The following is a 67,134-nucleotide window of genomic DNA, read 5'->3' on the forward strand; positions in this document are numbered from 1 at the left end:
TAGTGAAGAGGATGCAGGTTGGCCATGACCACAGGTGGATCCAGGAAAGGCAGGTGCTGGCGCGTGCGCGCACACACACACGGGCAGATCTCATGACACGAGCAGCAGCTGGGGACTTTAAGTCCCTCAAGCAGATGAGTCCTTCCTTTTCCCTCCTTTCCCTCCAGCTCAGTTGCCTGTCCACTCCCCTTGCCTCTCCTCCCCCACCTGCCACTGTCCTAGATAGCCACAGCTCCAGAGCAACTCCTGCCCCACTGTAGCCTGGCTGCACATGAAACCAGCCTCAGCTAGAGACTGCAGCTGCAAATTCCAGCTGAGGCTGCAGTCCCTAGCTGAGGCTGGTTTCATGTGCAGCAAAAGTAGGTTCTCTTCTCCCACCCCTTCTTCCAGGCTGGCAGAGAACACTGGGCAGGAAGGACCTGCCACTGCTGCCAGTTTCTGGCGGGGTCTGGCTCTGCACAGAGGCTGAAGCAGGCAAGAACAGCCCAGGGCAGCTGAGACAGTGGCAGCAGCTGGTGGAAGAGAGGAGGGAACCTGCTGCTGAGCACAGAAAGGAAGGTAAGGGGGATTCTTACTTGCTTTGGACACAAAAAAAGTTCCTGGCTGCTGTTTCCATATTGTGATCGACTGAAAGGGGAGTGCATCAGGACTACTGCACTCCCCCTGGATCTACACCTGGCCATGACTGCAACACAAAAAAGACAGACAGAAGTTACATTTTTTATGTGATTGGGCATACAGCCATGGCACACATGCATGGCTGCAAGGTGCTTTTGAAGTGGCCAATTGCATGAAAAAGTATCCCTCCTCATATAAGGTATCAGATGAAGGAGGCACTCTGTTTTAGAGCACCATAGGGAACTTGTGTTTCCTAGAGTTAGTTTTTCTTGCATCTGGGGTTAGGCTGCCCCCAGGGCTGGCAGCAGGGAGGAAGGGGAAAGGAGGGAGGGGGAAGCCAGGTGCAGGGAGATACTGGCTGGGCTTTGCCCAGCCTGAGCTGGAGTGGGGGTGTGGATCCAACCACCCCCACCTTGCAGCCCCCTCCCAGGCCCTCCTGGCTGGGGTACTGGGGGAGCTGGGCTAGGCCCATGAGCCAGGCTCCAATCCACCCACTCTCCAACTCAGGCCAGGCAAAGCCCAGCTGGCATCTTGCTGCTGCTGGCTTCCCTTTCCCTCCTTCCCCCGCAAGTATTTGAAAGGGCCGGAGCCAGGGCTGGCCTTCTAGCACTTCAACAGTCTGCTAGAGGATGTGGCCTTTGTAGTATCCTTCCAGGCGTGCTAGCTGGCTTGGCATGAGCAGAAGTGAACCTCTGCTTGATGCCCACCAATGTCTCTATCCATCAATTAGCTGTCAGAGGATTTCTACTGTACAATCTGGTATGTTCTTGACCCAGACCTCATCATGGTATGGGCTGAGTCCAAACGGGATGAAGAGTACCCCAGTCTGCTGCCCAGAAAGGGGACCCCTGTGACCTGAAGTTCTGGTGTCCAGTTTTGATCTTCATGAACTACAAGGTCATAGCTAAAGCAATCTCACTGCTGCTGGTGGACACAATCAACCCCAACCAGATGAACATGGTTCCAGGGTCCTCCATCTTCAACAGCCTACACCTGGTTCAGGCACTCTTCAAGCTTGCTCAGACAGCCTGTCTTTCCTGCTCCTGTCCCTCGACCAGGAGCAAGCGTTTGGCAGGGCAGATCATGGGTACCTCACAAGCATACTGAGGGCATTTGGCTTCAGTCTCTGCTTCATATGGTTTCTCTAAGCGTTGTGAGCATCTGTAGAGGGTGTGGTGGGCCAGTAAGGAGTGCTCCTGCGCTCAGCCACCCACCTCACTGTGCCCAACCAAAAACCCCACTTTGAGTGTCTCACCTGGGGTGCCTACATCCAGTTGACCCCCTTCCTGAAGTCCACGCAAGCCTGGGGTAACCACTGCCACCACCCAGGGTCTGGTCTTTGTTAGGGCTCTGTGCCACCCGGGGTATACAGACCCTGTAGACCATGGGCTTGCTTAACCCACCATGGTACTTTGGGGTGCTTCTCTTAACCTGAAGCATTCACCAATAGCCTCCCTTAGCCAGGCAAGCAAAAGGGAGCTGAAAAGGCTTGCCTCAAGGCATGTCTCAAGCATGTACGACAAGGCTTGCTATAACAGATAGCTGTATTGGGTAGAGAGGGTAGGCATGGGGAGGGGTACAAGCAAGAGAAGTGTCAGAAAAATAACCCTGAGCAAATGGAAGTAGCTTAATAGCCTTTTGATACACTTCTCAAACACTTGATCCTACATTACTGGCTACATTTCAGGTAGGTTACTCACAGGTTCATCCAGTCTAAAAGAACTCCAGAGGCTGTTTGCTTGTTTTCATGTTCCCAAAGCTGTCTGCCCCCACCAACGTGAAGGGACTCTCTTAAATTGCCCTCCTGACCTCATCACCTGGACCCAGTTAGGGACAGGTGTTATTTGATGCCAACCAATCAATTTGAAAAACATCAGTGTTACCTACTGGAGTGACATTGGCTTAAGCCCAGCTCCCAAGTCCTGTGGTCAGAACTCAGAAAAATGGAGATGCTAGATCCACCCCCTCTTACCTGAGCCAGGTAGGCAGCAAGTTGTTTCCCTAGGCAGCCAGGTTAACAGACCTGTGAAAAGACAAAGAGAAAGAAGAAAAGGGGAAAAAAAACTTAAGTGAGCCACAGGCCCTGGAAGCTTTTATCATAAGGCATTGTCAAATTCAACTGAATGCCGATGGAGCTCATAACCTTCACACAGGCAGTGCATCAATGCCACTGAGCACTTCCTCTGAACACTGCGCAAGCAATTGATGGAGCTGGTGCTTGTTGAGCCAGATGTGACAGTTGTCCTCTTGGCATATGCTGATGATATGCTCCTTGCCATCCAGGACCCAAATGTCCTGGTGCAGGTGCAGGCCTACCAATCTGGCTGGCCTCCTGTGCCCAGATCAACTGGGTCAATAGCACTGGCCTGACAGTGGATGACTGGGAGAAGGTGGGCACACTCCCACCCATGCTTCAAGATATCTAGTGGAGTGCAGGTCTGTTTTCTATTGCGGGGGAGAAATCTACCTGCCCCCCAGGCACCCCTTGCTGCTGGTGAACTGGGACCAGCTTGAGGCCAGGGTGACTGACTAATTGCAGACATGGATGTCTTTCTCTGAGGGAGGTCATCAATCAGCTCATCATGTTTTAGCACCAGCTCAACACACTGCCTGTGACTTCGAGTGTTCCTGGCCAGTCTCCAAAGATGAGTATTCAGGCTCCTCTGGCTGGGGTGGCATTGGGTCTTGGTAGGTGTCCTATTCTTCCCCTTGCATAAAGAGGAGTGGGGCCTAATTTGCATCTGCAGCCCAGGACCCACCTTCCATCTTCAGGACCTGTACAGGCTCCTTTGCCATGTCTGCAGCCAGGCAGCATGGTGCCTGATTGGGCATGCTGCTGCCTCTGCCACCTCCAAGGGTTTCAATATGAACAGCAGCTTTTCTATCTGAGAGGTCTTCTGATGCAAGACCTCAGTGAAATGTTCCAATTTTTTTTTTTACCAGAACCTCTTCAGGATCTGAAGGTTGGGGGACAGACATAGATGCAGTCACCCAGGGCTGGACCCCCTCGCCAAGCCCTGGATGAAAAACATACAGTTGGGGGTGCTAGTGATGGTGCTGCTCCATGTACGCTGGAGGATAGTCCTGGCCAATGTCATTCATGTCAGAAACCTGGACTCTATCAGGTAGGTGTGGGAAAATCCTCTGTGCTGGCACAGTATATAGAGCTGCCTACACTATGTATACCTTGTCACATCTGGAAATCAATGCAGCCCTGCAACTCACATCCCTTGCCTACATCCAACAGGTCCTGTAGGAGGATAGTCATTGCCTCCCCATATCCCCTAGCCAGAGCTGGATATAGGGAAAAATTGCACCCTGGGCAAACTTGCATTTTGGCACCACCCCCACCAAGTCAGTGGTGCTGCTGCAGGCAGATGAAGGTGGGCAAGAGCATGGTCCACCCAGCAGATGGATGGGCAGGCACCACTGCTGCTGTGCAGGAGCAAAGTGGGTGGACTGGAGCAGGTGTATGTGTGTGTGCATAGGCCCCCAACCACCGCACCCTTTGCGGTTGCGCACATCACCCACACCAGCTCTGCCCCCAGTCATAGGACCTCTGCCTTGTCAGTGTCCCTGGCACTCTCCGTTGCACCACCCCAGTAGGCTGGCGAACATCAAACTTATCCATTTGAGAACAACCCTACACCACCAGCTCTACCTGCCCTGCTCCTGTGTTAGTGCCAGATAACAAACAGAAGACATCTTTGTTGAAGAGAAACTCCAATGGATCAGCCTGTATTCCACCTTAGTCCCATGAGACACTAGGGATCTAGATTAGTGACTCCAGCATGGATCCCTCAACAGAGACACAGAATCATAGAAAATTAGAGTTGGAAGGGACCTCGGGAGGTCATCTAGTCCAACCCCCTGCTCAAAGCAGGACCATCTCCAACCAGATCATCCCAACCAGGACTTTGACAAGCTGGGCCTTAAAAACCTCCAAGGATGGAGAGAGTCCACCACCTCCCTAGGTAATGCTTTCCTGTGCTTCACTACCCTGCTAGTGAGAACTTTTTTCCTAATATCCATCCTAAACTTCTCTTGCTGCAACTTGAGTGTTTTTTCTTGTTCTGTCACCTGTCACCACTGAGAAGAGTTTAGTTCCATCCTCTGTGTAACCCCCCTTCAGGTAGTTGAAGGCTGCTTTAAATCCCCCATCTTCTCTTCCCCAGACTAAATAAGCCCAGTTCCCTCAGCCTCTCCTAAGCCATGTGCCCCAGCCCCCTAACCATTTTTTTTTTGCCCTCCACTGGACTGTCTCCAACTTGCTCAAGTCCTTTCTATAGTGGGGGGCCCCAAACTGGATCCAGTACTGCAGATGTGGCTTCACCAGTGAAGAATAGAACAAAATAATCACTTCCCTCAATCTGCTGGCAACACTTCTACTAATGCAGCCCAGTATGTGGTTAGCCTTCTTGGCAACAAGGGCACACTGCCAACTCATATACATCTTATTGTCCACTATAATCCCCAGGTCCTTTTCTGCAGAGCCCCTGCTTAGCCAGTTGATCCCAAGCCTGTGGTGGTGCACAGGATTCTTCTGTCCTAAGGGCAGGACTTTACTTGTCCCTGTTGAACTTTATGAGATTTCTTTTGGCTCAATCCTCCAATTTGTCTAGGTCACTCTGAATCTTATCCCTATACTCCAGCATATCTACTCCTCCCCCTATCTTGATGTCATGTGCAAACTTGTATAGGGTGCAATCCATCCCATCTTCCAGGTCTTTAATGAAGAGATTGAACAAAACTGCCCCCAGGATTGACCCTTTGGGCACTTCACTTGATGCAGCCTGCCAACTAGACATTGAGCCACTGGCTCAATGATAAACAGAAGACTCAATGAGTCTTCTGAACCCATCAGGCTCAATGATCTAGCAAGCTTTCTATCCACCTTAAAGCTTCTACTTCTTGTAAGCTTCTTTTCTGTGTTTTAGCTCACTGAAGAGGTCACTTGCCACATTTGCTATTCTTCCTGCACATTGGGATGGCTTGTCCCTGTACCCTCAGTAAGGCTTCTTTAAAATGAGTCCAGGACAGCTGGTTGTCTTTCCCCCTCAGATGGGTCTCCCAGTCCTGTTCATTAGTTCCCAGAGGGAGTTAAAGCCTGCTTTTCTGAAGTCCAGGGTCCATATTCTACTACTTCCCTTTCTTCCTTTTGTCAGGATCCTGAACTCTACCATCTCATGGTCACTGCTGCCCAAGTAGCCATCCACTTCTACAACCTCCACCAATTCTTCCCTGTTTGTGAACATCAGGTCAAGAAGAGTCTATAGCACACACCTTCCACAACATCACCCTTGTTGCTCTCCCCTCTAACTCTAACCCAGAGACTTTCGACAGGCCTATACAGCTTCACACTGGAGCTGCCATCCTTCCCTGCCCCCAAAGGCTACATGGCATAGGAGGATGTAGCAGACCAGATGATACAGATGCTGCTGTCTGGCCTTTGCCCCACTGAAGCACAGGAAGGGGCACAACTACACTCCCAAAAGGCAACCCCACATACCCCAAGAGAAGGACAACCAGGAGTCTGTGACCTCTTTCAAGCCTGTAAATCCCTCAACCACATGTGCCCAGGTGGGCACATGGAGCTTCAGCTCATGGAGAATGCTGCATTCTGGAAATGAAGCACAGCATGTCCTAGGTAAGCAAGTGGACAACTACCAGGTCCTGAATGCCATGAGGGCCCTGGTAAGAGAGGGCAAGGGTCCCAAAAGGCAGAAAGCCAAGAATAACCAAGGTACCTACAGCTTCCACAACACTCTTTGTCAGGAGGGTAGAGTTGCTGCAACTGGCACTCCCCTTTGAGAACCCCAAGGAGCCTTCCATCACCCTAACCATCATGATATACTTGCTATCATCACCATCCATATCTACTGCTTGCAGGACAAGTCACCATCCAGCTGGCAGTGAGCACACAGGTTGGCAGTAGAGAGGCCACCATGTTGCCTGCCCAGAGAATCCTATATAGGAGGCACAACACCACAGAATGGAAAGCATCTCTGCCCTGAATACCCCTTGGCCTAGCAGGAAGCATCATGCACCCCACCACTGCAAGGGAGGGTAGCAATAATAATAGCATCCTGACCCCAACATTGAACCCCACCTGCAAGCTCAAGTGATCCTGCACCTCAAACACACAGCTCCCAGGAGGAAGGGGAAAGCGGTCAGGAAAGGGAGGCGAGGGAACAATACTGCCTCCCCACTAGTGCACCATCACTGCCACTCCCAAACCCAAAACTACCCCTTCCACCAGGGGTTGATTCACCCCCTCTAACCCCACAAATGCTGCGTGGGAACTTGTTCCCAAGGGGTGGTAAGCTGCCAATCCTGCAAAACAGAATACCCAGGTTCAACCATCCCTCTGATCTGAAAGAGGCCTTCTTCCCATGAAGAAAAGGGGGGCTGTGAAGGACCCAGTCACCTCAGCAGCTGTGCCTGAGAACCCACTGCTGTGGGGGGGGCACATGGAGAAAAAACCAGGAGCAGGATCAAGGAAAGCAACTCTGTCCTTGTCTGAAGTCTCTGGAGAAAATGCCCCCCTCCCCCCAATTCTGCTGCCCACAATTTGCCCTTCCTCATCATAGGTCCTGAGGTTAAAAAAAACCTACTACTTGAGTAGATCTGACACCTGACCACTTACTGGATGTGGGAAGTCTAGGTTTACTCTTAAAAGGGGGCATCTACACATGCATTAATGCATTTTGGTTAATATGCATTACATCTACTAGTGTGAAGTATTAAGAAAACATGCATTATTAGGCTGTCAGCATCTGCATTAGCTAAAAAAATGTAGCTTAAGTGACACTTGAGGTTCGTTAGCCTATTTTAATGGACATTAAGTAGCATGTTTGTTTTTTTTTAGCAATGCTTTAACATCCATTAAAATAAGCTAAAGGGCATTAAAATGCATGTTTAGATGCACCTAAAGAGTCCCAGTGAAACTATAACTCTTCCTCAAGGCTCTGGGACAGGTACCATTTCCATTGAGATATGTGCAGCCTGCTTCCCACCTTGCTGACACCATCCCCAGACCCCGACTGCTCCTCTAGCTGTACTGAGTGAGGAAGATACAGGGCCCTTTGGCTGTTGAGTCTAGAGAAGCCTGCACAGAATCCTGTCTCCCACCCCACCGTCCCTCTTACCTACCCCTTACCCACCTCCAGAGGCTACATTACTCCCTTTGCTGGTATCAGACACCCAGGGCACATAGCAGACCAAGTGATGCAGGTCTCTGGCTCCACAGGTCACTGCCCACCTCTGCCCCCACTGAAATTAGATATGGACATATCTTTACTTCCTGAGGGGAAAAAAGGAAATAGCCACATACTGAAGAGGGCAGCATCTGTTGTTCCACAGAATTAGTTGCTGTGCATTTCAGTCTTCCATTGGGAAGACCTAGTATAATTAAGGAGATATGATGAAATTGAGATGAAGGCAACAGGATAGTTCACATGACTGAAGTCCTGTCACAGATTAGTATAAGCAAGTCAGGAGGGACAAACAGAAGAGGGGAGGGGAGGGGAGGAAGGGTAGGGTTGCCCTCCATAAAGATGTACCTATGCTTGCAGGTGCAGAGTGGCAGGTAAACCTCTGGACAAAGATCAGAGGAGTTGCAATGATCATTCACTATACATCCAGCCAAGGAGGTGGTAAATGAGGATGAAGTATTTAATGCCTCCCCCCCACCACCTTCATTCTTTACAATGAAGGTCAGCCACAAGGTGAATGCAGTTGGCAGCATAGAGGAAGAGAAAGAAAGCATAGTATAACAGAAGAATGGGATAGGGATTGTTTAGAGAAGCTAGATGGCACAGTAGTCATTAAAAGCTTTTGTAGACAAAAATTCTCCTGCTGCACAAACATAAGATAGCTCTCTAGTTGGTGTTCAGAGTCATTTCAAATCTCAGGGCAGGATTTGCTTTGCCTCACTGAAAATGTCAACTAACTGACTAGCCACTACAAGTAGAGGACACTTCCTGCCATATGCACCCAGAAAACAAGACTTTGATTTTCCTCAAGTTCTCAGAACCATAGAAAAAGAGAGGTCAGGTGGTCATCTAGTCCAACTACCTGCTCAAAACAGGGTCAGCCTCAACTACATCATCCCAGCCAAAGCTTGGTCTAGCTGTGTCTTAAAAACCTCCAAAGATAAGAGATTCTACAGTTTCTCTGGCTAACCCAGTCCAGTGCTTTCCTACCATCTTAGTGAGAAAGGTTTTTGTAGCATCTGCCCTAGACTTCTCTTACTGCAGCTTTAGACCATTTTTCCTTGTTTTATCATCTGCTACCACCAAGAACAGAGTAGCTCCTTCCTCTTTGGAACCACCCTTCAGGACATTAAAGGCTGTTATCCCCCCCCACCCTTCTGCAGACTAAATAAGTCCAGTTCCCTTAGGCTCTCCTCATAAGTCATGTGCCCTACCCCCTCACCCTTTTTGTTGCCCTCAACTGAACTCCCTTCAATCTTCCTACATGCTTTCTGCAGTGGGGGTCCAAAAACTGGACCTACTATTACAAATCCATACCCTTACATCCAGTGGGAGCAGCTCTACCACTTGAATGGCCTCACTCTGTCCTAGTTGAAAGGGATGAACAAGAAGTTGAAGCCCGACGCAGGGAGCTAGGACTCCTGGCAGGTAACCCATTAATGTCTGTTTTGCCTAAGGATAACAATCCCACAATATTTGGGTCTAGCAAGTGCTGGGATGGAGCCAAGTGTTCTCATCACTTCTAAGAATTAGCTAATGGGTAGGACAGTCCCTTAGATTTAAAAATCACACAACTCTGGAGCTTTCTATAATAACTGTGAATTGTGATTAACGTCACTATTCCTAGTACCCCCAACACATTAGGCTAGGAAGATGGACAAATAACCACACCACGCTCTTGACAGCTGGAAAATAAAGTCTATAGTGTATGTTTGCCTGGGGACTCTGCCTGGACTGTTCACTACCACCACCCCCCTCTCACCTCCCTACACTAAAAGGGAAACTAAAAATCAAGCAGGCCACACACACACTGAACTCTTTAAACAGACCTTTAATATAAGTACAGTTGATAATGAGATCTCAATGCACGAAGTACAGAGAGACTACAATTCTGGAGGTTTCTTCTTCCCAATTCAGATACAGGAAGGAAACAGATGAGGAAGAACATGCAATCACAAACAATGATCAACTCTAGATACATCATGAGGTTTGGTCCAAAACAAACAAAAAAAACCAAAAAAAAGAAAAACATTTAAACATAATTAATCCAATTACTGCAAACACAGTTTCTCTGAGTAAGGTTAGGATATTGCATTTGTAGTGTTTCCATTGTGCTTTTCCTTCAATGAACCAGTGGAGCCTGCTTAAGCGAAATGAGGACTGAGCGCATACGGGACACATCTTTTGCCTGCTTACTAGACTTGGGGTTAAAGTCACAGAGTCGAGCCACACGCTCCCACTCCGTGCCTGGAGAAGTGTCTTCTGCATCATTCACAAAGGCTTCTTCAGCTGCCCTAGAAGCAATGCAACACTACATGTTAGAAACATACATGTCAGATATTTAAAAAACACACACACCGAGCACACTCACTTCCCTATAGTCAAAAGTTCACAGGAAGTCTACCTCAACAGGTATCTGACCACTAGAGATTAAAGCTCCCACCTCCCCATTTCAGAAATGAAAGTTGGTGTGATCTGCTATGCACAAGCAGTGCAGACTTGCCATGTAAAATGTTGGACTACAGGTGTTTATGAGTAGTTGTCTTGCCTACAGTGCACCCCATGCACAGGTACTCACTCAGAATTCAAGATGCCCGTTTAGAGCAACACCTCGGCCAATCTTTGGCATTATTGGTTTGCTTCAGACTCTTGCAAACCGGAAGTCTGCAGTCCCCCTAAAGCACGTTTCACAATAAAAACTCCATCTTCTTTTGGAAATAATCCAAGGCCAGAAAGCCACTGGAAACCCATGTCCTGATGATTCCCAATGCTATAGAAGCAGTGCTGTCCTTTTTGATCAAGTCATCACTCCCATGCTCATGTATGCAATAGACTTCCAAGGCATACGTTGGCAGAGGGAGGATTACTTTATGGTCAGCTAAAAGGATAACACATTACAGGTTACATCTAAAATGAAAGAAAGGGGCAATAAGTCTTTGCCTATGCATCTGCTCGCAAGCAACGAGCAGTGTTATCCTTCTGGCATCCCCAAGTTGCAAAAAGCATTGCTTCAGTGCATGTGTAACTTTAATGCCTAGTTTAAGCAGCATGGGGCCCTGATAGCCACATAAAAATCGCTAAAGCAATAGCAAATTGAGACCAAATAAAATCCATCTACTCCAACAAGCAGTACAGAGGGGCGGAAAAAGAAAAAAAAAAAGCAATGAAGATGAAATCCCATGAGAGGTTCAGCACTGTTCACAAGGATGATTATGTCGTTACAAACACCACCGAAGACAAAAGCTCACTACAACACTGCTACTTTATGTGACATGACACTTAAGGGGCAGTGAAGATTTTTTACTTAACTGTTCTAGGCTGTAGCAAGGATGATTTATGTTTGTGCTTTAAAGGTGAAGAGAAGAAAAGAAACAAGGAGAGAAAGTTTAAAGTCAGATATAGAAAATGAAAAATGAGCTTAATGCAGATAAGCCAACATGCACTAGTAGCTCAGTCTACATCTAGGAAACATGACACTAGTTGTGCAGCAGTTACACTGCCTATTTGCATTGGCTACATGGAGACTGGTTTAGGAGGAGATGAGGGTTATTTCAACTCCGAGACTTTAGGACAAGGTCAACCACCACCTGTAAATCCAGCATTTCACAAGTCTTGCGTTCCATCCACCTGCAGTTCGGTCATCAGTTCCATACTGAACTTCAATCTGAGCTTACACAAACAAAGCTGGACTAGTTTTCACCAGCACACCTTTAGGCGCTTAGTATCCGAGATAGCCATTGTTCAGTTCAAGTCTATAGATGCAAGGGAAGACATTCAGATGCAGTAAGCCACTAGCATAGCAGTCCTGCCACCTAGTAATGGCAAAAGCTCCCTTAGAGTGCAGAAACTAGGCTTTACTTCATGAGACAGACCGGTCTGCCTATGCATGCAGTCATTTTCCAGAGTTTTATCCATCTGGTTTTTAAGAGAGAGGTCTCAAGTACTAGGGTTTCCTTTCTAAGGAAGGGTGTAGATGAAGTAGAGCACATCCTAGATATGAAAAATTCACCTCCCCCATGCATTTCTTCCCAACACCACTGTTCTGGAAGACAGCTTCCATTAAAAAAGGTCAACTTTCTTCAGTTACAAAAGTTAAAAGCTAATTAACTGGCCTCAACATCTGGCACTCAGGAACTCAGAAGCTCCAACAAGCCAGACCTTTTTAATACTTCAGTCCTCCAACATGTTGGAGGAGTTCATAGAAAGCCACATCTTTCCTGGACAGGTGGCTGAAGTCTCAAGTAGTACCCATCACCCCACCCAGAACATCACAGCAGGTGACCAAGATTCTGTTGGCCTGGAGGAGTCAGAAGTCCAAGTCTTGCTGTATCCAAATTACAGCTGCTACCAGTGCATAAATTGGTGGTAGATTTAAGTGACATCCAGAATGGTTCATGCAAGCACTTAGAGGGAGATGGCACTTCACTCTAAGTATTGCATGTTAGATACCTTCCCGCAAGCAAGAATTGCCACTATAGACATCAATCAATAGCTGCCACTAAGCATTAACTGGATCACCCTTCATTTATGTCAAGGTTACTTGCACAGAGAAAGTGAGGATCAGACAGGTAATTAGTAGTTAAGCAACATACACATAACCAATCACATCAGCGAAGGGCTGTTTGTAGAAAGCTTCATCTGCCACCCTGTAGTCCAACAGGAAGGCAAGCAGGTTGGAAAAAAGAGAAAGAAGGATGAAAAGCAGAGATAGTTAAAAGCTGGTTAGTTAAAATAGGAAAAAAAAAGAATCAGTCTGACTTGTACACTGTTTAAGTCTGTAACAAGATTCATAGTAATATTAGGAGCTAGAAAGTACTGTGTGATTTGTTATATTAATCATCTCCTCTAGTGTACAATGCTAGAAGAACTGCGGTTTCACATGGAGGCATAATAAAGTAGTAGGGGCCAACTTTTTGGCAGGCATGCCACAAGCTAGCCCCATACCCTCAAAGTGCTACTATGGACCCCTTCCTCCACCAAATCTGCTGCTCTTCTGTGCTCCTAGTTTGCTCTCTAGCTCATCAGCTGTGCTTCCTGTCCCCTCCCCAATCTGTCACACACCACAAGTTGACTACCATGACCTAGATCACTCCCAGTCTTGCACATGCCTTACAATTAGGAGGACCTACTTAATTCGCAAAAATGACTTTTGTCTTGCTGTATCTTTGTCCAAGCACAGAGTTCATTTAGTGGGATTTTATGGTGGCCCTGTCCCTCAGCACTGATTGGCAGAGAGGCCCTAGGGGAGTAGGGATGAGGGAGCAGCTGAATCTTAGCTACAGGCTGCCCTTTGCCTGGCTCTACCCCTCAGCACTGATTGGTGGAGAGGTCCAGGGAAGAGGGAAAGCTGCTATCCCCCTTTGTGCCATCTAGCCAACAAGCACCATCCCCTCCTGGGTGGGCTGAAAGGCCTATCCAGGAAGGGAAGGCTCAATTCCACCCCGCCCTCCAAAACCACAACTCATTGAGAAATCCAGAGTTGCCCATAAGAGTCATGATTTAGGTAGGACCACAGCTATATTTAAAAAAAAAAGGTCACAAGGCCTGTGCACAGGCCTTGTATTTTCCATATCCCTACATGAATACAGGCATTACCACCACAGCTTTACTTTGCTGCTTGTGGCTTCAATACTGCATCCAGAAGCTGCAAAGCTACTGCACTGAGGAAGCTTTAAATTAAATACCTCAAGTCTTTACCTCCTGGAGATTTGTTTAGCCCAGCAATGGTCAACATTTCAGTACTACCTCCACCTAGCCCTGCACACTGGGAAACAGATGCCTGATCCAAAGTGCAGGGCCCAGGGCTCCCTACAGGCTAGATAACTCTATTGCAGGCTGGGTCTGGTCTTGAGGCAGATGGTTGAATACACTGGTTTATCCAGTGAAGATGCTAAATGGGCTTTGTTACCATGTGGTAAAGCCATCTCATTTAACTTCCCAAGTTCTGAATACAAAAGTGGTCAATTAAGTACAACAGAAGCAAGGTACAAAGTGAAGAGCTGTTCAGCAAAGCAGGCTTGACACCAAATCAAACAAGCAGAGACCTGCTCTGCCCAAGCTGGCTGGAAGTTGCCTTTGCTTCAAATCACACCAATTCCTAGGCATACTGAAGAGAGATACTCTTGGGGAACTAGCCTGTAAGGTCTCCAATAAGTGGGTTTTAATAATCTAGTTAAGCAGCAACAGCATTATTTGCTGAAGTGACAGTTTGTTCCCAGTCTGAAGGACCAATACATGTTTAATCTTTTAACCAAGAGAGACTGGGCCAAAAGGCTGCTTGTACCAGCTTCTCAACCCAAAGAGCTACAGGTCCTTACCTGTTGTTGGCTTTTGTTTTCTGTAGCTGTTCATCTTGCCTTGCATACCATTCCTCCAGCTCCTTTATTGCCTTCTCTTTCCATTCTGCTTCCTGCTTCCTAGAGTTAGCATCTGAAGATAGAGCCCAAAACATGGTTTAGAGAATACATGCATTTGCATTCTGTACAGCTTTACTAAAAGAGGTTCAGCCAGGGACACTGTGGTCATGATTAAAATGCACAAGAGATGTACTCTGCTACAAGCTGACTAAATGAATGGAGCATGAAGATGTGACATTTTCCCCCAGTGCCTCTAGGGAGAGAGCCTCTTGGAGAAGGTACACAGTTAAACACAGCTGACTAGTGTGCTTCTGCTAGAAAGAGAGACAAAAAAAAAAAAAAAAGCACTTCCAGTCTCATCTTTGATTTTAGACTTTAGTTGTTTGCAGGCTTTAGACCTTTATGGCTGTATGCCTTAACCAAAAAAGGCCAAGTAATCCATTCAGTCTAATGAGAATCTATTCCACCATGTTTCATGCACAGCAATAGTGCCATGAAAACCCCAATTCATTTAAATTACTTAGATTTGTGACAGATGCCAAATCATTCATGACCCTTAAAAAGAAGAAAAAAAGTGACCACAGTAAGACAAGCTGCTTCATTTCTACCTTCAACCACTTCTGATAGTAGTACCTCTAAAATGGAGATTAGAGAAACAGAATGAGCTGGTAAGATGCAAGACAATTTGGAGGTGGTGTTCTGGCTTTTAAGTTAACCTGTTCTTTTAACATACTGGATCCTTTGGCAAAAAGGCAGATCGCCTCCTGGCATGTAGTGCTGGTGGTGTTGCTATCTGTTCAGGTAGCCCCTCAAGCACCCAAATGCGTGGCAAGGTGCAAGAGACTGTCATGCACTTGTGTACTCCATTCTGGTAAACTTGTGCTGCTATACGCTACACTTTCAGCTTCCTATAGTTTTGGCCACCTGGCTTTACTGTGGGGTCCTGGCACTCACACAGATGTAGCTTAGGCCACAAAGGTAAACCAAGTTGGCCAAAGCTGCTCAAGCTAGTACACACAGATGGAACAGTGACATGCATAAAAAGGTTTCAAACTTTTTTTTCCTTGGTCATCCTTGTAGGCAGGAGCTACTACAGTACTGATTTCATAAAAGAATCAAGTCCCTCCGCCCCCGCCCTTGTGCAGGAAGCTGGGGTGCTTTTAAGGCTTTTATATACACCTATATTTAAAGACAAACACTGATGGAATTGCTTCTAAACCCATTTAGCCAGTTAGGCTGCTGACACTGTTACAGTGACCTTAAATCTAATACTGGAGTCTTTTAGTAACAGATTATTTCAGGTGTTCTAGTAAAAGCTAGTCCAAATAGAAAGTTGTCCTTTTTTCCTAATAGCTATTAATGGCCAACTGATCCATGCATACCACATCTTGCCAATAGGAGAGTTCTGCACTGGTTTCTATTATACTTATTCTTAATACCAGTTATGATCAGATGGATCACTTTGGAGGGCTTTAAAGAATTGGTCCAGCAATAAGAAAGCCTGAAAGAAAAACAGAAGATCAGCAGCCTCTGTCCCTCATATGAAAGGTTGCCATGATCTATGTTTAGAGGAAGGGTCTTTAATCTGCTCAAGACTCAGAAGTAGTGCTGCAATTCATCCCAAACCTATCAAAAAAGCTCAAAATCAAGTGAGATCTGGGCTTCACCTCATTCCCATCTGTCTGAAGAGGTCATGGCAGACAAGAGACACTCTATACCCAAGTCTTTTAAAAAAAAAAAGAAAACAAAACAAAACAAAAAAACCAACAACTTCACACAATATAGAAGTCCTTAGATTTGATAATTAAACTTGTACTTAATCTGTACAGCTAGAGAAATTACTTAAGAGTTATGGAGTGCTGCAGGACAGGTGAGGGGGAAGGGAAGGAGAGAGCAAATTCCTTCTTTAGTAGATTCTCTACTCTAACTTCAAGAACTAGGTGGCTTGGCAGAATGCTTGGGAGGACAGAACTTGGACCCAGAATTTGAGTTGCAGGGTGTCACATGCAAATCATACTTCTGAGTCTGACATCTTAGTGTGGACTCAAAATTTCACAACAAGCTATAGAAGGAAAATATTGTTTTCCCTTACCAAGCTGCTCTAGACGTTCTTTTTGTTCCTCCCTCCATTTACGGATGCTCTCTGGTTCTGACTGCAGTCGATCTACTTGTGATATGGCAGCATAGCAATCTGTTGGACCATTGCTCTCCTTAAAAACAGAGGAAAGGAATTATCTAGTCAGTTAAAAGCAGGCTCTAAGTATTACAGAGCCATACCTAAAAAAAAAAAAAAAACAAAAAAAAAAAACCAGACAAAAGTCAAAGACCTTCCTAGTTGTTTGAAGTCACAAGTGCACCAGCACCTCCAGATCTACCAACACAAGCTAGATTTGGGTGATGGGCAACTGGTACTGAAGCCTTCGGCATTAGAGGAAGTATCACTGATCTACTGCCAGGAGATGGCAACATGTGGTCAGTTAAACCAAATAGAAGGTTCAAATAAAAACAGGGGCTTGGGGGAGGAACATGGGCATGAGCAGAAGAGCATTCTTCATCTGAGAGAGAAAAGCAAGGTGTTCAAAGCACTATAAAACATTCATCCTCTGAACCCCTGCTATTGCACATGACAAAATCAAAACAGTCATTTCATCATTCCAAGAGACAGAACACCTGGATTAGAACTAGTAAATACTCATGTATCTTTCCCGTGTCAGATGAAGAACCTGCTCCTGCCTCCCCATCCAGCAAGTTGCCAGATATTATCTATTCCCCCCACCATATGGAGAGCCTTTTGCTGAGGCAGCCACTAAAAAAATGTCAACATCCAGTTGCAAATGAAGTGCTCTTTTAAAATTAAGTGGATGGTTCTCAGTTCTAGATCACTGCAGTCAAATGGACTACCTGGCAGGCAGGCCAGCCCTCTACCCAAACCTTTTACTGAAGTTACTTTTGGAAACCCCCCACAAAAAACACTCAGAAGCCAACTTAACATATTAAAAAGACGTAATGCAGACAAGCAGAGAGGGACTTCTGCAATGATCAGTTCAGTGTTAGGACACAATCCAGTGAAGGCAACATTTATACTTCATAGAATTCTACAGTATCTTGGCACAGTAAGAGTTACTGTTCTGGTTTATTACCATTCTTTTTGTACTCCAACATCAGCACTTTGTTAATAAGTTGTGGAGCTTTGGCTCCTGGCTGCCATCCTAAGGCATGGCACATTCCAATTAAATTCTGGTGTTAACAGACTGCTGCTATAAGCATTTCATGCTTTAGTTAGAACAAAAGTATACCTGAAGCAGCTATAGAAACTTTGAAAAGATCATCACACCATTACTAGTTGTATTTCTAATGAATGCAAGCAACAGGAAGCTCATAAGAGCTTTAAGCTATGAAGAGCCCTACTATTGAGAAGTAACACCTCTAGGAGATGACATCTTGTAATACGTTCTGTTTGGTGAAATTGTTTTTTTCAGCTTACCTGGTAGAGTTCACCATTCAACACTCCCTCAACTGCATCTGCAAGATAGTGATAGCAGGTCAGATGGCTTGGTTAAAGAGTCCAAGTCAACTACAACAATTAACTGCTACTGCAGGTCTCAGATGTGGTTACTGGCTGAGAACATAACAAGGGCAGACTCTGGACCTAGCTTAAGCTTTAGTTATGACCATATATGCCTGCATTTTAGCTGTAAATCAGCAGCATGAAGTGGTAAAAAAATAAAAATAAAGAGAGAAGCTTGTTGGTCAAGGTCACCAGCACCTAGTTTGGCCCAAATAAGTGCTTTTAAAAAAAAAAAAAAATAATAATAATAATAATATTAGAGACCAAAACAGAAGAGCTGTAACAACCTGATGGTTCTTATCTTTTGATGCAACCTGAATCATGTTAGATGGTGCGTTTATACTTGGTACATACAGGCGATAAGTCATTTGTTGCTAGCACCGATCATTTTTTAAAGACAGGAGGCCCCAAAAGCCTGCTTTGAGTGACCACAAAAAAAAAAAAAAGTGAGCCTTTGCAGGCATGATAGCCATCTTGGTCAGCCAAGGAAAGAGCATAATTAAACACATCCAGTTCAACCAGATCAGACTGAATAAGGCACAGGCCCGACAGAAAGTTATAGGTAAAGAAAGACCTTAAAATTAGATAATCCAAGATGCAATATATTGTAACTTTAGTTTAGGATTTGTGAAACCAAGTGTACTGAATAGTTTTATAGTAGGTGTAGTTTCTTCAGTGACTTGTAATAAAACACACAAAGCAACAGCCTTGTCAAAGATAAGTAAAGTGGAGGGACAGATAGGACAGCCATCATGGAATGCCATTTGTCACCAAGGGAAGGAAATAAGGTTATCAATCCAAAACTGACACCTTTCGAGTCCACAAGAGAACAGGCCAAGTTCAGTATTAAGTTTCAGTGGGGTGGGGAGAAAGATGAACAAAGTTAAAAGTTTAAGAACAACTATTAGAAAGTCACCTAATATAGGATATAGGTGGGGGGGGGAGAAAAGGGGGTAACTCCCCAAATTCCAGACTACTTGCTGTTACCTAAACCACTCCTAAGCTTGGGAGGGTCTATATTAAGATGGAATTAAATTGTTAGGTAGCTAGATGGCTGTTGGAATGAGTGAGTATCTGTTAATCATCACACCTGAGGGGGGGGGGCAGGGAGCTGCTGCATGCAAAGTCAGGCTGCAGATTGGTCTTGTGTTTCTTTTCTGACTGAGTGATGATAAAATTTAAAAGAGAATTTTAACTGTCCCTTAGATTCTGCATCTAAGCTTGCAAATAGTTCCAATCAAGTGGGCTGTAGTTTGGTCTCCAGAGGGTAAACAATGGAGTTTAACATTACAGAGCAAAATTTATGAAAAAACTGTTTAAAATAAAGTTGAATTATGGTAGGCCACAGAGCTGCCCTGGCAAGCTTTCTGTGGTCTGCAAGTCATGTGCCATTGTGTTAGCACAGGTACTTGTGCATTTTCCTCAGCTAGCCACAAGAGGGAGAAGATTCCCAGCAAGTGCTTTGTCCTTTGCTTTTAATACCAGATTTCAAGCAAAAGCTGGTAGCTAGGTTAGGCAGCACTAGCCCACGTCATGACTGTCCCAGTGTCTTCACATAAATAGAAGATGGAGAGGGTACTGTGTATAACAGTAGGGAGTTGGACAGAGGGGACAGTAAAACACAGAACTCAGAAGTATAGCTAAAATGGAGCTAATACTGTCTTGAGTAAAGCAATTAGATACAAATACATATTTGACCATACTATGTTTATAACTAGTGGGACTCCAACTACTATTGGGAAATGGACACACCAGGACCAAAGTCTCCTTAGTTCTAGACCAGGGGTCCAAGTGTGACAAGTGATACAGGCAACTTCTGTTTGGGGCACACAAGATCCAGGAAGGGGACAAGCAGCACAGCAGCAGACTAGGCAGGAAGCAGAAAAAACACCAGAAAGCAGAACAGCAGACTGGGCAGAGGAAGGAAGCTGCAGTGGCATTTGGGGAAAAAAAGTGCTAATTTGTGGTACATCTGCCAAAGAGGTTGGCACTCACTGCCTTACTCTGTGAGGTGGAGTTCTAGCATTATGCATACACTTGGCAGAATTTGATTTACAATGAATATTAGTTTGTTTAAGCATTTGTTCACATTGATTTAAAGTTTTCAGGGTTGTGCAGTTTAACTCCCCTGGTTAGACACAGTTCTGTAGGACTGTTCCCCCAGTTACTACCACACATTCCATCAGCCATCATTTTTCCTACATCCCCTTTCTATAAGTTTTGGTAATTAAACAATATAAATATTTTTGTCATCCAAGAGGCAAAAGTGATGTTTCTCACTGTTTGCTGATACAAACAGAATCGTGCTAAGCCTAACAGCATGCCATGCGATCATCATACACCCATCTTACTACACCAGGCTGTTAACTCATTTCAGCTCCAATCCTTTTACTAACTTTCTGAAACTGAACAACTCCCTTTTGGGGTTAGACAGATCTCAAAATTTGATAACAGAAGTGGAAACAAGTTCTACCTCTCACTTATTATCCTAAGTGGACAAGCTCTGCCATTATACCTGCAAGTTTCCAGGTCCAAAAAAAAAAAAAGTCTCAACCACAGAGCATAGAATGAGTTTTGCCAAAACAAAAGCCTCGCATGGCCAGGCCTCATTCTTTGTACCTGAATTCAGTATACTTAACAGCATTCCCCACCCTCAAACCAGCCTAAGAGATTGTCTTAACATTCAAAACTGAACCTTAGCCCAACTACCTCTGCAGTTCATATTGTCCCAGATATCTTACTGGGGTCTAATGAATGCACACTGACCTTGACCGGTCTTTCCCCGTTTAAAAACAGCTTTGTTGCTCATGATTGTTGAAACGTATACAGGCAAGCTACTTTCAGAGTTTTACAGTCTTAAAGAACCATCTGATAACTTCTGCTTATGTCTCTATATTTGGAAGCAGTCCTAGAGAAAGGCCCTCTAGGCAGAGGTGCACCAATACATCAGTCTGACACCAATAAGAGGAAATTATTACTGGCTATTGGGTTTTTTGGCCAGTGGAGCTGATAACTATAATACACCTTCTGGCTGGGGACCCCAGATGCCCCATGCATGTGTGCAGCCACAGCATGCACATGACCAAGAATGCAGCTGGACAGCATGGAGCACAGTGCCCTGCAGGTGGGTGGGGGGGGGGGGGGGGGAAGAGAAGAGAGAAAGGTAGATTGAGGACCCCAGAGTGAGAAAGGAAGTGGGGCAGGGGCACCCAGCCAGGGTGGTGAATGGGACCCAGGGCCAGGGTAGGGAGTGGAACAGAGCCACAGGCAACTCTTCTGGGGAGTGGGCTGCTGCATGCACACCCCCTGGGAAGACATGTGCCCCCCTGGCATTAGTGCATGGGGCAGAGGTGGGCTGCCTGCTGTGGGATCTCTGCTCTGCTGCTGCCTTTGCCCTGGGAGCTGCATGCCAACTGCATGTCCACTGCCTGCCTGACGCTGGGAGGAACAACTTGCTGCTCCCATCACTACCAGGCAGGCAGGGGATGTACAGTCAGCATGCAGCTCCTGGGGCAAAGGCAGTAGGGTAAAGCCCCAAGCCTGCAGTCCACCTCAACCCTTAAAAGCATCCCTGTGCTAAAAAAGTTGTGGCAGCAGCACTTGAACTCAAGCTCATTTGGCAAGATTTAGTTCAAGCACCCCCACCACCATTTTTAAAGCATTGAGACACTGATCCCCTGGACAAGCCGCCTGCAGTTCCCTTCTGCTCCTGGCCCAGTGGTGCCATTCACTGCCCTGGCTGGGTAGCGCCCCCAGTCCTATTCTCACCCTCACTGCAGGGGTCTGAATACACCACTGATCTGCAGGGCACTACTCTCCACACTGCCCAGCTATGTCCCTGTAAATCACTTATCAGATTACTTACAGGCATACTGGCAGATACCAAATTGGCCATCAGCCAAGAGTCTTTAGCCATACACCTCTACCTACAAGTGCAGAGTCTCAAGCTTTACATCTAGAATCATGAGCTGCTGACAGCACATGATCCATCTACATAGTTGCAGGTAAAGTAGCTCCTTCAGCATTATCTGCCATGATGTGGCACAGATGCTCTTGGAGCCTCGCATTCTTTTACTCAGAACATTTAAGAGAGATGTGGCCATGCAAAACTGAACTGGTGCTTGAAGGAATCCCTGCAGGATGGAAGTAGAGCTGCCATTCTGCATGAGTGAGTTGTTTAAAAAACAAAACAAAACAAAAAAAAAAAAAAACACGAACAAACCACACACAACAACAACAACAATCCAGCCACAACTACAGAACCCAAGTAGTTGACAGAAAACCCATTATGAAAGTTTGGTTTATGGCCCTGGATCCATTGGGGTGTGCAAAGCAGGCAGTATTCAATTTGGATTCGGACTGATTTGAAGGACAGTGATTCCATTTGCTGATTCGGATTGCTATCCCAGTTCAGCTGAATCAGAAGATTCGGAGAAGACTCGGCAATTTAGCCAAAGAAGAGACATATAAAGCCACGTCTATGCACCCTGTGTGCTGAGATGGTGGGGCAGATGGAGCATTACACAGGAGTGTGGGGGGGACCTCAGGTGCCCCTTAGACCCAGGAGGCACCAGTCACCAAGCCAGAGGGTAAGGGGGGGTCCCCTACACACTGCATGGAAGACCCAGAAGTATTTCTGATCCACTTCCAGGTCTACCACTGAGCATGTGGGGGACCCCCCCTGCACTCCCGTAGGATACTCCATCCACCCCACCACCTCAGTGTTCACAAGCTGTGCCTGGTACCTTGAGGGACACAAAAACCACACGAAAACACACACCACACACAAAGCTGTGTTAGCTGCCAAATCACTGATCCTCTGAACAGATTTGGAGAGATTAATGGGACTCCCAATTCTATTCAGTGATCCGGCCACACAAAAATCAGGCTGAGTCTCCTCCGAATAGAATCAGTGACCAAAGCTTCTCACAGCTCTGGTATCCAGTACATGCCGTGTCACTTGCTAATAAAGTGAATTTATAAGCCCCTAGGACCTACCTCAAAACAGCGCAGCTCTGCAGCTTGAATATGGGGTGGGGGAGAAGAGGAAAATGACCAAAACACCCAACCCCCCACAACCGCAGATAGCATACAGCTGAAAAACAGATGCGCAAGGCTTTGTCCTGGGAGAAGTTGGACATCTAGCATCCCTATCTGCTGACCCTACTCCTCCCCAGGGCTTTACCAGATGAGGCAGCACGTTAGTTAGATCCAGCTCCACAGCACCTGTATAGACCATGCTTCAGAGTGCTTTTATCCAAAAATGATTCAATCAGCTATTAAATAAAATAAGAGGCAGGAAAAAAAGCCATTGTAAAGTGCTCGATCTATACAGATTTTGATTTTGGCTGGCCCAACATAAAGTAATGCTTCTTCTGGGCATGTGCTAGGCTCAGAGATCCTGGGGTCTAAAAACCTGTACAGAAAGAAAGTGAGAGCACATGGTGGCAGCACACACCACTCAAAGCTGGAGCCTGGCTGGTGAGAGCCGTGGAGCTGGGAGCCTAGCCAGCAGCCACAGCAGGAGCACTGCAGCATGCACAGTTACTAGCCCCAGCCTCCCCTACCCCACCTGGGGTAACCTGACACATCCAAGCACAAGGCCCACCCAACCAGTGGTGGCCCCCAATTTTTAGTGGGCTAGGCCCATTGCCTTTTCAATTCAAATAGATCAAAGCACATGGCACAGGTGTTCCCCAGGGAAGAGCAGCAGCAGCAGGTGTGCTACTACTACCCCTCCTCATCCCCAGGGAACCAGATGTCTATGCTTGTCTGGATGTGACCCAGGAGTCCAAAGGAGTAGAATAGGTAACTAGTAAAGATCATTGCCAACTTCTATCACTATGCAAGAGGCCCTCTTTACCTTCCCTGTATGAGGGCAGGCAGGCCCCTGGGTCTGGGGGGCACCCAGGGTCCCCTCACACTCCTGTGGGATGCTCCATCCACCCCACCATCCCCATACACTTTCTTCAGCTCCAGAATGCTTGGCTTCACAAGCAATGTTGTGTCACTTTTGCAGACTAAAATCAGAAGACACCAATACTGTAAGCACATTTGGATGCAACATACAGAAAGCCAAGAATTGTTCACAGATGCACATCTTATACTGAGGTAAAGTACTAAGTTAAGTGCAGAGGTTAGGGCTGCCAAAAAAGGTGTAGACAGTGTTCCCAGTAAGATGGATAAATAGAGCAACATCTTCCACAACAAGATTGCGTCTCTTCTGTATTCAGTAGTAGTAAACAGTACCAAAACTGTTGGCTTTTAGAATTATACAGTATGAAGGCAGAAATAAAAGATGGTAGTTTGGCAAGATGTACCACCTGTTCTGCAACCAACCCTGTCTCAATACACTGACTCTTACCCCCCCCACCTATCTCATCTTCATGTACCACTGTTTCCTTCCTTGTGCATAGTGCAAATATCTGGTGACAAGCCACTACAAAATAATTAAAATAGTGCTCAGGTTTCAGTACTGCTTCTATTTCAAGTGTTTTAGTGTAAGTGTTTGCATAATTTAGTATTGGAGGTCTAGAATGACTGCCTGTTTCACAGCAGCAATAGGTCTAGTACAAGACTGGTTATACAGCAGAAATCCTTTGCCCCAGAAATACAGGGCTCTAAGCACCTCTTTAGGAATATTGTATTTCTGCCTGTACTTTTTCCATGCACTAAGAATAAAGCCATTCTTAGTGTATGGAAGAAGTATAGGAGGATATAAACATCAATCTTAAGTCTTCCAAAGACAATACTAATGCCCAAATACCATGGCCAAATGTTATTTTGGTAAGTTCTCAAGATAAACTATTCCCTGCCTCACAGAAGTGCTAGAACCACTCAAACAGGTCTACATTACACAGGAAGAACAACAGAACTCAGTATTAATAGCAAGGCCTGAAAGCACACTCCAAGCCTCTCTGAGCATGAAGAGTCATAGCCAAGAGAGATGGTGTTAAGGGCCCTAAAAAAGTTTTCTGAGCATACTTAACAGATTAGAGTATAAAGCTGGGGGGAAAGGAAAGGAAAGGGTGTTAAGCACCCAGGAAAGCAGGCCAAGGCCAAGGGGCAGGGGAAGAGAAAGGACAAAAAAACCCCAGAACTACAGTAAACAAGAATAGAGTAAAAAGCACAACAAGCATTCACTACTATGTTTTAAATACCACCATTCTGTTTTGTATGATAAGTCCACTTTAGACAGTTTTACCTACGTTTTGTTTTGGGAAGGTGTGGGGGGACTGAGAAGAGAAAATGATGATGATGAAGTCAAACTAAAAGCCCTGCTGTCCATATACCCATGTGCAGACTACCATACAGAACAAGTTTACTACTACATGCTGTTATTATTAACATTTCAGTATTATGAACACTGTGAACAAGAGCCATTTCCCTTTGTTACATACTAATATTGGCTACATCTACTAGGTATAGTTTGCTTGCTCACTCATTTCCAACAAGAGTTCCCCCCCCAAAATCTTATTTTAAAATCACTGTAATTTTTAAGTCTATTTTGGTGAGGTCCTACTATCCAACAGTTACAGCTTTCTGCATGGGCAACTGTAGGACCTCTGCAAGGCTTTCGAAAGCTCATGTTCAGGTATTTTAACCACCTACTAAGACAACCTACATAAGAAGAGGAAGTGAAGGAGATGTAGTATTTTAGAGATGCAGACAGCAGGTTAGCTTGTTATCTTACATAATAGGGATTTGAGTGGGGTCCTCCACTCTTTGGATCTTAGCCAAGTAAATATGCTTAGCTATACAAAACTGCTAGTCCCAATCTTTTGGCAAAGTTACTTAAAATGTAATATCAAGAGAGTACATAAACCACTTAAGAGCACATGAACTTTTTAGCCCAGTTTCTTACTAATGCATAAATTTGGGGGTGGGGGGGGGAAATGGGTGGCAAGGCTGTTATTACAGGTATTATTTATGCACACCAAGAAATATGCAGTGAGGAGGCTTAATGAAGTGGCAAAAGCTTGAGCTTAGGCAGTTCCTTCACAAGTATTGTTCACAATAAGTATGGGTAGGCAAGTATACCCTGTTTTGCAGGGCTTTGGCTTTCTACTTAAGCAAGTACACCATCTTCCTCTTAAAACATCCTAATGTTACTATGCATTTAAAAAAATCAGAGTAAGGTCAGGCACACAAGTCCAAGTTAAAACACATCATGGAGAAGCAAGTATTAAGTTTAAGTAGAAAGCCATAAGTCTATTAGTTGGAAGAGAAGCCCACAAGAACATGCATATGCTATTATAGTAGCATTAGAATGATGTGGCTTTGAGGGTCTAGGAATTATGCAAGAGGCAAGGATTTCTTAGGGTGACCGAGACAACTGCATAGCTGGGATAGAGTTAGACAAGCTTTTAAATCCAAGACATTCTTTACCAGGTCTGACCATTCAAAAGCTTGTCCTATGCAGTTGGAATATCACTCAAGAAATAGGGTATCACTTATTAAATACCAAAATAATAAGCATGAAAAGCAAGTAATTCCAAGTAATTCCGAGGGAAGCACACAAGCTTTATTAAGCACCCCCCACCCCACCATCTGACGTATACCAGGCTTGACATGACAATACGGAAAAGGCCCAGTCAGCATTCTTCTAGTGTGCGCAACAGAAATGCAAAGTTAGCATTGTGCAAGATGAAATAAATTAAGTTAAACTTCAGTAGCAAGTCTTGGAATTGGAGAGCAGCTTGTGAGGAATCAGCAAGTTTCATGTTAAGTCTTCGGAAAAGGACAAGCCAACAAAAAACACAAAGTTACAGCTGCAGGTCAGATGCAACTGATGCCAGAATTGAAAACACTGCTCAGAGCAGTGTTATGCAATACAAGTCTCTCATGCATGATTTAGAGGGATGCTGTAAGCCCACTTGTATCTGAAGTTTGTGGGGGATTTTGTTTTTGACCAAGTCTTGGATTTCCCCATCTGAGGTACATTTCATCTGAACATGAAGCTTGGCACTGCAGAACAGCAGTTCCTTTAGGAGCTTAAAACTGAACGCATCCATGACCATCTGTAGTCATGTTGTACGGCTACTCTAATTGTAAAGCTAGCATTCTGCAGGTCAGACCTTGCACAGCATTATTTTATCATCTTTTGAAAGTCAAAGCAAAGGCTACTTAAACATATAGGAACATTAAACTGCAGCTTTGGAAATAGTTTTCTTGTAAAGTGCAATCTACCCTGCCTTCCATACAGAGCTTGTTCATCTCTACTTCAGTTTGCAAGCAGCAGCTTCCTACTGTTAAACATCCCATTTGTGAAAGATTACATTATTAAGCCAATTTCCTACCTTGCAGATTATCTAGTGGACATTAATACCTATATTTAATCAAGTATTAGGCAACTGCAGGACAGTTAATTGTAATGGGTACATCTACTTTTATAAAGACATTTAGAAAGTTTAATATAATTATAGTGTAAACAGGAATATCAAGCTGCATGCTGTTACTATCAAGTAACTGACAAATTGGGATAAATAATCATCATCATCAGAAGATTGGTACTGTTTTATCTGGCATAGGATGCAAAATCCTTTAGAAATCTTTGAGAAAAAGACAGTTGTGATGCTCCATCTTCAACTTGGGAGTAGTAGAGTCCTTAAAGGCCCATGCAAATTGCACACTTGCTGGAAACTATACATGGAAGAATACCTTTGTAAACAACATAATCTTACCCAAGTCAGCAGCCACTCTTTACTATACTACATAAACTGGTAACCCATGTTGGGCACATGCAAGGAAAATTTAGAGAAATAGGTTTCTTTAAAATAGCTATTTAAAGACATATCATCCTGCTTTGGTATACAAGAATTCATGCAATGTAGCACTATTTATGTATGAGGCAGCTCAAAAAGGTTAAGGTTTTAAAAAAAGTAAATCCTTAAATCCCTTGATGCAGAGCTTCATGACTTGGGAGGTAAACAGAGTTCAGGATGCTATCTGCCTGCATTTAGTTAGCTAGCTTTGTCATGTTAAATACAAGCTACTTAATAAATGCATTGAAACCAAAATTTAAACTCCAACATTTTATAAAGTTTCATCCTAGAACTAGATTATGAGCTTCCCCCCACACCTCTTTGGGGAAGAGAAGACGATGACCACACTGCTTTAAAAAAGACACAGACATCACAACTAATTGGAACCATCCACTGGAAGTCTGTGCTTTTCTGAAACACAACAGGATTATTTTAAGAGGAAAGCCCTGATAAACACAAAGGTCTTACAAAACTGCATTATGTATTAGAACAGGTTGCTGATGTATATATAAATATTAAAGTGAAAAGCTCAGGTGGAAATTTACAGTCAAGGAGATTACCATACATGAAGCTAAGACATGCATGTATGCCATTTAAATTCTGAAGAGCAACTAAGGTGACCATAAGACATTTACTGTATCCAAGTGATGTACCAATTAAGACTCTATGAACACCATGCAAAACAATGGGAACTAGCTTTGGATAGCAAGCCAAATTAGTTTTGGAAAGTTTAGAATTAGGTAAGGATCCATAGTTAGGCAGCCACACTACAGAGCAAGGGCTGATTACGAGCAGTTTCATAACTGTCCCACTGAAAAACAAACAAACAAAAAAACACCACACATCACAGGTGACATACTGGGGCATCTCTCCCCCCCCCCCCCAGGCTTTATTATTATTATTAAAAAAAAAAAAAATCACTACACAAAAAAAGCCACAACCAAACACACACACACCACACCTAGAGCTTGTTTTTAAAAAGTTCAATTCAGTCAGCCTCCGCTGGTCTTTCCTGCTTCTCTTTATGAAGCCAGGCAGTAACTGGTATCAGTACAGGATGAGTGGACCTGATACCTTATCAGAAAAACAAAACTAAGGAAGTTACTCTCCCATAAGACATCTCTCTAATTATGCAAGGAATATTCTGGACTAGTGACTCCATACCTAGCTATGAGCTTTGCGACTGAAGGACTACCTCAGGATTACTGGAAAAGCAGTCTTTGAGGACAAGACAATCACCACTGAATTTTAGATCTGGCAGCTTTACATTGTTGCCATCTACCTCTTCACCCTTGCAGCATTCTGCAAGACTTCAGTTTAGGGACCACAACTCCTGTTTGCAATCTTTTTTCAATAGAAGATTGATCTTTCCTTCCAACTTGCATGATATCCAATTTCTTCCGCATATATTTCCATCTACACCTCAAAACAAGGTGTTCGGAAAGACAGAAGCTATTCAAAACTTAGTTATGGAAACAAGTTCTCTAGAATGCTAGGGAGGAGGTGAGGAAGACCAAGCTGACAGGCTTAGTTAGCCAGGATCAAAATGAACCATTTGGAACATGTACATGTTTCAGATTGACAGGACTAAGTCAGAGGAATATCCCTCATGTAGAGAAGCTATAAGCATACATACAGTGTTATTGGGTGTTTGTGCTTAAGAGTTTTCAAAGTATTTTTTAATTAGTCAAACTAAATAGTTTGCGGGGGGGCGGGGGGGAGAAGTTACCACAACTAAAGAACCTTGCCTGCCTATGTCCTTAGGCCAATACAGTTACAACCAACAACACTAAAACTTCACATCATTAATGCTACGTTTATTATAGGTCAAGTTCTAGACAATGACAGGCTAAATCTCTTTTCTTAGCACCTGCCTTAAGGAAGAACAGAATGTGTTTGGCAAAGTTGGGGGGGGAGGGAGAAGAGAAAGATGAAGTTCACTAAAGACAGTGACTAAAAAGTCTCCATAAAAAAAAAAATATTAGCCCAACTGCCAACATATTTTAATGAAATATCCCCACCACATTCTTCAGTCTCACCTCCAGTGAGCCTAGATACAACAGGAAACAATTTGGTGCCACTTTGTGGGGCTCAGCTTTGGTTTAGCCCTAAGAGTGAAGCCACCAGCTTTAGACATGCTCCACAGGGCTTTCAACAGGAGCAGTCTTGCAAGTCCTACAACTTAGAGAAGTTTTACAAAATTATTTCAGTTAGTTACTCAACTCTGAAGGAGGCAAGGCCAGAATCAAAAAGTCTCAGAACAGGGTATTATTGCTCTAGAACTCCAGCTTTAAGGAAAAAAGAAAGACTTAATGAAAGGACAACTGCACCCCCACATACCCATCTTTCATCCTACAAGATTGAGCTTGGGCCTGCTTGGATGCAAACAGTCACCTGGCACCAAGACAAGGCCTGGAACAGAACAAGGCAGGAGACCGGAGGCAGAGAGGGGTCCCAAGCGGCAGTGCTTGGCTCCCAGGTCAGAACAAGGGCAACGGTTCCTGCGAGAAGCGAGCGAAGACATGTTCGTACCAAGCAAGGGCCGGCGAGGCGGCGGCAGCAGCACTCAGGAATCCGGCGCCCGGGCAGGGTGGGGGCGCGCCCCGCTTCCCCAGGCCTCCCCCCTACCCTCCCAGCCGGGCGTACCGGGGCCGGGTCCCTCGGGACCTTGCAGGCCAGCGGGCACGTCGCCGTTCTCCAGGATGCTGTAGCCCTCGTCGTTCTCGATGCCCGCGATCTCGTTCTCCTGCTGCGCCAGGAAGGCGGCGGCCGGGTCCTCCTCGGCGGCACCCAGCGGCCCGTTGCCTAGGCCGGAGCCGTCGCCCCCCAGGCCGGGGACGGGCGGCTGCGGGGCAAGCGGCGCGCTGAACAGGTCGAACTCGGCCATGGCGGCGAAGCAGGACGCAAGCAGGAGGCAACGGACGGCGCGCGAGCAGAACCCACTTCCGGTCCCAGGCTGCGTCCCCGGCCCGCCCGGAAATGCCTGCCGGGCACGGGCGCGGCGAACGCTGACGGGGATGGCCACCAATGAGCTGTAGGCCAAGCGGGCCCGGACAGCCAATCAGGGCGAGGAGGGAGGCGGGGACAGCAGGGTCTTCACGTGACACCCCCTCACGGGGGGAGCAGGGATGAGTCAGGCCTGGGATGAGGCCAATCAGCGCGCTCCGCTCCGTTCCGTTGCCCCTCCCGTCCAGTGCGGCGGTGTCAGCTGAGCGCTTAGTGTGGGGCTGCCACGTGAGAGCCCCAGGGGTGTCGCGTCCGGGCAGGGGCCTTGTGCTGCCGCTGGGCGCCCGCGCGGGCCTCCCGCCCCCGGTCAGGGGTTTCCAGGCCTCAGCCTGGCCCCAGCACTGCTCTCAAACCGTCCCAGGTCCTGGGACAGGAGCAGCAGCCTCTCCTGGGGTCAGCTCCGCGTGTTTTCCTCCTCCCGTTGCCGGCAGCACAGGCCCAGATTAGGGGACAGCAGTAAGCATTACCTCGGACTGCTCACAACATGGTGATGCTGACTGGGATCTAAATAAAACAAGTGCACTGTGTCCCGTGCAGCAAGGCTCCTAGCCCAGTGGTTCTCAACCTTTTTAGGCTCCAGACAGCCCTCCAAAACCTGTCCAAATTTGGCAGAACCCATTTAAAAAAAATAATGCTGTGTTATGAATGTCAGGCATCCATCTATTAATAATTCATGTTATTAATATTGAATCCTGGGAACATAAGAGACAGTCCGAGGACCAGGTGCTGGGCTGTGCTCACAGCTTTTGGGGAGCACTGGGGAGGCGAGAGGGGAAGGAGGTGGACAAAAGGACACACAAGACCAGAGTGGGGGAAGGGGGCAGGCCACCAGGCTGTTACAGTGCTGTCACTGCCACCCTTGCCCTGGCCAGGTGGAACGGTACTGTGCGCTCCTTGGAGAGCCAGATTGGGAAGCAGTTGTGGCAGGACCATGTGCTTTTGTCACAACCCTGCCTGGTTAGATCTTGCACAGTGTCTCCTGGAAACAGGTGCCTGGGGCAAATGAAACTCTCCCCTGCACCTGTTTTCAGGAAGCACTTTGGAGCTGAGCTAAGACACAGCTGCACCAGAAGGGTGCAACTTCATGCATTACATTGTAGGGGCAGGTACACCACTTCTGTTACAGCTCTTCCTGATCCCAGTGTGCTTCCTGAAAACCAAGGTATGCCAGGCAGTTTCACTCTGCAGTGGTGGCACCAGCAGTGCCAGCTTCGCAGCACCCTGGGCAACTTCTTGTGGCATCCTGGCTGAAAGCCACAGTCTTAGCTACTTCTTTTTGGGTGGGTTTAAAGGTTACCTTTAAACTATTCTAAAGGCACTTAAAATGGGAATACTTATGCATGAAAGGGTGTTAACTTATTCTATAAGCGTTTAAATGTAACCAGTTGAGATGAGGGTTATCTTTGAGCTATTCTACCCAGATCAAGATAAGGTGTTGTTTCAAAGATTTCATAGACATTTGGGCTGGAAGGGACCCCAGAGCATCATGGAGTCCAGCCCCACCCTGCCCCAGGGGCAGGAAGTCAGCAGGGATCCCAGGATCCCAGCAAGATAAGCATCCAAATGTGTTTTGAAGGCATTCAAAGTGGGTGCTTGAACCGCCTCAGGTGGCAGTCTGTTCCAAACCTTGGGGGCTTGGATAGTGAAGAAGTTCTTTCTTATGTCCAGCCTGAACCGGTCACAGTGGAGTTTGTGACCGTTCGATCTTGTCATTCCTTGGGGTGCTCTGGTGAACAGACATTCCCCCAGATCCTGGTGAACACCCCTGATAAACTTATAGGTGGCCACCAGATCACCCCTGAGCCTGTGCTTTTCCAGGCTGAATAGCCCCATTGCTCTCAGTCTCTTATCGTAAGGTCTGTTTTCCTGACCTCTGATCATGCGCGTGGCTCTCCTCTGGACTCTCTCAAGCTTCTCCACATCCTTTTTGAATTGCAGAGCCCAAAACTGGATGCAGTACTGCAGCTGTGGCCTCACCAAGGCTGAGTACAATGGGAGAATGATGTCTCGGGATCTGCTTGATTAGTATCTATGGATGCAAGCCAGCGTTTTGCTCGCTTTACTAGCTGTAGCATCACGCTGAAGGCTCATGTTCATCTTGTGGTCAACCGTGACCCCCAAGTCCCTTTCATCTGTAGTGCTAGCCAACGCAGCACTACCAAGCCTATAACCATGGTGCAGGTTTTTCCTCCCAAGGTGGAGAACCTTGCATTTTTCAGTGTTGAACACCATCAGGTTCTCGTCTGCCCATTTCATGAGTCTGTCCAGATCCGCCTGGATCAACCTCCTCTCCTCAGGTGTGGATGCTTTACCCCAGAGTTTGGTGTCGTCGGCAAACTTGGCCAGTCCACTTCTGACCAATGTCCACATAGTTGATGAAGATGTTAAATAGTATAGGCCCTAGGACAGAGCCTTGTGGGACCCCACTGGTCACAGCACACCAAGACGATTGGCTCTCGTCAAAGGAGCTGCTCCACAGAGATAAAGCTATCAATTTGTAGTCTTCCAGCGTCTCAGGAAGCACAGTTCCCAGCGTCTTTAGCCCTTTCCACCTTCCAAACCTGCACTAGTCTCCCACCTGGCAGTTCTGCCCTGGGGGCGGAGCTGCCAGGATGTAAATGCAGTGAGACTAGGGCCCGGGGAAGCATGCCTCCCCATATTCCATGTTTTCTCCCTACAGCAGCAGCTCTGTTCCCTGCTGCTGGGGCTTATCTCTGGTGCCAGGGAAGCATGACTCTCTGGGCCCACCCTGTCAAGCTTCCTATAGTCTTCTTTACTTGGGTCAAGACTTGGAGGGGGGTTGAGGGAAGCTGTCCCCCGACTCTATCCCCACTACCTGCCTGGCTAAGAGAGAACAAGGGAAAAGGGTCAGGTAGGTGTGGTAAGATTTCAACTGACCTCAAGTAAACTGAGCTTAATTGAAATTTCCCCACACTTCGTGTCCAGCTTAAAGGCACAGGCAGGCCTGAGCAAGGCTTGGAGCAGAGGTGGGCAAAACGTGGCCCGTGGGCTGGATGCAGCCCACCAGGCCATTCTATCTGGCCTGCAGGACCCCTAAAAAATTTAGAAAATTAATATTTATCTGCCCTGGGCTGCCTGTCATGCAGCCTTCAATGGCTTGCCAAAACTCAATAAGCAGCCCTCCACCCATGGCTTGGAGGGATGGGGATGGGGTTAGGGACTGAAGTCCAATTTGGTAGGGCTCTTTGCAAACAGCTGGCCTGGAGCCAGTCACCTAAGCTCACTGACTTGGTACACACCACCCCCCTCCCTCTTAGGCTGCAACAGGACCATACAGGACTTGGGGGGAAGGGAGGGAAGCTTGGGCCCATCTAAACTCCCCCACCTGGAATGGAACTGGGGGCTCAGCAGGGCTTGTTGTAGACATCTGGGGCTTGGCAGGACAATCCTCCTAGCCAGGATGGGAAGATGATACCCCTTATGTCTCAGCAACCCTGCTCCCAGGCTGCATGACCCCACTCCACCCCAACTCAATCTCCGCCAGCTTTCCCCAGAGAAGGCTGTGGGGTCAGGCTAGCATAGTGCCAGGTGGCTGGGCTGAGCCAGGGAGCTCCCCGGGAACCAGCCCTTTCCCACCACCCACGGTTCATTAACACATGAAAAACTATTTATTTATTTAGTTTGTTTCAACTAAAAATGCTTTAAATAATTACATAATGCTTTATATAATCTTAAAGGTTTTAAGGAGACCAAGGTGGTCTGATGCAGAGGGTTCTCCTTCCCTCTTTCCTTGCTATACGAACTCCCTCCCTTCCCCACTGGCACCACACCCCATCACTGTGCCTCCCCTCCCCATCACTGCCAGCTGGCCACTTCACCATGCCTCAGTTTTCCTGGCCCCACAAGCCCCCCTGGATATTAGCTCTGCCATGCTATGTGCTCTGCGTCATGCAGTAAGCATGCTGGTTCTCAGCCCTGTGCCCTGGCTATGCCTTCCCTGCATAGCCCACCCAGGCTAGGACAGTTCCTCCATCCCATGCAGCATGAAGCTTGCTACCCCTAACCCAACTCCCCCCACCACCACCACTTGACCCAGTCCCAATTCATTGACACGTGCAAGATTTAGGGGGTTTTTTTAATATTCTTTTTTTGCTCCTCTCTCTTTACTTCTCCCCTTGCCTTTCATTTCCAACAGTTTTTCAATATTTCTTTCCTCCCACTTGTGGTTCCAGCTTAGTTCCTGCTGCTGTGGAGGGAGGGAAGCCACAGCCCCCATGCTAGTTTCCAAGCTACACGCCACCCTTCCACTTTGTCTCCCACCCAATAAAGAGTCCATGCCCTTGGTCATCATGCCCTTTAGTGGCAAGTCAAATTTGTGCATGTCTGAGATGGCATTAAGCCTTAACCTGTGACTGCTCTGAAATTACTCTTACTTTAAGATGACTTAACATTCCTGATTCAGAATGGCTTAAATGTAACCTGTAACAGCACCCTTAGTTAAGTGACACAAAGCACTTACCAGCTTCTGGTCTCTCTCCACCTCTCTTCTGTTTCCCTGCTACCCCTCCTTGCTGGCTCAGTGCCACAGTGTGTTTTTGTGGAAGTGACTACAACATCACATTATGAACTGAAATGAGGAGTCAGCTTCAGGAAAAGAATTCTTAAGAATATTAGCAGAGAATAGGGAAGGAGAAATGTGAAATATAAGCAGAATGGCTCAAAATAGGATCCTATCCATAGGATACTACTGAGTCTGAATAGTTTTCAAATTCAGAATGCAGAACAATTTCTATATCATCTACATCAAAATGGGTCAAATTAATGCCTGGTATAAAAACTGACTCTTGAAGGAGGGTTGAGAAGAAACGTCTTACGTAATGATTTGGCATGTTCCCTGGGTGGAAAGATGTGACTTGAGTCATCTAGAATTCAGGTGCACCTTGAAATGTTTTGCATAATAACCAAGGTATCCATCCCAAAGATAAGTGATTCCATTTCCTTTGCTGATGTTGGTTTTATTGTTTATGAAGCCGTAACAGCTATGGCAGTTGTGTTCATTCATCCATAACACTCTGGCTATACCTCACACCAAGGAGGAAACTTTGTAAAGATTGGTTAAATGAGTAATACTTATTAACAGGAACCAGTGGTGTAAAAGGCAGAGTTGCTGCCTAGGCAAACCCTGGGAGGAAGAGGAGGGCAGGGGGAGAAAGGAAAGAGAAGGGGAGACAAATGGTTTCAAGAGCAGGGGCAAGGGGATATTGGTTTTGAGAAGGGGATGGAGGGCTGTGAGTTCCAGGGGGCACAGGAGGGAGGAACCGGATCCAAAAACGGGCAGGGGTAAAGGACCTGAGAGCAGGAGAGGGACAGGAGTCATATCCATATCATTCTAGTTGTTGCTCTTAAAGCAGCAGGAGCCAGAGATTGATTTGGAGTTCCCAGCATGGAAATGACCTCAGGGGTTGGGGGCCGATTCCAGCACCCTCCTAACTTGGTGCCCAGAGTAGTTGCCTCTCTCGCCCTCCTGCCGCCCCCCACCCCCAGTTACACTACTGACAGGGATGTATGAGTGGTGGGGACCCCTGGGGTCAGCATGTTCAGTCCCATTTGCAGGGGACAGCCTATCATCCCTTTCCAAAATTAATCATGCTCCATCTTTGAAGATTTCTTTGAACTCCAAATCTATAACTGAATTCTTTAGGCATGTCCGAGAAAGTGACATTTTAAGCATGTGCTTATTGTTACTAGAAAGACAAGGCACTGGTGAAGTCTTTTCCAGCTGTTTCAGAAGGTTGTCTACTTAAAGTAATTAGTTTAATAGTATTTTGTTTAATGTATTCTGAAATAGTTATATGTTATACATTATATCTTGTGTTATACAATATATATAACACACATACATTATATTAGATATTTTATATATACTATACACAACTGTAGGAAAATTAAAATTAATCCTTGCAAACGAGTCTAATCATTATGCAGGTATGGAACTGAGACAGACATTGTATAGTTGGCATTTATGTACAGCATTACTTCTGCACTAGGAAATCATGAAAGGAGAACTTTATTGCACAAGAGCCATGGTGGTAGAGAAAGTTAAAATTAAATGCCATACCATAAGTAGGAACAATTCAAAGCACAATGAAGTTTTGAGATGTAGGACTGGACTGGATGACCTCCAGAGGTCATCCAGTTCAGTGGTTCTCAACCTTTTTTGTACCAGGACCTATTTGGGAACCTGCACCCACCTGGAACTCGCACCCTTCCATCCCCTTCTCAAAACCCATGTCCCTCTTTGCATAGGTTTTCTATGTTTTTCTCCTTTAAAGGAGATTTCTTTTTTGAAGTTTGTTGATCCATTTTTAAAGTTTGTTCATGACCCTTTCATATGCTCTCATGATTCACTTTTGGGTCACAACCCACTGACTGAGAAACATGGATCTAGTCCACCCCTGCCTGATCCAGGATCAAACCAAACCATCCCATGCAACCATAATCTAAACCAAGTGTGGGCAATTATTTTGGCTAGAGGTCCACAGCAGGACTTTTGGTGAGTTGTGGGCCGGGGGAGGGAGGGGATGCTGACCCAGCCTGGCAGAAGGGAAGGTGCTGATGGGGTGGAGGCAGTTGAGCCTATCGGGCTGAACCCAGCCCCACTGCCCAGGCACATCAGCTCATACACCCTGCACCCACCACTGGGAATGGGGGACAAAGCGGGTGCACAGGGTCTCCATGGAGACCAGCCTGGGACCACATGGGCAGGGCGCACTTAGCTGGATGGATGGGATAGGACCATGGACGGGGAGGAGCAGCATCTGGGACAGATGGGCAGGGGCGGGACCAGGGACAGTGAATGCTCAGGGGCAGGGGCAGAGTCACAATCTGTTCCCCACATGACAGGGATGTGCAGAGAGCAGATTGTGGCTCTGTCCCAGGCCCCAGCTCTGCACTGTCACCACCCTGTGATCCTGGCCCTACCTGCCAGTCCCACTCCTGAATGCTGCTCCCTGCTTTCCCACAGCCCCATCCCATCCCATCCGCCTGGCCAAGCACCAGTCTCCATGGAGACCCAGCCCACCCGCTCCATACGGCAACCCTGGTGGCATGTGCTGGTTGGACAGGCTGGAGTACCCAGGCAGCAGGGCTGGGGCCAGTGGCAGTGGTGATAGTAGGCAGCAGCAGAAAGGAGCCACCACAGCTTGTGCTGCTGAGAAGCAGAGTCTGACCACTATGCTGCCCCAGCCCCACTCCACTCAGCAGCACATGCCACATCCTGGGCTGCCCCTGGCACCTTTCCCAGGCAGGCCCCAGGGACCCACCACAAGCCAAATAAAATCCCCTGGCAGACCAGATCCAGCCCACGGGCCATATTTTACCCACCCCAATCTAAACTCTACATAAGACTACTCTCAACCCTGACACAAAATAAACCTAATACCCTAACTTGCCACAGGTAAAGCAGGGGAACTATGGCAGTCAATGCTCTGTTCTATAAAATGTTGCCAATATACGTTTAAGGGGTCCTAGGTGAGGACTATGCCCCTGCTACAAAAGAAGGCAAAAACTCCCACAGTCTCTACCAATCTGACCATGGAGTAAAATTCCTTCCTGACCCTAAATATGGAGATTGGTCTGACCCTGAGTGGATGGGCAACACTCTCCAACGATGAACCTCCAGCTTTGCTCCTAGCAGGAGAATCAGCACACCCCAGTTGAAGTCCAGAGCCTTAGCTGTAGCCAACACTCAATGCCTCTGGGGAGACTTAAAAACACCCTGACACGTATAGCAGAAAAAAAAGGGCGGGGGTGGGGAAAGGCACCAGCAAAGCCCGGAAGCATGGAAAATACCCATAATAGAACATAGGCATAGTGATACCTAGATCATCCCCAACCAGTGGCTGTCCAACCTCTTCCTGAACACCACCAGTGATAGAAAATCCGCAATTTTTCTAAGCAGTCTATTTCTGCCTCACAATTTTAATAGTGAAGAAGTTTTTCCAGGTATCAATATATATTCGTTTTGCTACAACTCCAAGCCGCTGGTCCACAACCTCCTCTCTGCAACCAGAGGCAAAAGATGCTGTCCTTCTTTATGGTAACCCATCAAGTATTTGAAGACTGCTATCATGCCCTTTTTAAGCACTTTTTCTGCAAGCTGAACATGCCTAGCTCCTTCAGCTTCTCCTCATTTGACTTACTTTCCAAGCCCTTGATCATTGTTACCAACCCCTGGACCCTCTCTAACTTTTCCATGTCTTTTTTAAAATGTGAAGCCCAGAACTTAACACAGTATTCCAGATGAGGCCTAACAGGTGCTGAATAGAGAGGCACTATCATTTCCTGTGTCTTGCACTTAATGCTTCTATTGATGCATCCCAGAACCGTATTTAATTTTTGTGTGGCCTGCATCACCCTGCAGCCTCATATTGAGTCTGTGGTCTAACAACACTCCCAAGACCTTTTCCAAAGAGCTGCCATTCAGCCAGGTGTCACCCATTTCGTACTTGTGTTTTTGATTATTCCTCCTGCGGTGTGGTACCTTTCATTTGTCTGCATTGAACTTCATCCTGTTAGCTCTAGCCCAGCTTTCCAATTTGTCAAGATCCTTCTGAATTGCACTCACTTCCTATAATGTGTTCACAATCCTTCCCAGTTTTGTGTCATTTGCAAACTTGCTCAGGAAGCTTTCTATGTCAGCACCCAAATGGTTAATAACTACAGTGAATAGCACAGGGACAGACTCCTGTTGGACTCCACTCAAAACCTCTTGCCATTGCGACATGGACCCATTAATCATTAGCCTTTGCTCACAGCTATTGAGCCTGTTATCTATCTACCTTGTAGTAATTTTATCCAGCCCACATTTCTCCAATTTGTTTATGAGAAGGTCTTGCAGGACCTTGTCAAAAGCCTTACTGAAGTCCAGATATGCTATTTCTACAGCATTCCCTTCATCTATCCACGTAGCTGCTTTGTCAAACAAGGACATCAGGTTTGTCTGACACGATTTGTTTTTCATAAATCCATGCTGGCTGCTTGAAGTCAGCCTTTCCTTCTCCAGATACTTGCAAATGGCTTTCCGTAGGATCTGTTTCAGTAACTTCCCAGGTACTGAGGTGAGGCTAATGGATCTGTAGTTCCCTGGGTCCTCCTTTTCTTCTTTTCCAGTCCTTTGGTACCCAACCCAGATGTCTCTTATAACTTCATAAATATTATTGTCAAGGGCTCTGACATCTCCTCTGCTAGTTCAGGACCCTGAGATGAAGCTCATCTGAGCCTGCTGACTTGAATTCACTCAGACCCAACAGAAGCTTGGTGATAGTCTTTTCTGTTATCTCCTTCCTCTGCCTGCCCCTTCCTTATCCAGATAACCCCTATGGGCTGCTCCCCATGAGTGTGCACATGCATTTCCTGGGGGGGGAACAAGCAGTAGCTGGATATATTGGGTAAGAAACAGAGGACAAGACTATTACTGCCAGGAGGATGTAGCTCAGTGGTAGTGTACATGCTTTGCATGTATGGGGTCCTGGGTTCAACCCCCAAAATGGAGATGTTGGGGATTGAACCCAATGATCCTTCAAGTGGATGGGCAACACTCTCCAGCCAGGAACCTCCACCTTTGCTCCTAGCAGGAGAATCAGCACACCCCAGTTGAAGTGCAGAGCTTTAAGGTCCATTCCAGCCCTATGATTCTGTGTTTGTGGCACTCCTATTTGTCCCCAGACATACCTCTGCAAACATTTCATAGATTTCATAGACATTAGGGCTGGAAGGGACCTCGGGAGATCATCAAGTCCAGCCCCCTGCCCAAAGGGCAGGAAGTCAGCTGGGATCATAGCTCAGCAAATTGCCGTAAGTAGGATGGGGAGGGGGGGCCAGCACCTAGGCTAGGCCCAGCAACCTTACCTGGGTCCTGGAGGCCTCCCAGGGCAGCAGCAGTGGTGATCCAGGTGTTCAGAGCCTGTCCGGCAGCCAGAGTAGCAGTCAGAGTGTGACTCTGGCTGGTCAGGCTCCTTATCTGGCAGTGCACATTGCTGCCGCGTACAGCCCACCAGTTTTTTTGCAGTGGTTTTTTTGACACCAGGATCTTCCAGCATCAAAAAAACCACCACGCTGTTGATTAGCAGCACAGAGCACAAGTGCATGTGCACCACATGCAATATGAAGTGCCTTAAATGGCTTTGAGGTGCCACAAACTGCACCTGCTCATGGGGACACACCCTATGGGTACATCCACACATGCAGGGGCATGTGCTTGCAGTGGCACAAATTTGTGCTGGAGATTTGTACCTCCATGCATGTGGCATTTGGTGGGGAGGCAAATTGTGCTGCTTTAGGCAAACTGAGACTTTCCAGCTCCTCCTGGATCTTCAGCCATGGGGACCTGGAGGCTGGGACCAGTACCTGTGCTGGCCCCAACAATATAAAATGGTGTCCTGGTAAGCAGCTCAGGGCTACTTACCCTCAAGAGCTTCTCAGGTCCAGGCAGTTGGTATCTGGGGACACTAGCCCCCTGTGCCAGCTGGACTGCTGCAGCAGCTCACACCTAGAGTAGCCCCTGCATCCTGTACCCACTGAAGCAGTCTAGCAGTGGGAACTGCCACCTGGCTGTGACCTGCTGCCACCTGTGATAGCATATGCCCCCTGAGATCTGCAGTCCCATGGCTCCATGCCTGCTGGACCCAGATGAGGACCATATGGCCACCTGGGCTGTAGTATGGGTGCTCCAAGCAGAGCCACCTATACTTCTGGGCCAGATGCCAGCAAGCCATGGCTGCACAGTCGCTTCTGGAATTTAGGAAAGCCTTCAACACTGTCTCGCACCCCATTCTCATTAAGAAATTAGGTGACCATGGCATCAATGCCTACACAGTCAGATAGGTCGCAAATTGGCCGGAGGGCCGCACCCAGAGAGTGGTGGTGGATGGGTCTTTTTCATCCTGGAGGGATGTGAGCAGTAGGGTCCTCCAGGGCTCGGTCCTCGGGCCCACACTGTTCAACATCTTCATCAGTGACTTGGACAAGGGAATGAAAAGCACCTTGTTCAAATTCGTGGATGACACTAAGATGTGGAGAGAAGTGGGCACGCTGGAGGAGAGGGACAGGCTGCAACTAGGTCTAGTCAGATTACAGGCGTGGGTGAATGAAAAAAGGATGGGATTCAATACTGACAAATGCAAAGTGATGCACCTGCGGAGGAAGAACCAGCACCATACCTGCAGGCTGGGGAACTCCCTTTCCATCAGTGCAGAGGCAGAAAAGGATCCTGGTGTCATTATAGACTCCAAGATGAACACGGGCCGGCAGTATGGGGATGCAGTCAGGAAGGCCAACCGTACCTTGTCCTGCATCCACAGATGCATCACGAGCAGGTCCAAGGAGGTGATCCTCCCCCTCTATGCGGCACTGGTCAGGCTGCAGTTGGGGAGTACTGCGTCCAGTTCTGGGCGCTGCACTTCAGGAGGGATGTGGACAGCATCGAGAGGGTCCAGAGGAGGGCCACTCGCATGATCTGGGGACAGCAGGGCAGGCCCTACGAGGAGAGGCTACGGGACCTGAATCTGTTCAGCCTCCACAAGAGAAGGCTGAGGCGGGGGATCTAGTGGCCATTTACAAACTGGCAAAGGGAGACCAGCAGGCAATAGGAGAGTCCCTTTTCCCCTGAGCACTACCAGGAGTAATGAGGAATAACGGCCATAAGTTGACGGAGAGTAGATTCAGGCTAGACATCAGGAGGTGCTACTTCACTGTCAGGGCAGCTAGGATCTGGAACCAACTTCCAAGGGAAGTGGTGCTCGCTCCTACCCTGGGGTGTCTTCAAAAGGAGGCTAGATAGCCACCTAGCTGGGGTCATTTGACCCCAGCATCTTTTCCTGCCCGTAGCAGGGGGTCGGACTTATGATCTGTTCAGGTCCCTTCCAACCCTACAACTATGAAACTATGAAACTGAGTCCAGGCAGCCTGGTCTCCAGGCGCCTGGAGGCACCACCATAGCACATACCCCAGATCAGTACCTGCATAATGTGCAAGTCCCAGGGTGAGGTCTCTGAACCCTGGTAGATGGAGGAGGCTTACCTTTTACAAGCTGAGTGAGTGATCCTCAGGGGAAAGGTTTTAATATAGAGAATAAAAAGCCTTACAACATAGAGCTGCATTCAGAAAGGCAAATAATCTCACATTCCTAATGAATAATTTTATTTTTTCCTTGCCCCCACAATCATAAAGAAAGCATAATACCCATGAATCTGTAAATAGACAGTAACATGGAACAACTTTCTTAATCTGAGCTAATGAATTTAGTGCCAGCAAAAGACAACATGAAGTCCCAAATTCATGACAACATTCCATAGAATCAGGAAAGAGTAGGACTGGAAAGGAACTCAGGAAGTCATCTAGTCTAGTGGGTCCAACTTTTTTGGCAGGCATCTGTGGATTAGCCCCGCACTCTCCACAAGTGCCACTCCAATCTCCATTACCCAATGTGCTGCTCAGCTTTCTGCTTCCTGCTGTATCTAACATTGTGCTGTTTGTCCCCTCCACAGTCTGCCATGGGCCACACACAGAGGCTGCTCATGCTACTTGTGGCATGGGGCTAGGGCACATATAGCTGGGCAACTGGGTACACCCTGGTCTCCCCTATATACATGCAGCTGGGAACTTGGGAGTTCCCCACTCCCCAGATGCATACTTCCACCAGGAACTAGTATTCAGGGCTTACCCAATCCCTGGGGACAGCCCCCAGTCCCAGACCTGGGTCTGTCCTCTGCCTGAGCAGCAGAGGCAGTCCCAGGTTCTGAGTCTGGAAACCATAGCTCTCCCTGACCTGATCCCTGGAGGCAACACTGGATCCCAGCACCAGGACACAGAGCTGCTCTCCACCAATTGCCAGGCTCCCCAGTGCCTAACTGCACTACAGTGTATGGGGAGCCCAGCATGGAGAATTCGATCCTCCATACTGGGCTCCATGGTCTGCAGTTGCGTAATTCAGATGTGAGAAATTTTATACTGATCTCAAAAGTCACATGCATGCCTACATGTCTGGCAGGTGCATGATTTTTGGGATCAGGCATAAAATTACTCAGACCTCAACTGTACAGTCATTTTACCATCTGCTCGGGGTCTGAGACTTGGTCTACTTATACCCCATTTGGTGTCAGTCATATGTTCCCTTCAGTAATGCATGCAAAATCTTCATTAGTAAAACTACAATGGTTCTTCTGACTTCCAAAAATCTTCCCTAAGTCCAACATAGTAAATCCCAATCCTGTTTTCTCTAACAGTGCTCAACATAGTTTTGTACCAGGTGGTAGCCTGTCAAGCATTTTCAGCATCAGTTCAAGAAGACCCATTGTTGACATCCATCCTCAGCAGAGAACAGGTTGCTGAGTCATGGCTGGCTCCTGCCTCACATTAGTCACATACTCCATGTGTCAGTACCAGTCCCCAACACCATAGAAGTCTTTAAATTGTGATATTTTTTTCCTTCATTGTCCAGTCCCATTCATTAAATATACCTAATTTAAATATTAACATGTCTTCTACTCCCCAGACTTGTTCCTACTTCCATTAAATCCATAGCTAAAGTCCTGTTAACTGCCCTGAAAACCAAGGCAGAGCCTTTGGGCACTTGTATACGTTATGATGTAAAATTTCCCTATGACGTGGCTTAATGGTATCACACATTACATGTATCTGAGTTTTGTGGGTTTTAAATGGGTTTGCATCATTGCAAACAAAACTATATTCTGATGGACAAGTCAGATTTGGCTGAATCAATTTGGGACAGTGATTTGAATCACCGAATCGAATCACTGTCCCCTGAATAGACCAAATCCGAATCTGAAGCAAATACTAGTCACTTCACACAGACCTACAGGACACCTGCAGCCTCTCAGGAATGGACTGATCTGCCCCTGGATCAGCATGGGAAGGTAGCAGGCTGGTGTCTGGGTTTGCTGGTGGCTGGAGAAGGCAGTGGAGATGTTGCATGGGGTGCTGGAAGCCAAGGTGGGCTGCTAGCTGGCCAGGTGCTACCCCAGGCACCCAATCCAATGCTTCCCTGAGCCTGCCCGGGCTTTCAGCACTCTGCGTACTGTCCCTACCATCTTCTCTGGCTGCCAGCATACCCAGCTTGCCCCGGGGCAGCACGGGGAGATGGCAGAAGGGCATCTGGGTGTGCTGGCAGCAGCCAGAGAAGGCAGTAAGAATGGTGCGTAGGGTGGTGGAAGCCCAGATGGGTTTGGGGAAGCGTTGGATCAGGCATCTCCTAGCTGGAGCAACACCTGGCCAGCTAGCAACCCGCCTGGGCTTCCAGAGCCCCAACCACCTTCTCTGGCTGCCAGCAGACTCTTCTGCCACCTTCCCAGACTGCCCCAGGGCAAGCCAGCCAATTTCTGGGTAGCCCTAGGCATCCTGCTGAAGGCAGAAGTCATGTGGGGCCCAAGCCTTTTTTTTAAATTTTGGTGGAGCCTGCCTTTCTCTCCCATGGCTGGGGGCTGATGTGAAAGATTAATGGCACAGATTAATGGCCCCCCAGCTGTGGGAGAGGTGGGCAGGCTCCATTGAGAAAAAAAGGATTTGGCCCCTTGCCACTTTTGCCTTTGCCAGGCTCCTGCAGCCAGCAGGACAATCATGTATATGCAGTGATGGAAATTGAAATGGTGAGGTTAAAAACTGTTTCACTTTAGGGGGCATAGAATGCAACCCAAAGGACTAAACCACCGTCACGTGTACAGGCACCCTTTATTTGCAGACAGATGCTGACATGCTGTGCTACAGACCAGAGCTGTCACCCTACCCAAATGTGGCATGCAATGCATGGCCAAGATCCAAAATGACAGACATAAAAATTATTCATCCAAGAAATGTAAAACAGTGTGGAATTCTTTCTTTCAGTGTAAATAACTCTTCCTAAAATCTCAGGTTCATGGTATTGTACTTCTGTTGCAAATAATTTTCTAACTGTCATGATGCCAAATCTTGCAATCTGAGTGAGGAACCCGTGAAATGAAAGAACCAGTGAGGGGACTGTTGATGGTAACATTGACTGCAGTCTGCTGTCACAAAAAATAAGCGAAGTGAATGAGTAAGGCATCATTTATTTGTATCAGCAATTCAATTATTTTTTATTGCTAGGAATTTTTATTTTCCAAATTAGTTGACTACACTTTTTCGAAGAATCTTGCAAGGCAGTTTCACTGTACAACAAGCGGGGCAATCCAGAGCTTCTGGAGGATCAGCCAGAATTTTCCATTCCCCTGTCATCTGATCTAAAAGGTAGGCGTTTGGATTGACAAAATAATCTTCAGGACATTCGTCACCTGTGCAAATGAGGCCCCCACACACAAATACCTTGTTGTCACCAAGAGAACACACTGCATGAGATAAATCTAATGCATAGTTGTTTGGCAACAGCGGGACAGTGGTTGTGGCTTTGTTGGCTTTAATTTTCCGCAGGTTGATATCCAAACTCTGTTTATGGCTCTGTACACTCAGGATGTTTTCCTGTTGAAAAGACAACAGTGGTTTGTGATTGAATTCAATGGGAAAGGTGAGGTACTGCACCACTTCCCCTGTCTGAGTGTCAAAGCAATCCACCATCCCGACTCGAGAAAAACGCCCATTTACCAGGCATCTCCCTGTCACAATATAAATCAACTTCTCTCCCTTTGTGATCAATGCAGTTGCATCCATTGGAATGCTCATTTTCCCAGCCAGGGTCCACTTCTCTTTCTTCTCATCATACTTGTAAATGCTAGAGATGTATTTTCTTGGGACAGAGCTGCCTCCCACTGAGTACACCACTCCTCCACAGGTCACCATGGTATGGAAGACAAGGCCTACGGGGAGATCAGGCAGTTTAGTCCAGGAGTTATTATCCATATCATACCTCCATGCAGTCCTTAAGCCAGAGATCTGCTCTGTTGTCCCTCCAGACACATATATGTACCTCCCTACTGAAGTTGCACTAAGGGCAGCTGCTTTATACGGCATCTCTGTTAGTTTCAGCCATATGTTCTCCTCAATAATGTAAGCAAAAACCCCATCATTGAATCTCCCATGCTCTTTCTGGCCTCCTAAAATCACGACCGAATCCATTAAGGCCCCCTTTCTTTGGAGAAGTAGCAGGCTTTGAGGACTTTCTTGCTTTCTGTCTCTCAAAGTGGTCTCTATATGACCCAGGGGCTCAGAGTGACTCTCAAACAGTGGCACTTCACGGATGGCAGCCATTAGCGTCTTGGTTGAGACACCAGTTAAATGGATATAGGGGAAGAATTTTTTGAAATATTTCTCTCTCTCTCCTCTTTTGTGTTTCACCCACTGAAGCAGGGCAAGGAATGCCTGGTCCTCATTTTGCACATGAAGGTCCTCATCCTTGAGGAGCTTGCCAAAGGTTTGGTGGGGGCAGCGCAAGAGGTCTGAAATGCCCTCAGGGCCTGACCAGTAATGGAAATTGTCACGGATACCTGCATAGGCATTGTTTGCCACCTCTTTCAGCTCATAAGTGTTTGCTAGGAACAGGTAGCACAGACAGTTGCTGTTTTTGAGGGACCTGAGGAGATAGTCAGAGCAGTGGACTCTTAGAGACTCCGAACTGAAATATTTAGCCCCTTTCAGCAATTCTTCCACATTCTTCTCAGACACCAGTACCTTGCCAGTATAGAAATAGTCCAGCAGCTGCTCCACCAAAGTTGGGCCCAGGAAGTTTGGGTCAATGATGATAAAGAGCTCATCACCTGTCTTCATCTCATTGCTTGAGATTAAATTTTTGACATGGGTAGACACAGCTGCCAATATGCTAAGGTGGGCATAGAAGACGTGCTGATCCACAGTGAGTGCCACGTCACAGAACTCCTTATTCTTTCTCTGCTTGTTGAGTGCTTGCAGGACAGCATTGTTGTGGTTCTTTTCTGTGAACTGCATCTTCATGTTTTTAGTAAGATAAGTCAGAAAACAGGGATGATGAGGGTGTGAGCCACAGGACTTCTTCTCCAGGTGTTATGAATATCTCCCTCTAGTGCCAGAGGAGTGATGTCATCAGTTATAGGTGTAGGTCACAATTCAGAACCTCTGACACATATAAAAGGAAGTAATTTTAAAATGTATCCACCTGGGATGTGTATAGAATATTAATTGCTGTATCATCAAGGCATGGGACAAGTAAATTAAGAGAGATCCAAAACAAAGTGGATGGAGCTCTGCTGTCACCTAGTGGGGTAAGACCACTTGTGTTGTATATCATGTATAAATCATATTATACCTCTCCAAAGCCAGTATTGTTACATCATTGTGGCCAAGTTAAAGTTTTGTAGGAATCTGGGGTTTGTATGGCATTTAGTCTGTGTTTGGCTGGAATATAATGTGGCCTTTCCCAGTAGGTTATTTCACCTTGTAAAGCCCTGCGCAGAATCCACCTTGCCCTCAGCTTCCAGTAGTTCTGTTCTATGTGGATCCATTTCCTGTGGTCTTGCAAGGCCAAGAATGTGGAAGAGTTTTTGAGGTCATCTGCCACAGGCCATTGAGAATTAGGACCAGGATCTTGATTAGCATGTCCTGCCAGGAGGCAAGCGTGGAACCTTGATAAGGTGGGTTCCCTGTAGCTCAGGCAAGGCTGCTGCAAGGCTGGCCCTGATCACTCACCCAGAGTAGAGATTATAGCTTCTAACCAAAAAGAGGCATATACATGCTTCAAAGATGTTAGATTCTTTTTGACTAAGAAGTGTCAAGTCCCCTGGATAGCTACAGAAAGAGTAAAAAAGTGATGGAAGGGACAGGGCATCTAGCCCAACCCCCTGCTAAAGACAGGATCATCCCTGTCTAACCTGCTCTTAAAACTTCCAAGGGTAGAGATTTCACAGCCACTCTTAGTAATTTGTTCCATTGCTTAACTACCCTCATAGTTAGACAGTTCTCCCTAAAATCCAACCCAAAATTCCCTTGCTGCAATTTTAGACCATTGCTCTTTGTCCTGTTCCTTCTGTTTTAGCCTTTCCTCTTAAGTCATGTTTCCCAGACCTCTAATAATTTTGGTTGCTCTGCTGGACTCTTTCCAATTAGCCCACATTTTTCTTGAAGTGTGATGCCCAAAACTAGTGAGACCTCACCAGTGAGACCAGTGCCTAATAACGGAGAAGAATTGCTTCCCTCGATTTACAGGTGACACTCCTGTTAATAGACTCAAGTATGTTATTGGCTTATTTTGCAGCCAGAGCACAATGTTGACTCATATTCAGCTTATGAATATAAGTCATGGCACATTATAAACCCCACATTCTTTTCTGCAGTACTGTAGGCTAGTCAGTTGTTCCCAAAAGCAGAAGTTGGCATTATCAGCATTGTTGAATTGCTGTTTCCTGGTTTCCAAGAGTAAGAATGAATCTAGAAGTACTCCGGTGCTTAACACTTCCTTAGTTGTCTTGACAGATGGCATTGGTGGAAGACAGGGTCATTCATAGTCTGTTAAGTTCCACAGGCCATTTACCTCTTTCTGTCAGCCTTCACTGGTGCCTTGCTTGGATGTCTACTGAAGGCATCTCATTTGTATGCTTATCTCACATGAGTATTGTAACACCTGCATGGCTCCTGTCTTCAGAGAAAGTAATGTGAAGGCTGTGATACCAGCCCACCAATGGTGCTGGAGTCCACGGTGTCTAATGGTTCTTCCTAGAGTTGTCGAACAAAAGAATGCAGAATGGAGCCCTCTATAAGGGCATGGAGACAAATTGCAGCTTGTTCATCCCTGCTCTTAATACTGTTGAAAATATTGACTGGATCCAGATTCATTACACTGCTTCCCCAACCAGGGGGCAGGTCAGCAAAATCTTGTGGCTGAGACTTATAAACACATCAAGAAGAGGATAGAGGTTTCAGTTCTGTTCACAACTACAAGCACAGCAAAAGTGTGATCTGTATTGGGGGCCCATCGCTCTGCATTTGAAAGATCCATTTACTTTGTCCAAACATAAAGGCTACTGAAATAATATCCCTGCTAATTGACTGAACTACTACAAGTGATAGTGATGTAGGCAGATGACTCTCCTTGAAGAAGGTGTTAAGTATTTTGAACTTGCTAGTTTTTGTTGGATGTCACCAACCAAGGTGATCTGAGGCATTGGAAGTCCTCCAGAGCTTCTGGTACTATCATCATGCAGAGTCCTTGCTACCTGGCCTAGCAAAAAGTTAATAAGAATAGCTCTGTTATCACATTTGTGCTCTTCTCTCTTTCTGTCAAGCCACTTCCCTCATGGGACTCTATTAACTCTAGTGAGATCATACTTTTCAGCACCCATGCCTTAAAGAGTTGAAGAAGTGGCCTCTATGCTTGCCTATTCCTATTTGGAGTGCTTCAGTCTACCCAATGAAGTAAGCCTTAATAAGGTATAAGACCCAGCCCTTGTCATGTGCTGACCTTCGCCTCCAAGGGAACATGTGCCATGACTCACTGCTGCACCTCTCCAAAAATAGAAACTTCCGTTAAAGTCAGAACACCACAAATGACAGATTTACAGTGATAAACAGAGAGAGAGAGGGGAAAAAAACAATTTTTCCACCTTTTTATTTTACTTTTTTATTTTGTTTTACATTTTTCTGCCCTTCTGTGTGTGAACTTAGCCTCTCTTCTAGTGCATCTCTTTGACTTATCTCTTTTGGCATTGGTATGCAGGCTTGCTTTGCAGTGCTGTGTGCTTTTAAAAGCACCTGGTGCTGCAATGCATCCATTTGTATAAACGGTGAAATGTGCATCAGCGCTGAGAAAATGGTGATGGCACCATTTTTTTACCGCAGATACTCATTTTGCTGTTTTTACGAATGCATGCAACACGGTGCCTGATGCAGCTCACGTGTGGAACAGACTCAATAAACTGAGCAGGCAAATGCATGTGTATAAATGCCCTTTCTTTCACCTCTGGATATTGTCTCTTCTGCTTTGACAGGATGCTCACAGTTTTGAAATCTCATTCCTCCCTGTAATTGCAGGTTTTGGTGCTCCCATGAATGCAGTCTAACCTGCAAGGACAAGCAAACAGGACAGTTTGAAAGCAGTCTGGTGGGAGCAAGAGGAGGATGGGGAAGAGGAACCAGGTACCAGACCCTGCTCTGGGAAGGTAACTGAGCCAGGGTTGCCTATGTACTTGGCTTGCTGAGGGCTGTTTGATGGATCTGTGTGCTTCAGTGTGTGCTCTGAGTGGACTGATTGCCAATTGATTGCTGCCTGGGTGTGACAAAAGGCCCTAACAAAGGACCCTAACAAAGGGGCCTAGCAAGTCCAGGCCCAGGAGAGGTATATAAGATGACAATCCAAGTGACCAGGGAGACGCAAACAGGATAGTTTGCAGGTTAGTTTGCCACCCCCTCTTTGAAGGGGAGCCTGAAAGGTAAGATTCTTTTTTATATGTCATTAGGACTGACTAACTACATCATTTTAGTTTAGCAACCAAAACTCAGCAGCTAGACCAAAACTTAAGCTCCTTGTTAAACTAGAGTCCAGAGTAAAGTGGGAGTTTGCTTGGAAACTCTCTCACATTTCTGCACTGTAAACTTGCTGAGAGGAAAGAGGTTGCAGGGAAAGGGAACCCTTCAGATCAAGGAACAGCAAACAAGCCAGTTACAGAGGAGTTTGGTAGAGAAGGTCTGCTTGGAAAGAGAGGCAGGAAGTGAGAGACAGCAGATTAGAAGACCCAGAGACACAGCTGGAGGATGTTGCAATCCCAGAGCCACTGCCACTTCCAGCTCTTCCTCTGCTTCCACCTGCAAGGTGTCTGTCCAGGCAGGACCACACATGGTTGAGGCTTCCACCCGGGTCCTGGTTTGGTGTTGTTCACACTGCGGTTCCTTCCAGTGTCAGCCAGGTGGGGGATTTCCTGTGATGTGAGTGGTGCCTTCTGGTGGTGTCCCTCAGGGAGAAGGCAAGAGAGCTACGGGAGGAGGTAGCAAAGCTCCAAATCATCTTCCACCATGAGGACTTAATTAATTCCATGCTGGAGGAAACCTCTAGGGCTGTTGAGGAAGGACTGCCAGAGGTGGTGCTTGAAAAGGAAGAAGGCATGGACTACCAGGAAGGTGGAAGCTGGAGCATTGCATCTTCTGGCAGCAAGAAGCTGCCATTCCCATGTGCAGTGATTTGCCAGGAGAACAGATACTGAGCGCTAGCAACAGAGGAGAAGGAGCACATTCCACTGAGGGACGAGACCAGGCCAGGAATCGCTAAGGTGGGAAGGATCACGATCACTGCCATGAAGAGGAACTGAACGGTGTTGGTGGTTGGAGACTCCCTTCTGCAGGGGACAGAGAGATTCATCTGCCAGCCTAACCTGTTATCCCAGGAGGTCTGCTGCTTGCCTGGAGCTCAGATCTGAGATGTCATGGAAGGATTACCAAGACTTGTCCGAACCTCTGACTACTATCCCATGCTGTTCATCCATGTGGGCACCAATGATACTGCCGGGGTGACCATAAGCAGATCAAGAATGACTACAGGGCTCTAGGTGCAAGGGTGAAGGTGACGGAGGCACAGGTTGTGTTCTCCTCAATCCTTCTGGTCAAGGGGAAGAGCCCTGGCAGGAGCAGAGACATCTGGCAGATCAATGCATGGCTGCACAGGTGGTGTCGCCAGCAGGGATTTTGCTTCTTTGTCCATGGGATGTTGTTCCAAGCAGAAGGATTGCTAGGAAGAGATAGGATCCACCTGATGAAGAAAGAGAAGAGCATCTTTGCAGACATACTTGCTAACCTAGTGAGGAGGGCTTTAAACTAGGTTCACTGGGGGATAGAGAAACAAGCCCTGAGGTAAGTGGGGAAGCAGGAGACCTAGAGGAAGCAAAAGCAAGTGGGGGCAACTTCCTGAGAAAGAAGGGCAATCGGCTAGTATGTAAAAGAGCTGTATGATTGCTCAGAGCTCCAGTATAAAACTGGAGATAGGCCCATTGAAAGTCTCTGGGTTAAGGTTAGAGGGGAGAGCAAAAAGGGTGATATTGTGGTAGGTGTCTGCTATAAACTACCAGACCAGGAGGAAGAGGTGGATGAGGCTTTCTTCAGACAACTAGTGGAAGTTTCCAGATCACAGATCTTGGTTCTCATGGGGGACTTCAATCACCCTGACATCTGCTGGAGGGTAACACAGCAGTGCACAGGCAATCCAGGAAGTTTTGTAGCATGTTGGAGATGACTTCCTGGTACAAGTGTTGGAGATACCAACTAGGAGCTGTGCTGTTTTTGATCTATAGCTTACAAACAAGGAAGAAGTGACAGGTGGTAGAAGTGGATGACAACTTGGGCAGCAGTGGTCACAAGATGATAGAGTTCAGGATCCTGACAAAAGGAAGAAAGGAGATCAGGAGATCAGCAGAGTATGGATCCTGGACTTCAGAAAAGCAGACTTCAACTCCCTCAAGGAACTGATGGGAAGGATCCCCTCTGAAGTCCAGTTTGAGGAGAAAGGAGTTCAGGACAGCTAATTATATTTTAAAGAAATCTTACTGCAGATGCAGGAACAAACCATCCAGATGAGCAGGAAGAATAGCAAATGTGGCAAGCAACCAACTTGGCTTAGCAGAGAACTTTTCCATGAGCTTAAACACAAAAAGGGAGAAGTATAAGATCATTGCTCGGGCATGCAGGGATGAAGTCAGGAAGGCCAAAGTGCAATTGAAGTTGCAGCTAGCAAGGGACATGAAGAGTTTCTACAAGTATGTTTGCAACAAGAGGAAAGTCAGGGAAAGTGTGGGTCCTTTTCTGAATGGGGGAGGCAACCTAGTGACAGACGAGGAGGAAAAGGATGAAGTGTTCAATGCCTTTTGTACCTCAGTCTTCATAGGCAAGGCCACCTCCCAAACTACTGCACTGGGAAGCTACAGTCTGGGGAGAAGGGGAGCAGCCCTTAGTGGTGAAAGAGTGGGCTAGGGACTGTTTAGAAAAGCTGGACATGTATAAGTTCATGGGGCCAGATGCATCGGAAGGTGCAGAGGGAGTTGGCTGATATGATCGCAGAGCCATTGGTCATTATCTTTAAAAACTCCATGGTCATCAGGTGAGGTCCCAGATAACTGGAAAAGGGCAAATATAGTGCCCATCTTTAAGAAAGGGAAGGAGGAGGATCCAAAGAACTGCAAACCAGTCAGCCTCACCTCAGTCCCCAGAAAAATCATGGAGGGAGTCCTCAAAGAATCCATTTCTAAGCACTTGGAGGAGAAGGTGATTAGGAGCAGTCGCCAATCTGATTGCCTTCTATGATAAGATAAATGGCTCTGTGGATGCAGGGAAAGTAGTGGACCTTGACTTTAGCATGGATTTTGATATCATCTCCCACAGAATTTTTGCAAGCAAGTTTAAGGAAACATGGGTTGAATGAATGCATTGTAAAGTGGCTAGAAAAAGTTAGCTGGATTGTCAGGCTCAATGGGTAGTGATCAATATCTCAATGTCTAGCTGGTACTGGTACCAAGTGGAGTGCCCCAGGGGTTTATCCTGGGGCTGGTTTTGTCAAATATCTTCATTAACAGTCTGGAAGATGGGATGGATTGCACCCTCAACAAGTTCACAAATGACACCAAGCTGGGGGGAGTAGCAGGCAGTGGAGATTAGGGCTAGGATTCAGAGGTCATGTCTACACATGCACCCCACTGTGCAGTAACCATTTTCATTGCTCTCCACTAGACTTTCTCCAAATTTTCCACATCCTTTCTATAGTGGGGGGCCCCCAAACAGCGTACAGTACTCCAGATGTAGACTCACCAGTGCTGAATAGTACAAAATAATCACTTCCCTCGATCTGCTGGCAACGCTTCTACTAATGCAGCCCAGTACATTATTGTTAGCCTTCTTGGCAACAAGGGCACACTGCTGCCTCATATCAATCTTATTGTCCACTGTAACCCCCAGGTTCTTTTCCTCAGAGTTGCTGCTTAACCAATTGATCCCAAGCCTATAGTGGTACATGGGATTGTTTCATCCTAAATGCAGGACTTTGCCTTTGTCCTTGTTGAACCTCATGAGATTTCTTTTGGCCCAATTTTTGAATTTGTCTAGGTCACTCTGGGTGCATCTACATGAGACACTACATTGCCATAGCAATGAGCTACCGAGATGTAGCTCAGTGCTACAGCAATGTAGCATTGGCGGGCACTAACTGTGCAGTAGCTCATCACTACTGCACAGTAGGTTCGGAAATGACCCATGCACCACAAAGACTGTGCAGGGGACTGGACTCAATGATCTTTCATGGTCCCTTCCAGCCCTAATGTCTATGAAAACCCTAATGTTTTATGGTTTGTTCAATGAGTATGTTAGCTTGCCTGTTAATCTCTCTCAGAAGACCAAATTAGCAATGTTGTTCTTCTTGATCCTCCCAAACTCATAGCTCATCCTCTCCTCCTGTACTATAAAACCTTACCTGTATGAGTTATCCTCAGCCCATTTGATACCACAGTACTTATGTGGAATTGCCTTCAAATTCTTATGTTTAAACTTTGATACAAACAAAACCATGCTCTATGACTATTGTTTGCAGGAATAGTTGAATTAAATATTTTTGGTACAAGCAGCTTGTCTAACATCACACAGCAACTCTGGGGCAAAGTTAGGGAGCATTACAACTGCCTCTGCTTTGAGGCCATCCTCTCTCTTTCTGCAATCCCCAGCCTTATTCATTATGTGTCTTCTAGATTCTGAAACAAACAGGGATCCTACAGACAACACACAACTCTGACCAAATCCACTGTAGACAACAAATGAGACAGGGTTTCCATGGGGGATGAGGAGAAATAATATTGCATCAAAATGCATTTGTGGCATTGGGCATCAAGGTGGCTCAGGTGACCTTAAATCTGGCATTTTTTAATTTCTTAATACAGGCAGTCCTTGGACTTACAACACAACTGGTTCCTGAAAACTGTCTTAAGTTGAAGTGTTGTAACTTGGTACCTATTTTCCCGTAGGAGCAATGTTATAAATTGGGGGACTGCAAGGGAAAAGCCATGGTTTCCCACTTCTTTCTCCTTTTAAAAAGGAGAATCCAGTTTTAAAGTTTGTTTGTGACCCTTTCCCATATTCTTGTGACCCACTTTTGGGTCATGACCCACGGGTTGAGAAATACTGCAGTAGAAGACTATGTAAAGCTGGGTGCAAGTGAACTACAACTGTATGACTGCATCTACACGAGATGCAGTCAGCATCACCTAAAAGCCATTTGATGACACTACTGCAGGTGCGGCTGGTGAACTCAGATTGGGGGGGAGGGGGGTGCAGCTGGCTGGGGTCAGGGGGGTTTGCAACTTTTATGGATCATTTTTATGATGTGATCCATACTGTCATAAAAGTGATAAAAAGGCACATGCCTTATCAGTGTCATGGGGAGAAACAGAGGGGCAGACCCTGAGGAGCCAGGGGGGAACCCTGGGGTCAGGAACCCACTGGGGAAGGCAAAAGTAAAAGGAAAGAAACAAAAAACTTCTTGCGAAGCCAAAAATGGAGGTGGGATCCGAGCGGCTCGTTAGCTGCGCCTTTATACAGCTGCAGCCAGTGGATAACACTGGTGGCAAGAGCCGGCCAGCAGATATAAAAAGAGCCACTGGCAAGGAAGCAGGGGAGAGACCTGCAGGGACCTTAACAGGGAGGTCCCTCCTAGAGCCCCTACAAGGGGAAAAGGGGTGGGAAGCTGCCTCTCCCAACACAGGGGAATGCAGCAAAGCCCGCCGCAGGAACAACACTGCTGGCGGCAGCACAGGGAGCGAGGGAGCTGTCGTCCCTTGCTCAGACCGGGGACCCAGCCCTGTAGACCAGAAAGAATGGAAGGAGGGTGATGCCAGGGGCTACTACCAGGAGCCGGAGGGAGCAGCAGCTACCAGGACGCCAGACCAGGTGGGATCATCATGGGCTCCGGTGGGCTTGAGGAGATGCCCCAGGTGGGGGATGAAGGGCATAAGCAGTTCAAGGGGCTGCAGAAGATGGGCCCCAGTGGCATAGAGCCCTCCCGACAAGGGACGTGTGGGAGGTGTGCAGAGAAGGGCCACCATGGGTCCAGTGAGCCCACAGGTGGGTCAAAGAGTGAGGAGCTGGCAGTCTAGCCAGGTCCCAGTTTATGGCTGCCTAAGGACGTCGGGCATCTGAGGCCTGGCATTGCTGAGCTAGACGCAAGTATAGAGGGCAAGAAGGCAGAGAGCTTCCCCTTTTTGTGCACATCTTATTCAAATGTTCTTTGTTGATAACGTTTCTTTTGTTTCCCACCTTTGGAGGGGTTGTGGTGCAAGGTATCTAGGGACCACGTGTTGCTTAAGTCCAGGAGGAGTTACTATCCCCTGGGAGACCAGGCAGTAGTAAGGCGCTGTGGGCAGAGGTAGGGTTAGGCCCCACAGGCTGATACAACCATCCCCAGTGAGCATCTGCAGAGCCCCAACAGTTGGAGAAACTGGCTGAAGGACATTGTGAACCCATCAAGGTAGGGTGTAAGGGCGAGGTAAAGGGGAGGTGGAGCCTTGCAGAAGATAGTCATTCAGCTGTCCCATACTCAAGAGAACCCCAGCAGTCAGACACCCCACCACTGGAATAAGACACAAAGTCATGGCAGGAGAAATTGGGGGAGAGACTAGTCGGGAGAGAGACATCTATTTGGTGGGACAGTGGGGATGGACAGGTGAACACCCTTGAGCATCCAGGGCCACGTGGCACGTGACCGGATGTTCAAGACCAGATGGGCACAATCAGCTTTTGAAAAATATCAAGCATTAAGGTAGTTAAATTAACTCAAAAGATTATTTATGCACTTGGGCCTAATGCTCCCCCAAATTAATCATGACATATCTTAGTAAGTGTGACAAGGAGTCTGTGGCAGAGTGCCTTCAGTGTCTGCCACTTTAAAGTTTGAGAGCAGGCAGCAGGGCATCCTGCAGGTGTGGGCTAGCCTCAGTCAGGGTCACATGACCCCAAGAGGGCCCTGGGATTGGAGGAGGGGGCAGAGTAGCTTCCATTTTAAGTCAGGCCCTCAAGCTGGGGCAGCAGTTTGCTGCTAAGAGCCAAGGAGGCAACATGTTCTGAGCAGCAGCTCAGCCAGCTCTTTGAGGTAAGGGCAGGAGTTATGGGGATGGCAGGAGGTACCTGGTCCTCAGTATGACTGAAAACTGCACCCTGCCAAGGAAGGGTGGTCTGGAGGGGCTGTCTGTGGTGGGACAGTCCCCCAGAAATGCTAAGCCAGTTACCTCCCCGGTGAAAGGTGGGTAGGGGTGCCTTAAAATCTCAGCCCCCACATTTTGGTGGGCTATCCTGAGGTAAGGACTTGCATGGGGCCAGGCACAAACTAGAGAGAGGCACTTAAGCCCATAGGGTGAAAGGACCTGGGGGCCTAGTGAATGGGCAGAGAGAGTGCAGCCCCAGTGAGGGGGCAGAAGTATGTGGAGACCTGGATACAGTAGGGTGTGCGAGGTGGCCTGAAGTGCTGTGCATGAGAGGGGCCAGTGGCTGAGTTCAGCCTGGAGTATGGCATAAGGCTGTGGGTCACATAGAGTAAGGTCTGTGAGAGGACAGCCTGAAGTTCTGCATGCACCCTGGCTAGAGAATGAGTAGAGAATCCTGAAATGCCGCACAGGATATGGCCCAGGGGGGTGTTAGGGTAACAATTAGGATTATTAGGGAGCACTGGATTTGCAGCTGAATACAAGGCATGACCTGTGGCCTAGCGGAGCTGCTAACCACAAGGAAGAATGATATATTCAAATTATATTGCAAGATGCTTAAGCAACCAGATTTTTCTTATGAATGCTTATGCTAAGCCAGCCATTTGCTTATACCATCTTATAACCATCTTAACTATGTCAACCATTTTCTAAAGGAAAAGCAGCAAGTAAATCTGTGTGAGTCTGTGTGCTGTGAACCAACTACAGTGAGGAATGAGATAAGATATAGGGGCCCAAATAGGGTGGAAGATGCTACAACCCGAGACATAAAAACAGACTGAAATGTGGAAAACAACACGTCATTGGTAACAGAATCCAAGATGAACATATGCAAAAAGGTGAATGGCGATTGGTGAAGAAGCCTACAGAAGTTTCCAGGTTTGGTCAAAGTTCACCCATTGCTCGAAAAGCAGGAGTCAGGGTCTTAGACATGCGCTCATAGTGAGAAGTCATGTAAATAAATGAAATGCTTAGGCAATTTCATGCTAATGAAGCAAACAGTAAACAGAGGCAGAGCTTGAGATGGGAGGAGAAATGGATGGACCATAGGAGGGGCGAGGGTAGAGTAAATGTTAATGTGTATAAATATGGGAGAAGACTATTGTTCATTGCGGCTCCCCATATTCTATCAGTGAGGGAGCTAGCCCAAAGCTGTCTCCATTCTGAATAAAGTTGTTGTGAGCAATGTGTGTTGGCGTTTGCTTCCTGCTCTGCTCTGGCTAATGAGCAACAGGATCCATGGGTAATTGGACCATCATCTCCCTAGTTGTTGGGCGCCGCATGGAGTCAGGGTCTAACAGGGGGCCCTGAAGTTGTGTGTGGAGTAAGGCGAGTTGAGAGTGGCCCAGGAAGTAGGTAGTATGTGAGAGGCCAAGTGAGAGTGGGCAGAGTACAAGAAGCCCTGTGAAAGAGGGTGGTTTGAGTGAGATCCTGTAAAGGGCAGTGCACTAGGATGAATGTTAGAGGCCCTACAAGAAGCAGAATTTGGCCTGGCCTTAGGCTGGAGCTATTCATCAACTCAGGTTGTAATCTGTGAGGCATGGGACACGATAAGGGGAGGTCAGAGTCATGTGTCATGCCCTGTCACTAGGACAGCCAATGGGCAGCCTCCTGCCTTAATGACATTTCTCAAAATTATTACCATCAAGGCATGACAGGTGAGGAACACAGGTGGTTAGCCCAGAGCCAAGCATGCAGGCCAACCCTGCTGGGAGATGGCACCCTGTCACAGGGTCACAGAAGAAGTGTGATTTTAGGAGTTATATGACAGTGGAGAGCCAGCTAGTGTCCCACAAGGCAGGGTGGCTAGTGAAATAGGGTTAGGGAAGGCTGAGTAAACCAGAGCCTGAGTAAAACAGACAAAGCCTTGGCTGGGATGATATACTTGGGGATGGTCCTGCTTTGAGCAGGAGGTTGGATTAGATGACCCCCCAAGGTTCCTTTCAATCTTAATTTTCTATTATTATAAATTAAGCATGGCATCATTCAGAGATATATGCCAGAAATCTCATGAAACCCTGCTTACACTGTACATATTCTGCTACGGTTATGTATGTTATGGTAACTTTGTGTATTCTTTCTCTGCATCCCCCCTTAGAATGCCTGTTTGGAGGTTGGGGGGCTCCTCATGCCTGTTTTTACTGTTAGGGGTAATGTATGTAAATGGAAGATGGATCAGGTCTTTATGTTCATAGGCCATCCCTTAAAAATGTATACTCTTCCCAAAAGATGTACAAACTAATATGGGTGTCTTGAGACAGAAGAACAGCAAACCAGATTGATCATATACTTTAAAAAAAACCAACCCCCTCTGTAGAAACAGCATAAGAAATATAAGAAGTTTCAGAGGCATGAATCTAGACACAGATCATTTGCTGGTTGGAGGAAGAATAGCAATGAAATTTGAAAGTGGGAAGAAATGGGATACTGTAGAACATGGATACATTTGACATTGAATAATTTAAATAGGCAAAGGTGAGTGAACAATATCCAGTAGGCCTTAAAAACAGGATTCAGGCCCTTGAACTCTCTGAAATGAATGAAAAAATGAGCAAAAAGGATAAAACAGTCCAAAGCACCAATGATCAGCAGAACATCATAAAGAATATTGTAAAAGGGAGTATGAAAAAAATAGTAGGGGGTACAAGAGAAAATCAGAAAAAATAGGTAGTATGATTATAAATGTAGGCAAGCAACAAATAGAACGAAATCGGCAAGCCAAGAGCTCCTACACCAAAACTCAAACCAGAACTTGGGTGCAAGTCTAGAAGAATACAAGGAGATGGTTCAAGAAACAAAGGAAGTTCTAAGAAACTAAAAATTGTCAACACCTGGTGAATCAGCTCCAGGATATCAAGGAACAATACAGGAGAAATAATGTAAGAATTTTTTTAATGAGTCAGAAAAAACAAGGATATCAAGCACCTACATCAGTGATAAACAAAAATAGAAACCACCTAGTGGAGAATCCAGCAATCATAGAGAGATGAAGAAAATATTTGCAGGACTATTAAACTGTCCAACATCTACAGAGCCAGTAGAACAAGAAACACACTCATCAGCTGAACCAAAAATAGATAAGCCATCTCTTGCAGAAGTGAAAACTGCTAGTGCAAAACTGAAGAACAGTAAGGCCCAGGAAATGATGGCATTTCAGCTGAAATGATAACATATGGAGAGAAATTTATAAAGATAATTACTTTATGGATTTGTTTATCTGGACGTTATCTGTCCTTCCTGATTATTTGGATAGAAGCCTTTGTGTGTCCCATCTTCAAAAAAGACAGAAAACCAGAGGGTCAATGTTACAGAGGTAGTGCCCTATTAATAACTACCTATAGAGTATTTTCTAACATCTTGCTTCAGTGCTTATTACTTTACACAGAGAAAGTTCTGGGAAAATACCAGTATGGATTCTGCAAGAATAGATCAAGAACAGATCAAGTCTTGTCACTAAGAGAAATAGTTACAAAAACAAAAACAAAAAACTAGGATATAATTGGATCATATACATTCTGTTCACAGACTTCCAGAAACCCTATGACAGCATACTTGGAAAAGGTCTGTGGATCATATTAACTGAACTAGGAATTCCCAACAAACTAATTGAACTCAATGTTTGCATGCATGAACCAAGAAACTAGAAAAATAGACCCTTTCTCAATTAGAACCTTACTGAACCAGGGAGATCTTCAAATCCTATTCAACCTGGCACTGGAAAAAGTAATCAGGAGCATAAATAACATGGGGGAGGAGCTCCACTGAATGGAGAGCATAAAGCCTTCTCACATGCTCACGATAAACCTCTCACAAATGAAAACGAATGCTTCATATGTTTGTCAGGTGTACAAAGCTTCTACATCAAAGACAATTTGACTACAAACGTACGTGGATAAATCATCGTATCTGCTGGTAAATAGGACAGCAGTAAATCACGGACTTCACATAACAATAAACAACAGAAATGTTAAGCAAGTGACCCACTTCAAGTATTTAGGTTCTAGTCTAGCACAGGATGGTAATATAAAGGAGGAAATGTAATGAAAAATGGAATCAGGAAATAGAGCCTACTTTGGCTGACAGGAGCTTATGCAATGCAAACTCATCCTAAGGAAAACTAAGCTTCTGGCCTATAAAACAGTAATCAGGACACACATAAATTATGGCAGTCAAACCTTTGAAAGGAAGATTTTACAGAAAAGCTTTAGCGCTCGATACGATCTCATAACACAAGCATGATATAGAAGAACCAGTAATGAGTTATATTAATTTTCCTTTTACCCAAGCACTCTGGAGTGGCAGGTTATCAGATTTCGTGTATATTATTGCATTTGTATACAGCATTGGCAAGTGCAAAATATGCCGTTCTACAGCACTACTCTGGAAAAGCAAGATATTAAAAATTCATAGATTGTCATATGCCATTCCTTCGGAAAAACCTGTCGCTTTTTAAAATTATCACATGGCCACCTTTGCAGGAAGAAGATAAAAACATGCTTCCCCTGGCAGATGAACTGGCACTGCCCTAAGGACTGCTGCTCTCACACCTCTGCTCAGCACCTGCATTTCCTATTAATTTTACTGGAAGCTGAAGGTGCTCAGATGTCTTACAGTCACAGAATCTGTATCACAGGCAGGGGGAATCTGTGCTGCCTCCTGACCATTTAGAACAGTGATTCTTAACCAGGGTGGTGCCATGGTACCCAGGGTGTCTTGAGATACCCCATGGCACACACTGTTGCAAACTTGATTCAGAAGATAAACTCATAGATTTCAACTAGGAAACCATAGCATGAAAAACATTCTGATCTGTGCGGTCTTTACGAGTTCTCTGCAACATAAGAATTACTCTATGATTTTTCTGTAGTTAAAAAAATGAGTGAACACTATGAGCTGGCGTTGATGAGAGCCTCAAATCTAAAAAGGTTGAGAGCCACTGACTTAGCAAGTTACAAATGTAACAGACGGTGGTGACAGAAAGGATACTCACCCATGGGGGGTGTCCTACGGCTGAGCCTGGGAGATTTGTATCCCCCTGAGGACACCAGAATGCAAGGACTGCAGGGATTCTGCCTTCAGGCCCCGGAAACGGGGTCCCTTGTAAAGCCCCAAAATTCAGCGGCCTGGATGGGCAGGCTGCTGAGATCTGTGCAGAAGGTGGGCCGTTGGGGAGCATCAGCAAGTAGAGAAGAGAAAAAAAAAATGAGAAAAATGGCTGCAGGGTTGCTGCAGGGATCTCACCGGGGGCCTATAGTGGCAAGTGTGGGAGGCTGTAGGCACCGAGCCACCTGTCCTGTGAGTGAGGGAAGTGAGCAGAGCAGAGCCTGGAGGCGAGCCCTGGCTCTGATGGGAGACCAGTCTCAGCTAGCCAGAGTGCAACTGAGGGCAATAGGAGGGGCGGAGGGTCCCGCTAGAGAAGCCCTAATCCTGGGTGTCAAAGAGGGTCTGGGAGTGAGCAACCAGGAAAGTAGACCCACCAGCCCTGTCTGAGGGGCAAAAAAGGGTGTCGTGGGGAGGAGGTTATTTATGTGTGACAGGACGCCAAACAAGGGCACCAGCCAGCATCAGGAGCAAAGCCCCAGGGCCATCGTGGGAGCTCCCATTGTACCCCCCACCTGACTGGTTATGCTTGCCTGAACTAAAGTGACTTCAAGACAACAGTAGTCAACTGAAAGACTGTTATTGGATGTCTACAACAGACCTACTGGGGCCATGTCATTTTACACAAAAAGGGGGTGTCCCTGTTTTGTTTCTTTCACGTTTTGGACACACGTAAGGTTGCTTTGCTGTATGGGGAATAAACCTACTGTCGCTCTATCAGGGGTGTGATCACCTACCTATACATGTATATATGTTGTTACAAAGTTACATAGTTATAAGCACTGATGTTTGTTAGTGCTATTCCCTAAGTTAACTGAGTTATGAATTAAACCTTAGAATAGATAGCAGTGTATGTATACAAATATAAATGTATGTGTGTGCGTGAATATCTGAATATAAATTCATATGTATCTATATATACTGTAAATAACAAATATTGTAAATAGTTACCTGTTACTGGAGATATCCCCATACCGGGATCCTGAGGCCCCTCATTAGCCCAAAGGACCACAAAAGGGCGGATCTACCTGGTGCCCCGGGGCTCCTCAGATTGCCACTGGTAGCAGTTAGTGCCCCATGGCAGGGTGTCACACAAGTTTTCTGTCATGGTCCCTTATCAGTATTTTCTATGCTCCTTGTGTATGCCAAGTTTAGAGATATAATTGGGTTTTCCTCATATTTCCACCCTTAGATCCTCTTCTAACTCCCAGTGAAATCTGCAGGGGTCCTTTAGTAACTTCAACAGTAATTAATCTCGGGCCCAGTCCCTTAAGGACCATCCTTTCATATTAAGCTGCCAGAAATCTTCCTCATTATCTTCCTGGTTGCTTCCTTCAGAATTTAGGGATGTAATTCAGCTGAACCTCTGAGTACCTTGCCAGATTTAAATGATGATAATTGCTTAAATGTATCCCATACTTTTAACTGCCTACACAGACAACTCAGCTGCCGTCCCTGCTGTGATAACTCCATTCACCCACACACCTCTGTCTCACATCCAGAACATCACGTAATTTTTCACCACTTTTCAGTCAGCTCTTAATTTTCCTATGTTGAAAAAATTGTCTGATGTTTCCCTCTTTTGCTTCACCAGCACTTTGCCTCAGGCAGCAGCCCATGACTATGACTCACCATCCAGATGTTCAATTTCACTTGACACAGAGGGGAGTAGATCGGTGACCTGGATAGCAACAATTAATAACAGCCTTTCAAACCTTCATTACAAGGAGTTTGCAGCAGTAATTTTATGCAGTTAGTTTCACTGCATGAGATATTGCTACTACACCATTAGCTCTAGCAGGTGTCATTATTGCCAGCTTTAAGTGTTCAAAAATAATGAGTCAGACCTTGAACACTCATGAGATTTTTATTTGTTGCTATTTTTTACTTGACTCCTGATTTTCCCTCACTCACACTCATGTTCAGTATGATCATCTCACAATCGCATTCATGACAGTCAGAGAAATGTGGGTGTCCTTCTCATACTTCAGGGGGGACTACACTAACCTCCTCTATCCAGCAGTGGGGGTGGTGTAGTAGCGTTTCTGTCTACCATGTGGGAGATCTGAGTTCCCATCCTGGCTAGGTCAAGTAGGGATGAGTGAAGTGACAGGTGGAGGGAGTCATTGTTCTTTACAGGCCAAGCCCTATGAGACGAGATTAAGGGACGTAGACCTCTTCAGCCTCTGCAAGAGAAGCCTGAGAGGTGATTTTGTGGCCACCTACAAATTCATTCGGGGGATGTAGCTGTAGAAATTTTCTAACAAGATCATAGATAATACTGTAGAAATCACCTACAAAGCAAGACTCAGCATTTCACGAACACAGCCTGATAAGACTCTGGAATGACTAAACCTTAGTCGTCTTAAAGTCTGAAGCAATCGAGGATTAGTTAGCATTTCAAAAACAAGCACGTAGCCAAAAACCAGTTTGAACCAATTAAGGGTCTCTCAAACTGACCTGATATCTTGTTTTCTTTCACAGTGGGAAATTCCCACCCATGCGCGCATCTTGTCTGTAAACTATAAAATGCCTCTAACAGTTTTATTTGGGGCCTCTGAGTTCACTCAGAGTGCCCAGCATGCTGAATAAATTTTGAGACAGACAACGACTCTGTATCTTTGGGAGTAGCTCCACAAGGGATCACGAACTCCTCAACAGCTGTACAATAAAAAAAGACCCAGGTGGTCTTTTCGTCCCTCCTCCCGGTTAGTGGAGGCCGTCAGTGGCAAAGCACCTGCATCTGTGAGGTGAACTAGTGCCTCCAGAGTTGGTGTCGTCACGCTGGATTCGGCTTCCTGGACCACAACCCGCACTTGAGATCAGAGGGCATCCTGGGGCATGATGGTCTCCATCTCTCCCCCGAAGGTAAGAGTTTGTTTTCTTACAGGCTAGTTGACCTCCTCCGGCAGGCTTTAAATTCAGTTTGTCGGGGGATGGGGATCCACAGGAGCAAGAGATAACTCAACCAGGTGTAGGACCTGCCCAGGTAAGAGCTCAGGTATATACCAAGGGAACAGTTGTTTCTCAGGTGGGGGGGGGCGGTGCCCAGGGCTCCCTCGGGGGGTTTAAGGTGTCTCTTCACTAATGCAAGAAGCATGGGGAACAAGCAGGAGGAGCTTGCTCTCCTGCTTGCAAGAAGTAAAATTGACTTGGTTTGCCTAGTGGAGACATGGTGGGACAAAACATTTGACTGGGCATTAGACATAGAGGGCTATAGGTTGTAGAGAAGAAATAGGAAGGGGAAAAAAAGTGTGTGGGGGGGTTGCGCTCTACATTAGGGTACAGTACACCAGTTCTACCTTTCAAATGGGACCAGAGGAAAGCTTAGCTGAGACCCTGTGGGTCACACTTCAAGGAGGGCGGGGGGAGAGGGATCCGGTGGTGGGAGTTTACTACAGGCCACCACATCAGGAGGAAGAGCTGGATCTGGAATTCTCCCAGCAGCTGGGGGAGGCTGTGCATGCAAAGGGTGTTGTGGTCACGGGTGATATGAATTACCCTGACATCAACTGGGAGGAGCAGTTGGCCTGGTCTAGCCACTCACAATGGTTCCTGGTGTGCGTACAAGACCTACACCTCGTGCAGGAGGTACTTGTCCCCAGTAGAGAAAGCACCATACTGGATCTGGTGTTAGGCTCTGGGGATATCCTCGTGGGGGATGTGCTAGTGCAACGGAGGCTAGGAGACAGTGATCATGAAATGATCCAGTTTGATATTCAGAGAAAGGTGGGGAGGGTAACTAGCACAGCACAAATGCTTGATTTTAGGAAAGCCAACTTTGATGTGCTCAGGGCAGTAGTCAGGGAGGTACTCGGAGCCCAGAGGGTAGCTAGTATGGGGGTCCAGGAAAGGTGGTCCTTCCTCAAAGAGGCTATCCTTGGGGCGCAGCAGGATTGAATTCCTCTGCGCAGGAAGGTGGGAAAAGGGTCCAAGAAACCTTCATGGCTGAGCACAGATATCCAGGCTGGCCTGAGGGCAAAGAAAAAAGCATACTGGCAGTGGAAGCAGGGGGCAGGGACAAAGGAGGAGTACACCTCCCTGACCCAAGCTTGTAGGAATTTGGTTAGGGAGGCTAAAGCAGCACTGGAGCTTAGATTAGCTTCTGGGATTAAGGATAACAAAAAGTCCTTCTTCAAGAGGAGATGGAGGGGGAATCTTGTGGCTGCCTACAACTTTATCAGAGGCCACCAGCAGGGACTCAGGGCAAGCCTGTTCACCAGGGCCCCCCTTGGAGTCACCAGGAACAATGGCCACAAGCTGAGGGTGGATAGGTTTAGGTTAGATATTAGGAAGAACTACGTCACGGTAAGGGTGGCCAGAGCCTGGAATTGGCTTCCCAGAGAGGTGGTGCTCTCACCTTCCCTGAATCTTCAAGAGGAG

The 67,134-nt window shown here is 46.5% G+C and overlaps 2 protein-coding genes across 3 annotated transcripts; both read right to left on the minus strand.

Annotated features, from left to right (window-relative positions):
• Positions 1 to 9,643: 9,643 nt before the first annotated feature.
• CLTA (clathrin light chain A) lies at positions 9,644 to 30,514 on the minus strand. Of its 2 annotated transcripts, XM_090039042.1 has the most exons (6): positions 30,167 to 30,514; positions 17,673 to 17,710; positions 16,281 to 16,398; positions 14,150 to 14,261; positions 11,142 to 11,177; positions 9,644 to 10,126 (listed from the first exon to the last, which is right to left on the minus strand). In XM_090039042.1, the coding sequence occupies exons 1-6, from the start codon at positions 30,405 to 30,407 to the stop codon at positions 9,955 to 9,957; spliced, it is 717 nt and encodes a 238-aa protein (XP_089895168.1). In that variant the 5' UTR covers positions 30,408 to 30,514; the 3' UTR covers positions 9,644 to 9,954. The 2 variants fall into 2 exon arrangements, with proteins under 2 accessions (XP_089895168.1, XP_089895170.1); XM_090039044.1 differs by lacking the exon at positions 11,142 to 11,177 and having other exon boundaries at positions 30,167 to 30,512.
• Positions 30,515 to 45,643: 15,129 nt separating this feature from the next.
• CCIN (calicin) lies at positions 45,644 to 47,419 on the minus strand. Its single transcript, XM_090037267.1, has one exon. It carries the CDS (start codon positions 47,417 to 47,419, stop codon positions 45,644 to 45,646), a length of 1,776 nt encoding a protein of 591 aa, XP_089893393.1.
• Between the last annotated feature and the right edge of the window lie 19,715 nt (positions 47,420 to 67,134).

Source organism: Crocodylus siamensis, chromosome 3, assembly GCF_052110815.1.
Source record: "Crocodylus siamensis isolate JL-2025a chromosome 3, ASM5211081v1, whole genome shotgun sequence".
NCBI lineage: Eukaryota > Metazoa > Chordata > Crocodylia > Crocodylidae > Crocodylus > Crocodylus siamensis.

What these genes read in the sequence shown, in the direction of transcription:
- CCIN (XM_090037267.1), bottom strand. Translation starts at nt 47,419, where the DNA reads ATGAAGATGCAGTTCACAGAAAAGAACCACAACAATGCTGTCCTGCAA.
- CLTA (XM_090039042.1), bottom strand. Translation starts at nt 30,407, where the DNA reads ATGGCCGAGTTCGACCTGTTCAGCGCGCCGCTTGCCCCGCAGCCGCCC. An exon ending in TCCCGAGGGACCCGGCCCCG is followed by an intron (nt 17,711 to 30,166) that starts GTACGCCCGGCT and finishes ACTATCTTGCAG; the next exon opens with ATGCAGTTGAGGGAGTGTTG. An exon ending in TGAATGGTGAACTCTACCAG is followed by an intron (nt 16,399 to 17,672) that starts GTAAGCTGAAAA and finishes TCTGTTTTTAAG; the next exon opens with GAGAGCAATGGTCCAACAGA.